Source organism: Eleutherodactylus coqui, chromosome 4 (assembly GCF_035609145.1).
Source record: "Eleutherodactylus coqui strain aEleCoq1 chromosome 4, aEleCoq1.hap1, whole genome shotgun sequence".
NCBI classification, from domain to species: Eukaryota; Metazoa; Chordata; class Amphibia; order Anura; family Eleutherodactylidae; genus Eleutherodactylus; species Eleutherodactylus coqui.
Window position 1 is genome coordinate 270776785 of NC_089840.1, and position 71906 is coordinate 270848690.

General features: G+C 44.1%; 3 protein-coding genes across 5 annotated transcripts in view; 2 read left to right on the plus strand and 1 right to left on the minus strand.

The window, feature by feature from the left end:
• Positions 1–12705: 12705 nt before the first annotated feature.
• Positions 12706–13626, plus strand: LOC136624949 (olfactory receptor 8U9-like). Its single transcript, XM_066598886.1, has one exon. It carries the CDS (start codon positions 12709–12711, stop codon positions 13624–13626), a length of 918 nt encoding a protein of 305 aa, XP_066454983.1. The 5' UTR covers positions 12706–12708.
• An 8439-nt stretch (positions 13627–22065) lies between these two features.
• Positions 22066–50886, plus strand: LOC136626349 (transient receptor potential cation channel subfamily V member 6-like). 2 transcript variants are annotated; one of them, XM_066601332.1, is made up of 16 exons: positions 22066–22288; positions 25707–25814; positions 26228–26325; positions 27674–27796; positions 29465–29605; positions 29987–30085; positions 30168–30340; positions 32215–32361; positions 32544–32756; positions 33392–33478; positions 34481–34557; positions 34840–35005; positions 40900–40966; positions 49026–49294; positions 49418–49524; positions 50435–50886. In XM_066601332.1, the coding sequence occupies exons 2-16, from the start codon at positions 25714–25716 to the stop codon at positions 50634–50636; spliced, it is 2070 nt and encodes a 689-aa protein (XP_066457429.1). In that variant the 5' UTR covers positions 22066–22288; positions 25707–25713; the 3' UTR covers positions 50637–50886. The 2 variants fall into 2 exon arrangements, with proteins under 2 accessions (XP_066457429.1, XP_066457430.1); XM_066601333.1 differs by lacking the exons at positions 34481–34557; positions 34840–35005.
• Positions 50887–54471: 3585 nt separating this feature from the next.
• LOC136626350 (transient receptor potential cation channel subfamily V member 6-like) overlaps positions 54472–71906 on the minus strand; it is a 33880-nt gene continuing 16445 nt past the window's right edge. The window contains exons 5-16 of one of the 2 annotated variants that reach the window (XM_066601334.1): positions 69870–70007; positions 68831–68929; positions 68570–68742; positions 66954–67100; positions 65834–66046; positions 63977–64063; positions 63720–63796; positions 62210–62375; positions 59097–59163; positions 58686–58954; positions 56639–56745; positions 54472–55421 (exon numbers count right to left, since the gene is read on the minus strand). In XM_066601334.1, coding sequence (XP_066457431.1) covers positions 54998–55421; positions 56639–56745; positions 58686–58954; positions 59097–59163; positions 62210–62375; positions 63720–63796; positions 63977–64063; positions 65834–66046; positions 66954–67100; positions 68570–68742; positions 68831–68929; positions 69870–70007 — 1967 coding nt within the window. In that variant the 3' untranslated portion in view covers positions 54472–54997. The remainder of the gene's footprint in view (positions 55422–56638; positions 56746–58685; positions 58955–59096; positions 59164–62209; positions 62376–63719; positions 63797–63976; positions 64064–65833; positions 66047–66953; positions 67101–68569; positions 68743–68830; positions 68930–69869; positions 70008–71906) is intronic. The other variant, XM_066601335.1, reaches the window with a different exon arrangement.

Here is a 71906-nt window from a genome sequence, read left to right on the forward strand (position 1 = left end):
GCGAGTATTGACTTTAGCGAGTATTTCCCCCGCTCAAGACTGCAGGTTCGGGTACCGGCGCGGGGGAGAGGTGAGTAGCGGCTGTCAGCAGGAGGGAGCAGGGGGGAGAGAGGGAAACAGAGATCTCCCCTCCGTTCCGCCCCACTCTCCCCCGCAGCTCCCTACCCGCTGCTGGCACCCGAACCTGCAGTCTCAAGCGGGGGAGATACTCGCTAAAGGCAATGCTCGCTCGAGCAATTACCTTTAGCGAGTATACTCGCTCATCTCTACACATCACCCTCTACAATTTCTCCTACATTATTTATTAAAGGGCCAACACTTTCAGTATTAATCTTTTTACTATTTATATAGTTATATATATAGTATATTTCTAGGGTTAGTTTTATTCTTTTTGGTAATACGTCTCTCTGTCTATTTCTTTGCTGCTTTTATCTGATTTTACATCATTTATTTTTTTTGCCTATAGGTTTTCATGCTTCTTTACTACCTTTTTGTTTTAGTAGTTGAAACACTTTCTTTTTGTTTTTTATTGCCCCTTTTACATCTTTATTGAGCCACATTGATTGGTTGTGATGGGCAACAAAGAATATTTTTTCCTTTTAGGATATATTCACATGTGGCGGAAATGTGGATTTTCCACAGCAGAAAATCCTATGGCAAAATCCACAGCATCAAAAAACGCTACTGATTGCCGGCGGTCAGGTGATATGGAACTGGGTGCATCACTTGACCTGCAGCAATGCAGTTGCTGGGTGAGGGATATGCACTGCAGTGAGGGCTCAGTATTCCGAGGTGAGAGGAATGGTGTTGCAACCTGAAATCAGCTGCGGAACTGCTGCTAAAACCCAGTCAAAATCCAAACCAATGGAATGGACTTTTCAGTAGATTTTGAAAATACACTTAGACAGTTTTGATAATTGAGTCCCAGTAGCCATAACTTATTTCTTTTTTTCATTGACGTGGTTTTCTTTTAATGTGGGAGAATTTGTGATTTTTTCATCAGCATCGTGTGAGAGGAGTTTTTCAAAAGTAAAATCAATCAAGAGCTATCTTGGGGCCACGATGAGTCAAGCTCGGCTTTCTGGCTTAGCCATTTGTCAATTGAAAACAAAGTAGTGAAAGGAATTGATTTTGATGATGCAATTTTAAAATTAGCTGAGAACAAAGTTAGGAGAGAGAGGTTTTAAGTGTTTATTAGAGATGAGCGAGCACCAAAATGCTCGGGTGCTCGTTACTCGGGACGAAATTATCGCGATGCTCGAGGGTTCGTTTCGAATAACGAACCCCATTGAAGTCAATGGGCGACCCGAGCATTTTTGTATATCGCCGATGCTCGCTAAGGTTTTCATTTGTGAAAATCTGGGCAATTCAAGAAAGTGATGGGAACGACACAGCAACGGATAGGGCAGGCGAGGGGCTACATGTTGGGCTGCATCTCAAGTTCCCAGGTCCCACTATTAAGCCACAATAGCGGCAAGAGTGCCCCCCCTCCCAACAACTTTTACTTCTGAAAAGCCCTCATTAGCAATGCATACCTTAGCTAAGCACCACACTACCTCCAACAAAGCACAATCACTGCCTGCATGACACTCCGCTGCCACTTCTCCTGGGTTACATGCTGCCCAACCCCCCCCCCCCGCACGGCGCAGTGTCCACAGCGCACACCAAAGTGTCCCTGCGCAGCCTTCAGCTGCACTCATGCCACGCCACACTCATCTCTATTTATAAGTGCGTCTGCCATGAGCAGGAACCACAGGCACACACTGCAGAGGGTTGGCACGGCTAGGCAGCGACCCTCTTTAAAAGCAATGAGAAATATAATCCTGTGCCACCGCCATCAGGAGCTGCACACATGGGCATAGCAATGGGGAACCTATGTGCCACACACTATTCATTCTGTCAAGGTGTCTGCATGCCCCAGTCAGACCGCATTTTTTTATAAATAGTCACAGGCAGGTACAACTCTGCAATGGGAATTCCGTGTGCACCCACAGCATGGGTGGCTCCCTGGAACCCACCGGCTGTACATAAATGTATCCCATTGCAGTGCCCTGGACAGCAGAGCTAACGTCAGATTAAATGCAGGTGGACTTTGGCCCACACTGCATGCCCCAACCTGACCGGGCTTTTTAATTCATAGACACAGGCAGGTACAACTCCCTTTTGTGAAGTCCCTGTGGACCGACAGCATGGGTGGGTACCAGGAAGCCACCGGCGGCACAGAAATATATCCCATAGCATTGCCCATCACAGCTGAGGTAATGTCATGTTAAATGCAGGTGGGCTTCGGCCTACACTGCATGCCCCAGTCAGACTGGGTTTCTTTAGAAGTGGACACATGTAGTTACAACTCCGTGTGGACCGACAGCATGGGTGGCTCCCTGGAACCCACCGGCGGTACATAAATATATCCCATTGCAGTGCCCAGCACAGCTGATGTAACGTCAGCTGTAATGCAGGTGGGCAAAAAATTAATTGGATTACACTGTAGGCGAGGGCCCCAAAAAATTGGTGAATTGGTTAATGTGGCTTAATTGGTAACTAGGCCTGGAGGCAGCCCAGTTAAAATAAAAATTCGTTCAGGTGCAAGTTTCAACGCTTTAATGAGCATTGAAACGTATAAAAATTGTTTACAAAAATTATATGACTGAGCCTTGTGGGCCTAAGAAAAATTGCCCGTTCGGCGTGATTACGTGAGGTTTCAGGAGGAGAAGCAGGAGGAGGAGGAGGAATATTATACACAGATTGATGAAGCTAAAAGATCCACATTTTTGATGGTGATAGAGAACAATGCTTCCATCCGCGGGTGCAGCCTACGTGTTGCTTAGGTATCGCTGCTGTCCGCTGGTGAAGAAGAGAAGTCTGGGGAAATCCAGGCTTTTTTCATCTTGATGAGTGTAAGCCTGTCGGCACTGTCGGTTGACAGGCGGGTACGCTTATCCGTGATGATTCCCCCAGCCGCACTAAACACCCTCTCTGACAAGACGCTAGCCGCAGGACAAGCAAGCACCTCCAGGGCATACAGCGCGAGTTCAGGCCACGTGTCCAGCTTCGACACCCAGTAGTTGTAGGGGGCAGAGGCGTCACCGAGGACGGTCGTGTGATCGGCTACGTACTCCCTCACCATCCTTTTACAGTGCTCCCGCCAACTCAGCCTTGACTGGGGAGTGGTGACACAGTCTTGCTGGGGAGCCATAAAGCTGGCAAAGGCCTTGGAGAATGTTCCCCTTCCTGCGCTGTACATGCTGCCTGATCTCTGCGCCTCCCCTGCTACCTGGCCCTCGGAACTGCGCCTTCTGCCACTAGCGCTGTCGGATGGGAAGTTTACCATCAGTTTGTCCACCAGCGCCCTGTGGTATAGCATCACTCTCGAACCCCTTTCCTCTTCGGGAATGAGAGTGGAAAGGTTCTCCTTATACCGTGGGTCGAGCAGTGTGTACACCCAGTAATTCGTATGTGGCCAGAATGCGTGTAACGCGAGGGTCACGAGAAAGGCATCCTAACATGAAGTCAGCCATGTGTGCCAGGGTACCTGTACGCAACACATGGCTGTCCTCACTAGGAAGATCACTTTCAGGATCCTCCTCCTCCTCCGGCCATACACGCTGAAAGGATGACAGGCAAGCAGCATGTGTACCCTCAGCAGTGGGCCAAGCTGTCTCTTCCCCCTCCTCCTCATGCTCCTCCCCCTCCTCCTCCTCCTCAACGCGCTGAGATATAAACATGAGGGTGCTCTGACTATCCAGCGACATACTGTCTTCCCATGCCTCCGTTTCCGAGTGCAAAGCGTCTGCCTTTATGCTTTGCAGGGAACTTCTCAAGAGGCATAGCAGAGGAATGGTGATGCTAATGATTGCAGCATCCCCGCTCACCATCTGGGTAGACTCCTCAAAGTTTCCAAGGACCTGGCAGATGTCTGCCAACCAGGCCCATTCTTCTGTAAAGAATTGAGGAGGCTGACTCCCACTACGCCGCCCATGTTGGAGTTGGTATTCCACTATAGCTCTACGCTGCTCATAGAGCCTGGCCAACATGTGGAGCGTAGAGTTCCACCGTGTGGGCACGTCGCACAGCAGTCGGTGCACTGGCAGATTAAACCAATGTTGCAGGGTCCGCAGGGTGGCAGCGTCCGTCTTGGAGTTGCGGAAATGTGCGCTGACCCGGCGCACCTTTCAGAGTAGGTATGACAAGTGTGGGTAGCTTTTCAGAAAGCGCTGAACCACCAAATTAAAGACATGGGCCAGGCATGGCATGTGCGTGAGGCTGCCGAGCTGCAGAGCCGCCACCAGGTTACGGCCGTTGTCACACACGACCATGCCCGGTTGGAGGCTCAGCGGCGCAAGCCAGCGGTCGGTCTGCTCTGTCAGACCCTGCAGCAGTTCGTGGGCCGTGTGCCTCTTATCTCCTAAGCTGAGTAGTTTCAGCACGGCCTGCTGACGCTTGCCCACCGCTGTGCTGCCACGCCGCGCGACACCGACTGCTGGCGACGTGCTGCTGCTGCTGACACATCTTGATTGCGAGACAGAGATTGCGTTGGAGGAGGAGGAGGGTGGTTTAGTGGAGGAAACATACATCGCCGCAGATACCAGCACCGAGCTGGGGCCCGCAATTCTGGGGGTGGGTAGGACGTGAGCGGTCCCAGGCTCTGACTCTGTCCCAGCCTCCACTAAATTCACCCAATGTTCCGTCAGGGAGATATAGTGGTCCTGCCCGCCTGTGCTTGTCCACGTGTCCGTGGACCTTGGCAGTAACCGCGTTGGTGAGGGCGTGTACAATGTTGCGGGAGACGTGGTCGTGCAGGGCTGGGACGGCACATCGGGAAAAGTAGTGGCAACTGGGAACCGAGTAGCGCGGGGCCGCCGCCGCCATCATGCTTTTGAAAGCCTCCGTTTCCACAAGCCTAAACGGCAGCATCTCCAGGCTGATCAATTTGGCAATGTGCACGTTTAACGCTTGAGCGTGCGGGTGCGTGGCGGCGTACTTGCGCTTGTGCTCAAACAGTGGCGCTAGCGACGTCTGAACGCTGCGCTGAGAGACATTGCTGGATGGGGCCGAGGACAGCGGAGGTGAGGGTGTGGGTGCAGGCCGGTAGGCACTCGTGCCTGTGTCCTCAGAGGGGGGTTGGATCTCAGTGGCAGGTTGGGGCACAGGGGGAGAGGCAGTGGTGCAAACCGGAGGCGGTGAACGGCCTTCGTCCCACCTTGTGGGGTGCTTGGCCATCATATGCCTGCGCATGCTGGTGGTGGTGGCTCCCCAGCTGATCTTGGCGCGACAAAGGTTGCACACCACTGTTCGTCGGTCGTCAGGCGTCTCTGTGAAAAACTGCCACACCGTAGAGCACCTTGACCTCTGCAGGGTGGCATGGCGCGAGGGGGTGCTTTGGGAAACAGTTGGTGGATTATTCGGTCTGGCCCTGCCTCTACCCCTGGCCACCGCACTGGCTCGGCCTGTGCCCACACCCTGACTTGGGCCTCCGCGTCCTCGCCCGCGTCCACGTCCTATAGGCCTATCCCTACCCCTCAGCATGGTGTATTACCAGTAGTGCAGAAACAGAACGCTGTAATTAAATGTGCCGCTTATTGGCCTGTGGTTGGAGGCTGACTTCGCTTACGGAACGCACAGCAGAGCCAGGAAATAATTTTGCGCAAGCCTGCTGTAACACTTAGCTGGCTGCGTATGAATTAGGAGGACAACTACACCCAGCACAGACCCAGTACACTGAGGACAGTCACAGGCAGCCCAAATAGATTTTTTTTCCCAAATGTTTTTGGAAAGGCCCACTGCCTATATTCAATAAATATATGTCTTCTGTCTCTGCCTCACCGCTACTGGCCCTGGAGTATGTAAAATAACTACAGACTGTTGCACTGTGGACAGGAATACAGCGGTGATGTAACAGCCAACACAGAGCCAGGAAATAATTTTGCGCAAGTCTGCTGTAACACTTAGCTGGCTGCGTATGAATTAGGAGGACAACTACACCCAGCACAGACGCAGTACACTGAGGACAGTCACAGGCAGCCCAAATAGATTTTTTTTCCCAAACATTTTTGGAAAGGCCCACTGCCTATATTCAATAAATATATGTCTTCTGTCCCTGCCTAACCACCACTACTGGCCCTGGAGTATGTATAATTACTGCAGGGCGCAATGCTCTGCACGGCCGATATACAAAAAAAAAAAAAGTGCAACACTGCAAAAAGCAGCCTGCACACTACTGCACACGGTTAGATGTGGCCCTAAGAAGGACCGTTGGGGTTCTTGAAGCCTAAAATACTCCTAACGCTCTCCCCATAGCAGCTCCGGCACCAACAGCACTTTCCCTCCTCTATGTCAGAATGCATCTGAGGCGAGCCGCGGGAGGGGCCGATTTTTATACTCGGGTGACACCTGATCGCCCCAGCCACTCACTGCAGGGGGGTGGTATAGGGCTTGAACGTCGCAGGGGGAAGTTGTAATGCCTTCCCTGTCTTTTTATTGGCCAGAAAAGCGCGCTAACGTCTCAGAGATGAAAGTGAAAGTAACTCGAACATCGCGTGGTACTCGTCACGAGTAATGAGCATCTCGAACACGCTAATACTCGAACGAGTATCAAGCTCGGACGAGTACGTTCGCTCATCTCTAGTGTTTATGCTTACAATGTTAAGTAAATAAACCATAAAATTATGCTTGAAACTGTAAGTATCTTGTTTTTCCTTCTTTTAATATCTTCAAAATTGGGAGGAGGGTGGGTGTGGTGACAAAAAAAATTCTGCACCGGGTATTACCTGGCCTTGCTACGTCACTGTCATCTACCCCCCCAACTTCCCAAGCGAGTGTCTAACCTGTAAAAAAAAATAACAGCATTTCTAGTCTTAATCAACAGCTAACTACACTGGTTGTTGCAGTTCAAGTTCTGATCAGGGCACCCCCTTACAGGCATGCTGGGAGTCATCAAGAACTGGAGCTCAGCTAAGAGTTTGATAACTACTGGTCTAAATAACAAGCCAAAAAAATCTAATTTGGGAAGAACATTTAATGCATAAATCCTTTCTCTTAAATGAACTGTTAACCATTATAATTACTTCTCCAGACGATATATTGAGGACATTACCTGGCTGCTCTGATGATAGTAAGTCTTTGTTAATTAGATAATCCTAAGGGAATTTCACTATAATCATTAGCCAAGATAAATTATCTGCAGATCTGCTGGGAGTACAGCACAGAGGGAAGAAAACCTATAAAGTAACGCAGCGCCTGGATGTATCACTGGAAATCAGGAAACTGGTTTGACAACAGCACACGGGTAAGTAACACCGGACTAAATTGCCATTGAATTTCAAGCAATTACGCCCTGTAGCACAGTTTCCCCCCCCAAATTGTAACTCTTAGTTTTATCTTTTTTTTTTAAACACATTTTTATTGAGCAAAATGTCAATGTACAATTCAATATGCAGTAAAATGAATGAAGGCTCACATAAGCACAGTACAAGGAATGGCATGTTAAACCTGAAAAGCTCAGTTTTCAAAGTTTTTGGGGAACAAAAACAAACTAGCAAACAAAAAAAAATACTGCGTGAAGGTAGATAACATTACAAAATGTGCTGCTCATGTAAAACAAAATGATGATCTAAGATAAGATTCCAAGGTCTAATTATAAAATGAGGATTTGATCTATTTTCCAAAACCCCCATATATTTCTTGTAATTCCCATGAATCCTTGCTAATGTGCCTTTCAGCTTACAATTATTATTTATATAGCATATTACTTCACTTGGCGAGAGAACCTCAGTTTTTTCCAATTTTTTGCTAGTAGGGATTTTACTACTATTAAAATGTGGAATCTCCAAAACATACTGAAGGAGACTTCCTATCTGGCTCCAGTGATTGGCAATGAGAAGACAGTCCAATTCCTCGATCAGTGTAACATCTCCAGGATTTGTCAGAAAGTGAAGGGCAGATATTCACATAGCGCACTGGTGTAAGATACCAACGCTATAACAATTTCCTAGACAATTCTAAATGAGAAGATCATTTTGATAATGAAGGCTAAGCTACATGATTTATGCCATTGTTCTTCGCTGATCAAAACATTTAAAACTTAAAGAATTAAAGAAAATCTCTTTACTGATAATTTATTGCTAGAGATGAGCGAGCATACTCGTTAAGGACAGATGCTCGAGCGAGTATCGTCCTTTTCGAGTACCTACCTGCTCGTTTGCAAAGATTTGGGTGCCGGTTGGGTGAGCGGTGTGTTGCGGGAGTGAGCAGGGGAAAGCAGTGGGGAGAGAGAGAGATCTCCACCCGCTTTCCCCCGCCGCCCGCCGCCCACCGCCCCCCATCGGCACCCGAATCTTTGCGGACGAGCAGGCAGATACTCGAAAAGCACGATACTCGCTCGAGTATCTGTCCTTAACAAGTATGCTCGCTCATTTCTATTTATTACAGATAGCTGAATAATTCTAGAGACTCCTATAGTAATATTGTTGAGATGAGAAAATGCAATTTTGAAAATAGATTACGGTGAGTTGCTGAAATTAGGAAGTTGAGTAAGGAAGTGACGTATTCTGAGATATTTATAAAACTTTGAAGAGATGTAAAAATTACTAGAAATGACACTAAAGGGAATAAGGTGAGACCCTTCCCATATATCGGAGATATGCCCCATTCCTCTATTAACCCAATTACTGATTGTAATATCCAAAGTAAGGAATTGTAAAATTCGAAGAGGTATCTCAGATATTCTAAAGGGAATAAGGGAGTTAGAGACAATTATACACTTCCATGCTATAACGCCAGCTTTAATGGTTAAACACAATGAGCCCAGTGTTGAGATCTACATTTAGGTTAGCCATAGCAAAACATTATTCGGCAAATTATGGAAAGGAATTTTCCATAATGAACCAGTGTCTTTATGGTTCTAAACGTTTCCACTGTCTGGCTTGATCACGAATGGTAGCAAAATAGTAGTGGTAAATCTGTGGTACTCCCAAACATCCTTTATTAATAGGACAGTAAATAACGGTCGCTGCAATGTGGGGATGTTTTCCTTTCCAGATATATTTGTTAAGAGTTCTCTGCAGTCTGTGAAGGAAAGCTATAGGGATGGCAATGGGGAGATTCCAAAATAAATACAACATTTTAGAAATAATTAGCATTTTTATTGCCGCTCTTCTGCCAACCCAGGAAACCTCATGTTTAAGATATTTGGTTAAATTGTATTCAATGTCTTGACGTAAAAGGTGGTAATTATGTTGAAAACCCATGTGAAGAGAAAAATATTTTTATACCCAAATAAGGTAAGGAGTTTGATACTCAATGATTAATAAGCCCTTTTTTGTGTGCGAAGTGATAAAGATCTGTAGAATTATCAGCAGAGGAGACCATGGTCGACCATATAAATGGCGGTTGGGGGTTTGTCTGTGTGTTAAATCCTACTTAATGCCGAGGCAACAAAAAGATATAGGTGTAGAAGATGAACACGTGGAATCTGTATGGGTGGAAATACAAAGAAGAAAGACTAATAAAATTCTGATAGGAGTTTTCTTTAGATCACCAAAAATAACAGAAGAAACTGAAAACTTATTAATAAAACAAATAGAAGAGGTGTCAAACCAAAACGACGTAATTATTACGAGAGATTTTAATTATACAGATATAATATGGGAAGATGAAACATGCAAATCTCACGAGGGCGATAAGTTCTTGTAAACAATTAAAGATAACTACCTTATACAACTTGTACGGGAGCCAACTAGAGGGAGGGCCATTCTGGACTTATTATTAACCAACAGACCAGACAAAATCATAGGGGTGCAGAATGAGGGACACTTGGAATTAGTGACAATATAATTAATTTCCAGTTGTCATTCAATAGGAAGCCTTATCAGGGAGCGACAAAAAAACTAAACTTTAGTAAAGCAAAATTTGATCAGCTCAGAATTACTCTCAGCAACATTAAATGGGACAATGTCCTCAAATATAACAGCATAGGCGACAAATGGCAGAAGTTTGAAAACATGCTAAATACCTTATTTTAGCAGTTTCTACCCTTCAAAATAAAGGAACAACGAATCGACAGAAACCAATGTGGCTCAAACAAAATTGTAAGGGGGTAATAGGTGAAAAAAAGAAAGCGTTTGAATTACTAAAACAAGAAGTCAGTGAAGAAGCACTAAAAACATACAGGGAGAAAAACAAAATATGCCAAAAATAATCCCAAACTATTCTTCAATTACATAAATGATAAAAATATCTGCACTGAAGGCACTGGCCCTTTAACAAATAATGCAGGAGAAATCAAAGGAGATGATGGGGGTAAGGAGAATCTATTAAATAGTTGTTTCTCAAGTATGTTCACGAGAGATAAAGAAATGTCACACCAAATGCAAGGGGATAAAATGAACCCCCTACTAAATATCACCTGCCTAACGCTGGAAGAAGTGTAGAGCCGGCTAAAAAAGATTAAAATCGACAAATCGACGGGCCCAGATAGAATACAGCCAAGGGTTCTAAGGGAACTAAGTGACGTAATAGACAGGCCACTATTTCTAAATATTTAGGGACTCTATTAAGACCAGGATTGTACTACTAGATTGGTGCATTGCCAATGTACTTCCCATATACAAAAAGGGGTCAAGAAGAGAGCCTGGTAACTACAGGCCGGTAAGTCTCACTTCAATAATTGGAAAATATTTGAGAGGTTTCTGAGAGATGCCATCCTGGAATACCTCGAGGAACACAATATAACTCCTCATCAGCATGGGTTCATGAGGGGACAATCATGTCAAACCAACTTGATCAGCTTCTAAAACAAAGTAAGTTCTAAACTGGACCTGTGAGAGTATATTGATCTTGTATATCTGGATTTTTCTAAAGCATTTGACACCGTGATACATAATAGGCTAATATATAAAATGAGACAGCTTGGACTGGGCAAAAACGCTTGTAGCTGAGTAAAGAACTGTCTCAGAGATAGAAACCAGAGGGTGGTAATAAATGGTTCGTACTCTGATTAGGCCACCGTTGCTAGTGGGGTGCCACAGGGTTCAGTATTAGGTCCTATTCTGTTCAATATATTTATCAACGACCTGATAGAGGGACTGCACAGTAAAATATCAATATTTGCAGACGATACGAAATGATACCAGATAATTAATACAATGGAGGACAATGTATGACTACAAATGGACCTAGATAAGTTGGGGGCTTGGGTAGAAAAATGGCAAATGAAGTTCAACATTGTAAGGCTATGCACATGGGGAATATCATTAACAAACTTTAATAAAACATAAAGGGAAAGCAAATAAACAATTTAAATCCCATTCCATTGTGACTCATGACTGTGTACTGGTTGGCTACTTCAGTGGGTCTGTCTAAGTGGTATTGCATTAAAAGTTCAGTACCCGTATATCAGGTTTTTCCAAAATCCTTACCTGGTAAAGAGTTTGAATCCACTCATGCAAGTTCTGTGCATTGTGTGTCTCCACACACTTTTTGGGTGCTCTCCTTAAGCAGAGATGACACCCCTCTTGACCCACTTCCCAAGCTTCTCACTAGCCAAGCCAGAAACCTACTACACAGTTATGAGGGACAAACACCCAGAAACAGCTGTCTGTGTATGGTTTTCTGGCTTGGTTTTCTATTCCCAATCATTGTTTCACAGACTTGTTAAAAAGTCGTATATTGATTTGAAGGAATACTGCCATCTAATAGGTGGCACTGCAGAGGTATTGGTCCATTTTCCATATTTGCATAAATTACCCAGAGGAGCATGCATGGCCTTACAAGTCTCCTCATCTATCTCTCAGGTGTCTTCTCACAACCCTTCTGGATGCTCTCCTTGGGGAGAGACGATGCCATCCCTCAACCCACTCACCTCCTAGGTGTCTCCACACACTTTTTGGGTGCTCTTCGTAAGTAGAGATGACACCCCTCTTGAACCACTTCGCAGGCTTCTCATCAGCTAAGCCAGAAACCTACTGCACACTGATGGGGGGCAAACACCCTGAAACAGTTGTCTATATATGGCTTCTGGGCATGGTTTCCTATTCCCAATCCTTGTTTCACAGATTTGTTAAGTTGTACATCGATTTAAAGGAATGCTGCCATCCAATAGGTGGTGTTGCAGAGATATTTTTGCATCTTCCATATTTGCATTAAGGCGTTAGAGTTATAATAGTTTACAAATCACTGACACAGCAGAACATCAAATGTACAATAAAACTGTCAGCAAAAACTATACATTCCTTACATGCCTTGGGCATGAACTGTTGGCACATACCTGGGGTACTAGACAGTTGAAAATCTGAGCCCCAGGTTGCAAAAAAGTAAGCTAGCACCCTTCAAAGTGAATTAAACTGGTGATAACCAGATCACGCACATAAGTAGTAAAATGTAGTTACAAAAGTTTCCGTAACCAAATTAGTACTCTATGTCCAATAGCAATTATCACTAATGCATTCATTTATTCTTATTTGACCAGATATGATTGGATTTTCCCATTCTAAGGTGGATTCACACTGCAACTGATCCACAGAAAACTTGTCATTCCTTTTTATGCTGCACTTCGGAGTCGCAGCTTTAATTTGCATACAGGAAAGCACCAATTCTGAAAGTGCCAGTGTCTTAAATAGAGTGACCAGTCAGTGTACAATGAAAGTGGTGGTAGCTTGTGTTGTCTTACTATTTTTGACCATCTGTTCTGCAGATTAACGACATTTAGTGAAGATGAACAGAAGTTTGGTAAAGGAATTCATTCTCATGGGCCTCACAGACAGAACTGAACTATGCTTACCTCTTTTCATTATATTCCTTCTAGTTTACATCATCACTATACTGGGCAATGTTGGCATCATAAGTTTGATCAAGCTGGATATTCATCTTCAGAAGCCCATGTACGTGTTCTTAAGCAACCTATCATTTGTGGACTTTACGTACTCTTCGTCTGTCACCCCCAAGATGCTACAGGACTTGGTCTCTGAATCCAGGACCATCTCCTTCTTGGGTTGTGCTCTGCAGATGTACGTGTTTGTCTCCTTTGTAACAGATGAATGCCTTCTTCTAGGTGTTATGGCCTATGACCGTTATGTGGCTGTCTGTAGACCTCTGCTATATAGTGCTATTATGAATAATTTCTTGCTTCTTCAGCTGGTGGTTTCTGTTTATCTAGGAGGCATCCTGATTGCCTTGGTGCACACCAATTTAATGTTCCGCCTCAATTTCTGTAAATCCAATGTCATCAGCCACTTTTTCTGTGACGTGCCACCACTTTTCAAGCTCTCTTGCTCCGATATATCCATTAATATTGCTGTGCTTTTTGTTATGGGTGGCTTGGTAACTATGACATGTCTCATCACAATTCTTGTCTCCTACACTAACATTGTCCTGGCCATTGTGAGAATCCATTCTGCTCAGAGCAGATATAAGGCATTTAGCACCTGTTCCTCTCATATGACTGCTGTCAGCATCTTCTATGGGACAGTGCTATTTATGTATTTCCGGCCATCCAGCAGCTATGCCCTTCAGCAAGACAAGGTGGCATCAGTCTTCTACAGCATACTTATACCTATGTTAAATCCTTTGATATATAGTCTAAGAAATACAGAAGTTAAAGAAGCTTTAAAGCGTCTGGTAACAAAAAAATAGCTAAAAATGTATTTACCGAATTCTTTTTCTTATCCTTTTAATGTGTTCTCCTATCAAAAGCTAATTCAGTTTTTTACATTTCTGTAATAGTCCAATGATGAAGAACATTGGCAGACAATCATTCTCCTGTATACATTTTAATGCACGCGGTATGAGCTAAAGAGCAGAGCGGACAAGCCTTGGTAGTTTATTGGAACTCCTTCCTGTCTGATATAATTTAGGTATGTTGTGATCCAAGATCATCAAGCTATTTACAGCATTGGTGGTACTCCTATGTAGAAAAATATAGCTACTATAATGCTATCCCTACCACAGAATCTTTGAATTTTGAATAGCAAGGGGAGGAAGACCTGAGAAGACTCAGACCTCAAGGTTGAATTTCATAAAGGCAGATTTTAATGGACTCAGAAAGAGGGTAGAAAGAATCCAGTGGCTGGATGTTCTTAAGGACAGAATTGTTCAAGAAGGTTGGGAAATATTGCGAAATAAGATTCCCAAATCAAAATTGTTAACAACCCTAAAAGAAAGAAGAATGGGAAGCACTGATAGAGACCAGGATGGCTGAATTTAAAGGGGTTTTGTCATTAAAAAAATTATCTAAACGTACCTATCCCTTCCCTGTCAGTCTCCTTATCACATTTTCTCCTGGTTGAGCTTCTCCAGTGCCCCAGGTCAGCTCACTGCAGGCTGGGCCCAGCTTGTTATGAGGGCTGCTTATCACAAACTCCTTCCTGCTGGGTGAGTGAAGGTCACATCCCTGTGCTGTAGCTTCACTGCCTAGGAAGGAATTGTAATCTATTTCAGAGACAGCTGGCATAAGCAATCTCTGAAGAAGATAGGCAGTCCTCCTGCTGGCCTGTGAGCTGTGACGTAAAGTACATTGGAAGACTGCCAACCTAATGTACGTAACCTCACAGGAAGGAGCAGAATCAGGCAGCTGGAGGTGAAGTGATCCCCCGGACTGCAGGAGACAGGAGAAGATAAGGAAGGTGAAGATCTGGTAAGTAGACTGATGGGGGAGGAATAGATAAGTAGAGCATTTTTCTTTTTTAGTGACAGAACCCCTTCAACCCCTTAGTGACTAAGCCTGTTTGCACCTTAATGACCAGGTCAAATTTTAGAAATCTGATATGTCCTTTTTAGTTCAAGAAATTTTTTTCAACATGCAAAATAAAACATACATAAGAAACTGGGGTAATCGGGGATAGGGGAGGGTAATTGTGGGTATTACTCATGATAATAATTTCTACAGTAATCAAAGAGTATGTGATATGTGTCATTTTAACATAGAATTAATTAGTGAAGGTTTTGCATATCCAAGTGAGTGTGACATTGTTTTTTTGCTACATATTGTACTTCATTTAGGTGGTAAAAATAGACCGGTAGAATCTGTGTATGTTTATTAAAAGCACCAAAATTGGGAACATTTTGAAAAAGTTGTCATTTTTCACATTTTCAACTGCAATATGTCAAATATATGCAAATATACTGCATAAATATTTGATGAGATATATATTTCCATTGGTTTAGTTTATTCTGGAAGCACATTTGAAAAACTTTAGGTTATTTTTAACAGTTTAGGAGATGTACAAATTTAACATTAGTTATTAAGATTTTGAGGAACATTTTCTTTTCCTACACCAAGCCAAAATTGCAAAGGCTCATGGGTGTCGGAATGATAGATATCCCCACAAATGACCCCAATTTAAAATATATACCCCATAATGTATTCACAGAGGGGGGTCAGGAGTATTTTGACCCCACAGTTTTTTTTTCAGGAGTTAATGCAATTTAGAGGAGAAAAAAATTTCATATTTTTGCAAATATGTCATTTTATAGACAGTTTTATTTCTATAGTGCACATGAAAATGAGGATTTGTTCACCAAAATGGATACCCCTGTTTGTCTTGTGTTCAGAAACATGCCAATTGTGGCCCTAATATTATGTCTGTATGCACAATGGGGATCAAACTGAAAGGAGGAGCTGGTGGCTTTCAGAACAGACATTTTGCTTGAAGATGCTTAAGGCCCCATTTCACACTTGTAGAGCCCTTGAGCTGCCAAAACAATAAAGGACCCCCACAAATGACCCAATTTTGAAAACTAGACTTGTTAATGAATTCAAACGATAGGATGATCAGCAGCAGAGTCGCTTAGGTATAAGACACTTTATCTTTATTCCATCCTTTAAAACAAAGGGGTTACAAGTAGCGACGTTTTGACCACGTTGTGGTCTTTATCAAGCATGCACCCTAAATGATCCCACCACCTTATATTATAAAACAGGTATGCTCACTACTATCCAATAGAATACTCATATCTTGACTCCTCGTTCATTTTAATTACAATTGTACAAATATATTGCAGCTGGTGGGTCCGGTCTCCAGTTACTCACATTTACATGCTTCATCAGCTGTTTGGCGTCTCAGTTGTAACGCCGCGTTAACGAATTCATCTAGGGGTGTACTGCGTATTTTGACCAACAGTTTTTGAATGAATCGAAGCAAAGCAGAAGGCAAAAATTATAATTTTCATTTTTTTGGCAATTGTGTCATTATAAAACCCATTTTTCTTGTACAGCACACATATGTATGAAGACTCTCAACCTAAAATGGATACCTCTGTTTTTAGAGACATACTAATTGTAGCCCCAAATCTGCTTACTGAACACATAGCTAGGCCTGTAATGGAGGGAACAACCTTTGGCTTTTAGGGCACAACTGAATACATTCCAGGCTCTAATACTCATTTCCAGATCCATGAAGGTGCGAAAACGATAGAGCGCCTCCCACAAATGACCCCATTTTAAAATCTAAACCCCTCAGCCTATTTATCCAGAATTCCGGCACCACAGTTTTTTTCAAAAATTATTATAAAGCATGTGAAAAATAAATACTTTTTTTTTTTCATATGTCACTTTTGGGGCAGATTTCTTTGCTTCAAGCAGGCAAACTAGGGAGATGCACCCCAAATTATATAGCACTAGTTTTTCTCTGTTCAGCAATACCCTCATTGTATCCCAAATCTTATAGGACACATGGAATAGAATGGAGGGAACACACATTGGATCTCAGGGCTCAACTGAATAAATTCAAGGCCCCATTGCACACTTGTACAGAAGAAAAGTTGACTCCCTGAAAGCAATCCTCTCTTCCTTTTTGGAATTGCCTAAATCTTAGATAAATGTAATAATGTAAAACGGTGTGGTATGTCTCAAAACAGTAGAAATTACAGAGGCCTGGTTGGGATGGGCACATGGGGAAATAAAACCGGGTATCCCTCCTCCTTCTCCAAACCTGCCTTTTTTGGGGGGGGTGGGGTTGGGGGGGTTTCTTGACCTCAGTGGCAGGGATGGGGTGTAAAAGGTGGCACTCTGTGAACCTTTACGGCCCCTCAGACTCGTAAGCTTGCTGATTGTGGCGGTCTCAAACAGAAGGCGCTCAACAAGCTGCTCCTGGAACTGCAACAAAGTGAGCGTTCCCGGGGACTTTTTGTAAATTATTTAGGCATTAGAGGGTGCGATCTGAATAAGGCCGGGCTCACACAGCCATATGCGGAATCTGCTTGTGGAGGACGAGTAATGTACTGCACATAACTGCTTACTGACACAGGCTGTCATGCGCAGTACACCTTTATTTGTTTGTCTATATTTCCGGCGCTGACGCTTAGCGATGACATGGTTACACGCAGCCTGTACACAATGTAATTGCATATGGGCTGCTGGTATATTCACGACCATAGGACACAGTGGGCTCTATGTTGCAGATATCAACGGTAAAATAGAACGTGTTGCATTCTGTTTTCTGCGAGTGAATTACATAATTCTGACCCGCTAATGTGAGTGGAATTGTGTATGTCAATGCATTTGATTGATCCGCATATTACCGTGGATCGAACACTTGCAGAATCTACAATTCCTATCCAGTAATGTGAGACCGGTCTAAGGTAGATCGCTACCTTTTTATACTATTGGATAATGCCGATCACATTACTAGGGGCTACTCAACGGGGCCTCTAGTCATTGCTCTAGGCTCTTAGCTAGATTTGGTAGTTGGGAGCAGGGAGATTTTAAAATTTCCAAGGCCCTCCCGGCTTCTGCGCATGTGTCCATCATTTTGCTGGTGAGCGTATGCACAGAAGGCGGGGAAGGACTGCAGTTGCTGTTATTCTTTGGTAGCCAGGAACGAGGAGTTTTAAATTTCTCAGGCCCTCCCTGGCTTCTGCGCTTGCATCTACCATTTTGCCAATGGGCACATGCACAAAAGACTGAGAAAGGTCTGTGGATAAAGATTCTGTTGGGGCACAAATCTGGGACCTTAGGTAAGTAATTTCATTTCCCCTCATTTGAGATGATAGGTGGTGTCTGTAGTATATTGCAATTTAAGTTGGTCATCCGGGGATTAACAAAACCCAAAAATTACTCACAAGGATAATTTGGTGGCCATCTGTTACGATACTAGTAGTGTGCACAGGAACGCATGGCACGGGACTTACAATACTAGTAGAGCGCACAGGTATGCACGGCACGGGTAAGCTACAATACTGGTAGTGTGCACAGGTACGCACAGCATGGGACTTTCTGACTCTCACCCAAGCCAATGTCCCTTCCTGGAGGTAGCCCCATAGGTGGATAGGTCCAGGCCTCCAACATTGACCCTACTCTGCCTAGTGGGAAGACAGGAAGGAACCGCTGTACCTATACAGGAAACAACTTACTGGTACTGATAGGCTACGCTGAAAGGATAGACCAATAGGACAGGAAAAACTGGTAAACCCGCAGTAGCTACTATCAGCAGTAGCAGAACACCTGGCACAACCTGGGAACAGGTCAAAGAACCAGAGCCAGAACTCAGCGGATCTGAACAGCAGGACTGCTCAGGGATCACTGGAGAATAATCGACAACTCCCAGGCAGCAAGAGCTCGGTCTTATAGGGAGGCGGGGGAAGCTGGTTGGCTGCCAAACAAGTCAATCACCAGCCACACCTCTCAGACACTAGGAGGATAATTAACCTAGACTAGAAGACACAGGAGCTGTTAACCCTGGCAAGTCTGGATAGAACCTACAGACACTAGGTGTGCTGGCAAATATTTAACCAAGTGCTGACAGATGTAACACCATCATTATGTCGAGATGTTTTTAGTTTTGTCTCTACTTTTGGGGTTTGTGCCAGAACAAAATCACCTTGTAATCCCCTTGCTGGTAGGTTGCTACCCTTGCCTATACCTTTGCAACCTTGGACTCATTTGTCTATGGACTTTATTATGGATTTGTTGCTTTCTGAGGGTAACACTGTCATCTGGGTTGTGGTTGATCATTTTAGCAAAATGTGTCATTTTTAGAGATGAGCGAGCACCCAAATGCTCGGGTCCGCGTTATTTGAGTCCAGCTTTTCGTAAAATTCGAGAGCTCTACTCGAGTAACGAACCCCATTGACTACAATGGGAGACTCGAGCATTTGTATGTGGGACGCCGGGTCCCAAGCTTTTTTTTTTCTTGGTTCGTGTTCTCTCTCTCTCTCTCTCTCTCTCTCTCTCCCGCCTGCCTGCCAGACAAAAATTTGCCAATGAGGCGCGCTGCAGGGAGGGGCCAAAACAGGCACGTCCCAGCAGGGAGGAGCCAAAACTGGGGTGGGGTCGAACATGATTTGATGCTCGTTCGAGTAACAAGCACCATCGAGTACGCTAATACTCAAACGAGCATCAAGCTCGGCAGAGTATGTTCGCTCAACTCTAGTCATTTTGTGTCTTTTTCAGGTCTTCTTAATGCTACAATGCTCGGGTGCTCGTTACTCGGGACGAAATTATCGCGATGCTCGAGGGTTCGTTTTGAGTAACGAACCCCATTGAAGCCAATGGGCGACCCGAGCTTTTTTGTATATCGCCGATGCTCGCTAAGGTTTTCATTTGTGAAAATCTGGGCAATTCAAGAAAGTGATAGGAACGACACAAAAAAAGGATAGGGCAGGCGAGGGGCTACATGTTGGGCTGCATCTCAAGTTCCCAGGTCCCACTATTAAGCCACAATAGCGGCAAGAGTGGCCCCCCCCTCCCAACAATTTTTACTTCTGAAAAACCCTCATTAGCAATGCATACCTTAGCTAAGCACCACACTACCTCCAACAAAGCACAATCACTGCCTGCATGACACTCCGCTGCCACTTCTCCTGGGTTACATGCTTATAGCCGGTTCCACTGAAAGCAATGGGCTGCCGGCGTGCGCGGGATGAATTGTCGGGAAGGGCTTAAATATAGAAGCCCTTCCCTGCAATTCATCCAGAAATGTGTTAAAATAAAAAAAACATATATACTCACCTTGTCCCGGCAGCCGGAGTTCAGCACGGCCGGCCTGCAGTGGGTGTGAAGGGGGTGTGAGTCAGACCTGCCCCTGATTGGCTCATTTCTGGATGAATTGCAGGGAAGGGCTTATATATTTAAGCCCTTCCCGACAATTCATCCCGCGCACGCCGGCAGCCCATTGCTTTCAGTGGAACCTGCTGTATTGCCGGCTCCATTGAATTCAATGGGCAAACATCGTTCTTCTCTGCCACAGCTGTTACAGCTGTGGCAGAGAAGAATGATTTGTCTTCTATATGTTCTCAATGGGGTCGGCGCTGCTGCCGCCGGCCCCATTGAGCGCATATAGAGAAGAGAACAGGAATCGCCGATCGCAGATAGGTGCGATCTGCGATTTCTGACTATGGCCTAAGAAGGACCGTTGGGGTTCTTGAAGCCTAAAATAACTCCTAACGCTCTACCTATAGCAGCTCCGGCATCAGCAGCACTGTCCCTGATCTCTGTCAGAATGCATCTGTGGCGAGCCGCGGGCGGGCAGATTTTAATACTCGGGTGACACCTGATCTCGCCAGCCACTCACTGCAGGGGGGTGGTATAGGGCTGGAACATCACAGGAGGAAGTTGTAATGCCTTATCGGTCTTTCTATTGTCCAGAAAAGCGCGCAAATTTCTCAGGGAAGAAAATGAAAGTAACTCGAACACCGCATGGTACTCGTCTCGAGTAACGAGCATCTCGAACACCCTAATACTCGAACGAGTATCAAGCTCGGACGAGTACGCTCGCTCATCTCTATTCATTACTCATATTGTGAGATTACACGGATTACCAGAGAATACCGTCTCCGTTCGTGGGGTCCAGTTTGCTTCACGATTTTGGCGATTTGTTTGCTCTTGGATGGAATTCAGCTCTCTGTTTTCTCGGCATATCATCCAGAGACTAATGGCCAGACAGAGAGATGTAACCAGAGTCTGGAACAATACTTGCTGTGTTATGTGTCAGAGGAATCAGAAGGATTGATCGGACTTTTTGTCTTTAGCTGAATTTGCTTTGAACAATAGATGGCTGGAATCCATGGGGACGTTACCTTTCTTTTGTAATTTTGGGTTCCATCCATGTTTTGATCCTTTTTAAAAAAAAATGTTTCAAATGTGCCAGAGGAGAATGAGTTCTCTATTAACATTGGGCGGTCTGGGAGAATATTCACAATAATCTTCAAATGATGGTACAAAATTTCAAGCGGGATGGATTTTTTGGTGGGAGACTTGGTTTGGTTGTTGATGTTGACTAAGAAAATAAAACTCAAACAACAGTTCTTCAAGTTAGGTCCATGACTAATCGGTTCTTTCAAAACCATTGAAAAAATTATGTGGCTGAGGATCGCGATCTTCCCCCTATGCTTCCAATAGGGCCAGCGCTTCTGCCACTGGCCACATTGACAATAAGGTGAAACCCCTGGATGTGACAGCATATGGGGGCTTAACATCCAAAGAATCCCCTGCTGCATCTGTCACAGCCACAGCAGGGGACCGTGATGGGACCGGACTTTATGTGCAAATTTTACCATCGTGTGACCATACAACAAGTGCAAATTTAAAAACGCATCTGAAGCTATGGGCACACGATTTTTTAACATGTGTTTTGCAAATTCATTTCCCGCGCCTATGCGTGGAAAAAAAATGTTCATCTGACTGAGTCACTCCACATCATATTTGAGTATCTGTCCAGGGTTCTGTTCTGGATTGTCTCCCGAATCTCAAAAAACAGATGGGGATAGAATCTCTGGGCGAAAGCTATCTCTGCTATGTTAGAAATCGGCCAAAATGGAGGCGAATACATTTCTGTTTTGGCAGATTTCCTTTAGTTTCTGACATTCTGTGCAAAGAAGAATAACTGCAGGTGCCACATAGGGTAAAGGAGGATAAGCAGCTTAGAGGGGTCCAGCATGAATATTGGTACCAGCTCTACCTATGGCCCTGATGTACTACAACTGGGTGAAGCTTTATCCTTAAGTCTTTGACTATTATCTATGCAGATGAGTTGTTGTGCATGAACAATTTTAACAGAGTGTCATCTACTTTACCTAACTTAACTGGTCTCACCGCATTCTTATACATGATCTGGATAATCACCCATTCCCCTTCCCCCCTACCAACCTCAAAGACTATACTCAGATAGAACAAAGTCCTCTGCAGGCGGACCAGGAGTTCGGATCACGGTCACTCAAGACATGGCTCAGACCTCAAAGTGACAATGCCTATGAAAAACGTGGAATTTATGCTTTATTGGACACCACTAACCAAACAACGGAAATCTAATAGCAGACTGTTTACAGTATAATATCTAGAGGATCAGTTGTGGACACAAAGGTGAGAATAAACATCATCATCATCATTATAAGCTCACCGGGGGATTTTTTGAGAATTGAGAAAAGGGATGTAACATCGATTTGGGTCAGAATGTTGTGCTGACTTTAAATGTTTGCTGTTACTATAGTCAATGATGGTACTTAAGGCGCACAGATAAATCACTAGCTATAGAAATAAAAAGGCATTTACACTTATTTTGCTTTTACATTTGTACAATTAGTTTTGCGATTTTAAGCTTTTTTCAACTCTCTTATGATGCTTTCACACAAATCACCAAATTTTGATGTGGTTGTGCGAATTCCGACATTTTTAATTCTGCATCAAAATCCGCATGTTAGCCATGTTTCCACATGACAGCAAATTCCATAGTGGTGTTGTGAAAATATTCCGCCTGTGTGAAAGCACCCAATTAGTATTATTAGCACTTGGAGACTCAACAATGTTTCTGTTCTGCTTTTTGTTGCTTTCAAAAAATCTAACTTTTTAAAAAAAGTTTGTAGATTTGTAAGGACTCTACAACCTTGTTAAAAGAACATTTTTTTCAGTTCCATATTGTGACCACCATTGTTTGTTGTCTGTGGGGATAGCTGTAGTTTTTTTATTGGTATGATTTTAGAGTTTTTTTTAATTTTAGAGTGTTTTTATCATTTTTTTATTAATTTATTCTTTGTTTTGGAGACAGGGTTACAAAAAAAAAGTGCAAGTCTGGCGCTGTGCATTTTTGTATGACATCATGTGGAATAACTAGAGATGAGCGAGCATACTTGCTAAAGGCAATTACTCGAGTGAGCATTGCCTTTAGCGAGTACCTGCCCGCTCGAGACAAAAGGTTTGGGTGCCGGCGGTGGGCAGGGAGCTGCGGGGGAGAGCGGAGCGGAACGGAGGCGAGATCTCTCTCTCCCTCTCTCCCCCCCCGCTACTCACCGCTCCCCCATGCCGGCACCCGAGCCGGAGAGTGCTTCTAGGTGAGTTATTTATTTATTTTTAACAGCTGTGGATGATTCTTGGGGTAGGGCTTATATTTCAAGCACCCCCCCCTCCCACAGTCCCCCCCACAAGTCATCACTGCAAGGGGTTGCCTCCATCCTACTGCTTTCAAAGGGGCGGCAGCAGTGTCAGGCCCATTGAAAGCAATGAGATAGCATCGCGGTCCTCTGTGACAGTTGTGACAGGGGATTCTTTCGATCCCTCAGCAGATCCCTCATCACTGAACACTGTGACAGTGCTGTTAATCCACGAGGATTAACAGAACCCTCCGGGACTCCCTTCATACCCTGTCACCTCTGTCTTCACGCGCAGCACGGACCTTAACAGCGCGCATTCCTATCTTTTGCAGGTGTGAGTATTTTGTGCCTCTAAAAAACAGACATGTGAACACTTCATGGGAAACCAATGGTTCTAATAGACGCGATTTCTTTTGAGCACATAGGTGTGCAAAAAAAATCGCTCATCTGACCGCGGCTTTGGGATGATGTCAGATGTGGCAGAAAATTCCACCATGGAGAAATCTGCAACAAAATCTGTATGTCCAATATGCAGCTTTTTGCCACAGATTTGCTGCAGAATAGCTGCTGATTTGCTGAGAGTATAATTAGTAGAAATTCTACAGCAAATCCCTGGTGAAATCTGCATGTTAGAAATGTGGATTTTGGAGCAGATGTCTTCATTGTGGAAAGCAACCTTAGTAACATAATAACATAATGTGTAAGTCTGAAAAAGACTTGTGCCCATCCAATTTAGAATATCTTTTTATGTTGATCCAGAGGAAGGCAACCCCCACTCATGAGCTAGAAGCCAGTTTTCCAAATTTTAGAGGGAAAAATGCAACCTTTGTACCCGCTCAAGCGGGTCTGACCAGTGACTTGTAAAGAGGAAGAACAATGTTCTCGTCATGTGCCCCTAGACCTCTTTTGATACACCCCATGATCCTATTTAACTTGGCAGCAGCTGCCTGACACTGGTTACTCCAGTTAATCTTAAAGTTAAAGGGGTTGTCTCGCGGCAGCAAGTGGGGTTATACACTTCTGTATGGCCATATTAATGCACTTTGTAATATACATTGTGCATTAAATATGAGCCATACAGAAGTTATTCACTTACCCCTCCGGTGCTGGCGTCCCCGTCTCCATGGCTCCGTCTAATTCTGATGTCTTCTGGCGTTTTTAGACGCGCTTGCGCAGTCCGTGCTTCTGCCTGGTGAATGGGGCCGCTTGTGCCGGAGCGCTGGTCACCGCGTCGTCATCGTAGCTCTGCCCCGTCACTTTTGCCGATTCCAGCCAATCAGGAGGCTGGAATTGGCAATGGAACGCACAGAGCCCATGGTGCACCATGGGAGAAGACCCGCGGTGCACCATGGGAGAAAACCGCAGTGCATCCCTGGGAAAGGACCGGCGGCCATCTTAGGGAGAAGACTTTTATAACTCCATATTTCGTCGGATCGGTGAGTAGCAAGCGGTTTAAAAACCACTTTAAATTGCTATTTTATGCCAGGGGGGTGACAGGGGGAATGGGGTAATGTAAAATTTTGATGTTTGCCGCGAGACAACCCCTTTAAAGGGGTTGTCCCGCGCCGAAACGTTTTTTTTTTTTTTTAACCCCCCCCCCCCCGTTCGGCGCGAGACAACCCCGATGCTGGGGTTAAAAAAACAAACCGGAGAGTGCTTACCTGAATCCCGGCGGTCCGGCGTCTTCATACTCACCTGCTGAAGATGGCCGCCGGGGTCTGCTCCCTCCGTAGACCGCAGCTCTTCTGTGCGGTCCATTGCCGATTCCAGCCTCCTGATTGGCTGGAATCGGCACGGGGCGGAGCTACACGGATCCGGCATTCTGCACGAGCGGCCCCATTGAAGAGAGCAGAAGACCCGGACTGCGCAAGCGCCGCTAATTTGGCCATCGGAGGCCGAAAATTAGTCGGCACCATGGAGACGAGGACGCCAGCAACGGAGCAGGTAAGTATAAAACTTTTGATAACTTCTGTATGGCTCATAATTAATGCACAATGTACATTACAAAGTGCATTATTATGGCCATGCAGAAGTGTATAGACCCACTTGCTGCCGCGGGACAACCCCTTTAACTAAAACCCCCAAATCCTTTTCCATGTCAGTGTTTCCCAGTGGTTTCCCATTTAGTGTGTAATGGTGACTTGTATTTCCTCTGCCCATGTGCAGAACCTTACATTTAACAGTATTGAACCTCATTTACAAATTTTCTGCCCAAGCCCCCAAATTATCTGGGTCCATTTGCAACCAAACATATTCTGTCCTCTCTTGTGTTAATTACTTTACATTATATCATCTGCAAATATTAATATTCCTATTGTACAATCCTTCCACAATATATATATATATATATAAGAAATAAATATAATTAGAAATGTTAAAAAGGTCATTTATCAATTTTTTTCCCAATCTTTCAGGTATAATATGAACACGAAGAAGATGTCTCCACGTGAACTGTGCTTCTGTTTTAGCCACTTAGACATGATGGAGCAGGAGGTTAACACAGACCTGCTACAACAAAGAAGGTATTGATCAAAACTGGCATCCAGATTTTACGCTGAATGTTTAGAAAAGCTTCACCTGACATGAAAAGTGTGCTCCTATATACAAGACACAAGATGTGCTGAAGCGCTAATAGTTTCTTAATAGATGAAAGGATATATATATACATTTACTTGTAAGGACACATTTTCCTTGTCTTGTGTTCAAGTGATTTTAGTGTGTATCCATGTGGTGTGCAGATGGGGCCCTGTGTCTGATGGGGCCCTAAAGCCTCTCTAGCACATAAGGTGACACAGTATTAGAAATTGCACATGTTAGGTGTGGGGCTGCTGTACATTTTGCATTTACCCCCAGAGTCTTCAAGCTATCCCTTTAAGTGTCCTGCATTACCATCCTGTTGTCTGAAGGCACTGTTTGACATACTTTGCCATTTTAGGATCAAGGAGATGCCCATCCTTCAAGCTGCAAAAGAGAATAATGCAGAACTTCTGAGAGAGATCTTATCATCAGACAAATGTGACCCCTTCCAAAGAGGTAGGTTTCTAAGAGATAACCAGACCATCAACTAATAATGATCAAACTTACTTGTGTATGACAAGGGAAAGCCAGAAGTGGATTCAAAAGGAGTAGGAAATATAGAAGAAGGATTTGTACTGCTTCTTCTCGCTAGATCCCCTTCTGGCTTTGTCTGCATTGAAAACTTTCCAAAAAGATGCTGTTTGCGAAATATTCCTTTTGTTGACTTTATTACTTGTGTCAATGCTTCAGCTGATATTATTGTTTTAACTTAGTATGTTATGGCACTTTAGTGTAGAGAGACACATATAATAGCTTTAACCCTTTCCAATCCAATTTGTATCCTGGTTTTCCTAGGGGGCTTACTCTTTTTCTGCCATTATACAACGGCGCTATATGCTGGCTAAAGCCAGTACTGCATGAGGAGAAACGTTGGATAGGCTCCAACAGCAGAGAGGCTGGCAATATACAGTAAGAGAACCCCGACGGACGTCTTCCAACATCGGAGCTGTACAGCCTTAAATCATAATGTCTACAGAGGTCAGACAGGGGATTGGAAAGGGTTAAAATGCCCAAACAAGCAGCTGAAACATAATTGGTTTGGTTTTCAAATTGATTGTAAACGTCCATAAATCTTGTTATTTGTATAGCTCTAACTTAGTCCGCACTTTCAAGTAATTTTACCCCCACCAAGCTGAGTTCTCATTTTATGACCTCACATAGATGGCTCAACCTTGAGCTGGGTGGCTACCTGAACCAAGTGGGGATTGAACTTGCAACCATCAGGTCATGAGTGAGCACTTAGGACTGCATTTCTGCATTAGCACTCTGGGCCATACGGGCATCCATGCAGTTTTGCAAGTAGACAACGGTTTAATCTAAAAACTAGAGGCCATTAACAGTCAGTTTGAAAATCACATGATATTCTGGTTTTCTGCTGCTTTGTGGGCATACCTTGACCATGCTATGGCTTTACATGTGTCTCTTCTCATCCAGCCAACTACAACCACTGTACAACTATGAGGAAGCAAGAACCCCGAAATAGTGGTCTGCACATGGGTATATTTTCCTTATGGAGAAGACTCTAGTTAGGCTTACATCCTTAGTCATGTTGGAAGGCCTTTTGGAAGCTTGGACATTGACTTATAGGGAAGCTACCATCCAATAAGTGTTGCGTTAAAGGCATTGGATTTGCATAGCAAATTTCCCAGAGCAGCATTGCATGGCCTATAAGTCTCCTCATGCTTACCTGATGCTCTCTACAAGGAAAAACAGTACCCCTCCGGATCTTCACTGAAAAACACAACACACTAATGCTCTACCATAATGTCACCAAATACTTTTTGTCTCCTTTTTTTATAATCAGGTGCTCTAGGAGAAACAGCCCTGCACATGGCAGCCCTGTACGATAACGTGGAAGCAGCACAAATTCTCCTAAACGAGGCTCCATACCTGCTGAACCTTCCTATGACCTCTGAGATCTACCAAGGTCAATGTTAGCACTTAATAAAAACATTCTCTGCTTCACTAGGAGACTGATATAAGACCATGAATGTAAATCACAGGAAGAGCAGAGACAAATTTTAATAATTTTCTAAGTTTAAAAGGGGTTGTGCCATGGTTGAGAATCATCGTCTATCCACAGCATAGAGGGTACCTTCCAGATCAGGAGGGATCTGACTACTGAGATTCCCATGATCCTGAGAAAGGGTTTGCAATGCGTCCTGTAGTGATGGCAACAGTAGTTGCACATGTGCACCCCCATAGCATTCATTTTATTGCAACCGCTGAAGATAGCAGAGCTCGATAGTTTTCAGGAACGGTGACGTTCCCAGCATTTGAATCCCCACTGATTTGAGAGTTATCCCGAATTGAAAGTTATTCCTTTGATTTATGACCCAACCCTTTAATGGCAGTTTCAACCAAAAGTGATCTGGGTGCAAAATTATGATCTCAAATCCCAGCCTGACTTTGGTTATAATGACCCAAAATAACAGCGCTAATGATGTTAGTCCAGGTCATTAAACCCAAGATCAGGCTGAGATTTACAGCCAATAAAACATTGACAAAATGTCTCACGATAGGCCATTAATAGCAGATTGGTGGGGATCCCAGCTGATCCTTCAGTCCACTGTCAGTGCAGCAGGGCGGACATCCAAATTGGTGGTCAGAGTTGGAAATGTAATAGATACCTCAATTCAATCAATGGAGAGAATCCATCTATTACACGTCTCACCTGGCCCCACTGGTCAGGGTCAAAAGCATAATAGATAGCTTCGCTCCCATTTATTTTAATGGGAGTGAAGTCACTTATTATACTTCTTTTTTTTTTTTTTTTTTTTGAAAATCAAATTTTATTGAGGTTTTTAGGTAATAACAGGACAACAATTGCAATTACAATTACACGGTGCAGAGTACATAAAACATCGACGATCATAGGGAGTCCAACGAATTTGGGACGCGACATAAAATAGAATAACTGCAGAAATACGTCATTGAGTACCAATAAGCAATGGGTTAGGCAGCATCTCTATCTCACACAAAAAACATCTTTCGTTGGACCTGGATGGAATGAGAAACTAGTGTAAAGAAGATAACTCCTATTGCCTCTATCTCGTATAGGTGTAAAATATCGTATCGTTCCCCGCAAGCATCCGCATGGGGCTGCCTTCTGCACCTAAAATCACGACAACTGTGGGTGGACTTATTATACTTCTAACCCTGACCATCAATGAAGTCTTCTGGCCCCACATGCACTGACAGTAGGCCAATGGATCAGCTGATTGGCAGGGATGTCAAGCAGTAGATCCTTGCCGATCTGCTATTGATTACCTATCCTGAGGAAAGGTCATCAATATTAAACGGTGACATAGCCCCTTTAAGGAAAACTACATTATTGCTATGGGGGAAGTTTTATCAAGATTGATGTTCCATACCACAGTGCATTTAAATGCATTGGAATAAAATTTGCCAAATTTATTAAGAGGCGCACGCTACTTAATACCTTTTTTTGCATCTCAGCCTGTACTAAAGACACAGAATGAAATCTATGTTTACTATGAATGGCACAATTTCCACCACTTTTTGTCTTTAGGAATAGTAGAACGCCTGTTAATATTCCTAGTCTCATCTCCCTTTGTCACTGCTTCATCTACAGGACAGACAGCTCTTCACATCGCCACCGTCAATCAAAATATGAACTTCGTCAGGATACTCATACAGAGAGGCGCTGATGTCTCTTCTCCAAGAGCAATTGGCAGTTTCTTCACCCAAAAACCTAAGGGCCTCTTCTACTTTGGTATAATGATTCTCTGGTCTAGACAATATTACCTTACAACATGAATCCCTGAATTAAAAGGGTCCCTCAAAAAAGAAAGAGTGACCCATCTGTAGACAGATGGTTTGGGGGGTTCTTTCCCTTTGTTAGTACAGAGCAAGTTAATGGTTGACTATCAGCAGGTGGGGTGGTCTTGCCTTGGGAGGAGTCTCTGGCTTGACTGAGATAAGCCAATGTGCATACTTTTTGCCAGGGGGCGTTGCCTGAAAATAAGTCTCACCCACGGGGTCTCTTCAATGAGAATAGCTACTCCCTAAATTAAAGGGGAAAAGCCCTTTACATTGTTACAGTTTCAACATCTGCAATTATACATATATTTGTGCATTGTATTCTTCCCCTTAGGAGAACATATTTTAAGCTTCGCTGCATGTGTTGGAAGCACAGAAATTGTGAAATTACTTGTAGAGAATGGGGCGAATCTGTACTCTCTGGACTGCTGGGGTGAGAGTCAATTAAACTATGTGCCTCTTATCCAAATGGAATAGTATTGATATTCTCCCCATTAACTGGTGCCTCCTTGCAGGAAACACTGTGCTTCACATTCTGACCCTCCAGCCCAGCAAGGCTATAGCCTGCCAGATGTATGACCTCCTTGTCTCTCTAGACCCTAAACCGAGAGGCCTTTGTTTGGACCAAATAATAAATAATCAGGGCCTCACTCCGCTGAAGATGGCTGCCGCTGAAGGAAATGTTGTTGTAAGCAATTGTAGTTCACTTCATTTATGGTGCAGGATGTGGATAATTAAGCAGAGACACATTGTTGTGATGTACACATGATATAGTCCTGCTATTCCTAAGTTACTAGGGAAATACATTTTAAAATGCAGTTTTTGGTACATTATTCGTTTTTATTCTGAACTTTTTACTATTGATGACTTATCCTCAGGATAGGCCATCAACAGTAGACTGTCGGGGATCCGCCGCTGAGAATAGGTCATCAATAGTAAAAAGTAACAAAACCTCTATAAACTTTCAGAAGTTACAGATTATAAGAAGTGCATACCAATTAGCCATAACATAAAACCACACCTGTCTATTATAGTGTAGGTCACCCTTGTGCCGACAAAATAGCCTTGACCTGTCTGGGCATGGACTCCAAAAGACCTCTGAGAGTGTCCTGCGGTATGTGGCACAAGGTGTGGGCAGCAGTTTCTGTAAGTTGTGAGGTACGATCTCCATGGATCGGACTTGTTTTTTCAAATATAAATCACAGGTGGTTGATCGAATTGAGATCTGAGGAACTTGAAGGGCAATTCAATGCCTTGGACACTATAACATGTTCTTCAGATCATTCTTGAACAATTTCTGCAGTGGGTCCAGTGCATTATCCTGCTATGAAAGAGGCACTTCCATTGGGAAAGGGGGTTCTTGTCTGTACAGTGGTTAGGTAAGTGGTACATGTCACATACACATGCATGCCTGGACCCAAGATTTCCAGAAGAATATGGCCCAAAGTACCACACTGCCTACACAGACTAGTCATTTTTCTCATGGTGCATCCTGGTGCCATCTCTCCCTCAGGTAAGCAATGCACACGCACCCAGCAGTCCACATGATGTTAAAGAAAATATTGTTAATCAGACCAGAGCACCTTCTTCCAGTTCTGATGCTCATGTGCCCAGTGAAGGCATTTTCAGGGGTGGACAGGGTCAGCATAGGCACTCTGACTGGTCTTCGGCTACACAATCCCATACATAGTGAGCTGCGATGCCCTGTGTGAACTAACACCTTCCTATCATCACCAACAAGAACTTTATCAGTAATTTGTCCTGCAGTCTGTGGGATCAATCCAGATTGGCGGCTTTCACTGCTCATGTGCATTAATGAGCCTTGGGCTCTTATGATCCTGTTTTTGGTTCACCAGTTGTCCTTCCTTGGATCACTTTTGGTAGGTGATAACCTTTACATACCAGGAACCCCCCACAAGACCGACCATTCATTTATACAACACTCTTCAGACCTTCTAACAATCATTCAGATCCCTACACTTTTCAATTTTTTGTTCTTCCAAAATCAACTTCAAGAACTGACTTTCCATTTGCTGCCTAATATATCACCCCAACAGGCATCATTGAAGTGAGATAATATCTCACTCATCAGTGGTTTAATTTTATGGCTAGTTGGTGTAGATTAAACCATTGTGAGTGCCAGTTTGACAAACATTTGCAAAAAAGTTTGGTTTGGCCCAAACCAGTTCTAACCAAACTGGAAATTCACCAAGCCCCTAAAATTAGTATATAACAGAGTTTAAAGCCATAAAAGCCCTGCACAACATTCTGGGAGTGTTACAGTGTTATACAGGGCTTTTATGGCTATTAGACAGTGTTGTCCACCAGTGTTCAGGACTATAACGAAGTGAACCTGTAGAACCCTGTTTCAGGTAGAACTTTGCTAAAAGCTTATTTTGGGTTCATGCCAAACTCAACTTTCAGCAGAGTTCAACCTTGAAGAGGGTTCTAATGGTTTGCTCAACAACACCTATAGTCCATGAAGTCCTAACACTTATGTTGATCGTTGATCCATAAGGTGTATGATTCTAGATTTTACATATTACTGAATTCTACCTGTAGATGTTCCAGCACATCATCAACAAAGGAGTCAGGACAGTGCAGTCAATGGGTCCAACAACTTACAGTCTGTACGATTTAACTGAGATTGACTCCTGGGGAACTTCGTGTTCTGTTCTTCATCTCATTGTCACCTCTCGCAAGGCTGAGGTATGTCCTCTTTATATTATATGCTTGACAATTGTCTGCTATTTGTTTCAGTCCTTGATTTTTAGTATAGCTTTAAAAAATGTTTTGTAATGAAATATCTAACAGGGAGATACATAGATGTAAAGATGACTCATGTAGGACACCCATTTTCTCTTTAAATGTTTTTTGGAAATTTTTGCTAGGCACGCCGGATTCTGGACATCTCTCCAGTGAAAGAGCTTATTGATGAGAAGTGGCAGCAGTTTGGACGGCCATGTTTTTGGTTTCTGGCTGCAATATATGTCCTGTATATGACCTGTGTCTCTCTGTGCTGTGCTAATCGACCTCTGAAGCCTCTACAAAACCTGTCAACCAATCCCCGGGACATTACTCTTCTAGTACAAGCCAACCTTCTGGTAAAAAAGTCTGCAAATATTACTCTTTCAAGGTGTTTTTAATTTCTTAATTCTAGGAAATATTTCTCATTGAGGAGACCCGGTAGGTGTATGGAGATTTATTTTCAAGCAATGCTTCATGGGAGAAGATATGCAAATTAACTTGCATTAGTCAAATTCTGAAATAATCTGTCTACAGATGGGTCACTTTTCCTTTTGGAGAAGTTTCTGGTTTGGCTAACATGACATAATTTCCATACTTTTTTCCAGTGGTGCATTGCCTGAAAATAAGTCTCATTATATCCACCAGGCCTCTTCAATGAGAACCATTACCCACCCGAGTTGCATCTAGGACATGGTAGCTAGTACTCTGCTCTTTCCAGATGAGAGGGAGGAGCCTCTTCTCCAACCCTGAAACAATGCTGTCTACAGACACAATTGCTCTTCCTTTTGGAGGAGTCTTCAGGTTGGGGGAGGGGCTATAATTTTTATTGGAATTTAAAATAGAAAAAAGTAAGAAATGCAGGAAAAAAAAAACATGGACCATTGGAGACTGACATACATGGGGGAGAGAAGTCAGAATGGGTGGCAAGATGGGATTTTTTTCCCCTCAACTCTTTTTGATGCTTGTGCATTATTTTTACTTTCTTCTTCAGGAATCTTACAACACATCACAAGATGAACTAAGATTAGTTGGTGAAATCATCTCAGTTATTGGGGCTCTGGTGATCTTACTATTAGAAGTAAGTACATACAGGCTGAAATCTTATTTATTGTCCTTATGGTAAAAAGGTATGTGCTCCATGAAAATTATGTGCCTGACAAAAATTATGTTATACCCTTGAAAAGTATGTGCCCCTCCAAAAAAATACCACTTCTTAAAATGTATGAGCCCCCAAAAGTATATGCCCGCTAAAGAGAATATGCCCCAAAAAGGAAGTGCTCCACATCTCACCTAACATTATAGGGTGTGGCCCATAATATTTATTGTATTTAATGCTAGAAACTGGAGTAAATTATAGTTGAAACCTACAGCAGTTCATAAGTGGGGCAGGTTTCAGTCCGGCACATGGACCTTCCACCAGATGTGATAAATGTACTAAGAGGCTTGTGCTATAAATTCCCCAATGTATAAAAAAATATATTTTACCGTTGTTGAGTGATCTGTATATAGCTGCATATAACTATACTAAGAAACAAAAAAGCTAAAAATATTAAAACCAGAGCATCTGAAAAATATAAAACCATAAACAGACAACAAAACATCTAAAAACAGTAACCCACATAAAAAAAAAACTATAAAAACCTTTGGGCAATATGCGGAAAGGGGATGCACATCTCTTACCCTGGTAGGATAATTGCCCTACAGGTAGCCCCATATTTTGTATTTAATGTTTCATGAGAAATAACTAAAACAGTTTTTTAGAGGCAGGAGGATTTTTTTTTTGCCATATTGCTACTAATTCTGTATCTGTCTTATAGTATATCTCCATATTTTACCATCATGTCAGAATTCTGTGCTGATTCAGATCTTAATATATAGAGATAACGCTCCATTTTCCTGATTCAGTGTTCCAAATCTGCTACATTGACATAAAAATAAATTATAAAAGCTTGTCTCCCTGCAGCCACCACTAGGGGGAGCTCTCTGTATAAGGTGTCATTACAGAGGTGACTCATTTAACACGTGACTTCATTATATCAGAGGATTATGCCTTTTTAGAAATTGAATTTACTCTCCTTAGATTCCTGTGCTAATGAAACCACGAAAAATCCCCCTACTTCAAGACACAGTTTCAGGGGGACTGTTTCATTTTATTCTGTAAGTAACTTTTATTGGAAGTAACTTTTATTTGGCATATCCTTATTATTGTCAGTCATGAAAAAGAATAAAATAGCCTTGATCTGGTCTCTGACAGTCTAAAAGTTCTGATAGTCTGGCACTTCCTAGCTCACTACTGGGATGGATCAGCCCATGTAAGCATGCAGTTGCCCATCTATGCAGACTGCCTGTTTACTTTGAATGGAACGATACATATTTAAGAACCACAATTTTTCTTACAATTTCCATTCTGTGCCCTTATTCTCTTTTTCATCATCACAGAGTTATCTTCTCCTGCTCTGTACTTCTCACTCTGGTGCTGAGACTCACAAACACTGATGGAGAAGTCATTCCCATGTCCCTGGCGCTGGTGTTTGGCTGGTGCTATGCTATGTATTTTGCACGTGGCTTTCAGATGCTTGGACCTTTCACTGTCATGATATACAAGGTTAGTGGCTATGATAAAGGAAACTGGCCTATTGGAAAACCCTAAAACAACTCAAGAACCTGAAATTGTGAGAATTATGACTAAGTGGAAAGTAGCAGGTGTGGGCTCACTGTGTCACGGATTGACTTAACTTTGGGTTAATCCTGAGGGATGTTCCAAGAGGTCCCTGTTCTTTACCCTCTAACCCTATTTTTAGAGCGATCTGAGCTTTGCTCAGTGCAAAAAACTAAAAGTCAGCTCACTCATCTTCTATTAGTCAGAAACATATACAGTGCAAGAAGTGTACGGAAACCAAGTGGACTGATAAATCAGGGATAACTCCAAGAGAATCATGCAAAAGCCCAGCAACTTCATTAATAGAATTTTCTTTATTAACCCCCCAGCAGTTTAGGACTAGCTGTGTTTGTTCTGCAGGACAAGAACATAACAGTTTTAGAGGAACAGAGCTTGTTCTAAGTTAAATGTCTGTATCTCAGAGCTACCATCATGATGGCATTTTAAAGCTAATATTCTTGGCTTTAAAATGACAGTAAAAGCATATTGCTAGCCCTTACAGAAGCGGAGTTACAGCTGTTTGAAGTGGGGTCGGGAATATTGAATTTACTGCCGTCATTTCAGTCACTGTGTGCAGAACAGACAGAGGGTGGGAGGGGAGACCAACCAGCAGCAGACAAGATCTGTGATTCTCCTGCATATCTTCCTGTCCAAGGGGAGGGGTAACATGAATTTTGATTAATGATCTCATCCCACATCAATCAGAGAGAATATTTGCTGTCTGATTGTCACATGTGGGGTTTCTAATGACTCGTCTACACCTTTCAACCCTGCAGATGCCGCAGTCATTTCTAATGATGTCATCTAATTGTTTTTGCAAAAAATAAATAAAAAAAATGTTTTTGTCTTACACAATGCTTTAAATGTTGAAAAAATATAAGGAACAAAAAAGCTGTTCAGTGATGAGGGGACTCCCACGTGGGGATTAACAGAGTTTCCATTAACTCCTGCTTCCATAGGAGTCAATGAGAACTCAGGCAAAACGCGCAACTAAGTAGCCGATGTCCTATCTTTTTTAGGTGCGCGCTGTTTTGCGCTTCAAATTCCGCGCATATGAACGCTTCTATAGGAACCCATTGGTTCTTTTAGAAGCGTGCATTATGTGTGCACAAAACACACGCTCGTATGAATGAGGCCTATGGCTTATATTAACTATGTCACTAAGGGGCTAAAATGCATTTAAGGCAACTGAGACATAAATTCAAAATCTACAGTAAAAAAGTTACATTTTTGGAAGGGCTTTTCCAATTTTAACATGACTGTGGGGGGTTATTTTTATCCATATAAACAATTAGATGGCATATCCTATACAGCTCCTACTCATTTCTAGTGTTACTGCTCTTAGTTATGGCATTAACACAAATGAAAACAAACATAAAAAACAATTAGAGCCAATCAGAGAGTGCAGAAAAAGTCACAAGATTCAATGGCATCAGATACCTCCAATATATGATCCTACATTACATGTACAATTAAAATCTCAGAAAATGTATAACGCATCCATTTTATATTTCAGCCCCAATCAATATCTATAGCTTAAATATCCAAAACGGTTTCACGCCAAAGGAACTGTTTCCATCTATCGCCTCCTCTCATGTTTATTAACTCTTTCAATTCCATAATATCTGAATGAGGCTCATAGAATCATAGAATCGCGGAGTTGGAAGGGACCTCCAGGGTCACCGGGTCCGACCCCCTGCTCAATGCAAGAACACTAAATCATCCCAGACAGATGTCTGTCCAGCCTCTGTTTGAACACTTCCATTGAAGGAAAACCCACCACCTCCTGTGGTAACCTGTTCCACTCATTGATCACCCTTATTGTCTAATATCTAATTTGTGTCTCCTCCCTTTCAGTTTCATCCCATTGCTTCTAGTCTTTCCTTGTGTAAATAGGAATAGGGCTGATCTCTCTGTACTGTGACAGTCCTTCAGATATTTGTAGACAGCTATTAAGTCTCCTCTCAGCTTTCTTTTCTACAAGCTGAACATTCCCACATCCTTTAACTGTTCCTCATAGGACATGATTGTAGACCCCTTGTAGTGGCCCGGAGGGTCCTCTAGAATAAACCACTATATCAGCATCCTGTTCCACCTTGCGATGAACTCTAAGGAGTCATAGAAGGTGTCATCCATCGAAGGAAACCTGTTCTCACCCTTCCTTGCTTTAAAAAAGCAACAAAACTGCTTAGCAAAACCTGATCTACCATTGGTCGCTTGTGTGGCTTTTCCTAATTAGTGGAGAGGACAGAACCTGAGACACCGTGGGAAAAACACCAGAGGAAAAGGGGAGGGGTTAGAAAAAGCGCAGGAGAGTAAGAACTGGGAGAGTGAGTTGGGTCATCGGAGGAGGAGGTCAGAAAGTGTGTCAGTGCCAGTTGCCAGAAAGAGAGTAATCGCCTGAAGCAATCCAGAGAAGGCAGTCACTACAACTTGAAGATAAAGTACCTGGGAATGAAGGCCTTATCTAATCTATACCACCCAGAGATAAAAGACAGTGGAGTACAGGAAAGTGTGGAGCCACCTTGTCATCTTAATCGTGAGTTATCTAAACCTTTGCTGAAAGTCAAAGTCAGGAGTTTCTACAAGGGCCCTTCCTAAACTGTCTAATTTCAACTAAACTACTAAATTCATCCCATCAGGGAGGACCAGCTTCTAGCTTAACCACTGTTAAAGTGCAGAAAGAGAGAGCGTTGAAGAGATTGTCAGTGTATTCCCGCATTTTTCTGCTTGCACAATTGTATCTTTGGAACTGTATTGTGCTCTTATCAGACTGTGCTGTATTGCTTTGCCTCCGGCAATTGTATTTAGTAAACTGTGCACTTCCAGTTTTGCTAAAAATCACATCACTGCACTTGTGTCAAGTTATTTGATGAAAGTTCAACTGAAGTGCTGGTGTCACCCGTGACAAATACAAATTTAAAGAAGACACTTATACAGGTAACTGATTAGTCAGTGTTGCCTGGAGAGGCCTGTCAGGACCTTGGCATAGAGTTGCACGCATCCCTCTGGGGAGGAATCTGGTAGAGCCACTGTGACCATTTCTATCCCCTCCAGCTCCTTAGCATGGGCCTTGTGTCTTGGTCACTACACCCTCACCATCATGGAAGCTCTTCTCTGAACTTGCTCTAGTTTGTCTATGTCTTTTTTAAAGTGGGGTGCCCAGAACTGGACCCAGTATTCCAGATGAGGTCTGACTAAGAAGTAGAGGGGGATAATTACCTCATGGATCTAGACTCTATGTTTGTCTTAATACATCCCAGAATTGTGTTTGCCTTTTTGGCTGCTGCATCACATTGTTGACTCATGCTCAGTCTATGATCTATTAGTATACCCAAGTCTTTTTCCCATGTACTGCTGCTTAGCCCAATTCCTCCCATTCTGTATGTGCTTTTTTTCATTTTTCGTGCCCAGATGTAGGACTTTGTATTTCTCCTTGTTAAATACCATTCTGTTAGTCACTGTTCACTGTTCAAGCTTTTCTAGATCGTTTTGAATGCTCTGTCTCTCTTCTCTAGTGTTAGCTATCCCTCCTAGCTTTATGTTGTCTGAAAATTTGATCAGTTTCCCATCAATTTCCTCCTCCAGATCCATTTATAAAAATGTTGAACACCACTGGGCCCAGGACAGAGCCTTGTGATACTCCACTTGATACATTCTTTCACTTGGATGTGCAGCCATTTATGACCACTCTTTGAGTACAATCACTCAGCCAGTTGTGAATCCACCAGCAGTTGCCTTGTCATTCCCATATTTGGTCATTTTTTCAATAAGGATGGTAAAAAATACTTTGTTAAATGCCTTACTAAAGTCAAGATATACTATATCTGCCGCATTTTCCTGATCAACCCAGTCAGTGATTCGATCATAGAAGGAAATTAGATTTGTCTGGCATGACGTTTTTGTTACAAACCCATGCTGGCTCTGGTTAATTACTCCATTTTTATCCAAGTACTTGCATACATGCTGTTTAATAATTTGTTCAAAGATCTTTCCCTGTATAGAAGTCAAGCTCACAGGCCTGTAGCTCCCTGGATTCACCTTATTCCCTCTTTTGAAGATAGGAACAACATTTGCCCTTTTCCAATCTTCTGGGGCTTCTCCTGTTCTCCAGGATTTTTCAAAGATTATGGCGAGTGGTTCAGGAATTCTCTCTGCTGCTTCCGTTAGTATTCTAAGATGTAATTCATCTGGACCTGGGGACTTGAATTTATTTAAGTTAGCTAAGTCTTCCCTCACCATCTCTTTGTTTATAGATAGCTTGCATTCTTTTATTTCCCAATAGCACAGGGAATATCAGTTGATATTACATTTACTTTCACGGCCTTTCTCAACATCATTTTTAACTAATTCACCATTTTCATCCTGTATACATCCTATAGCATCTTTGAGTTTTCTTTTTGACATACAAACAAAATCCTTTTTTATTGCTTTTGGCCTCTGTTGCAAGCCTCAATTTATTTTTAGCTTTAACTTTTCTGACACTTGCCCTACAGTTTCTGCAGACCGCATTATATTCTTCTTTAGATATTCCCCCTTCTTTCCATTTGATAAACATGTGTTTCTTCTTTTTTATTATGTGTATATGTTCTGTATTCATCTATTCTGGTCTCTTTAAATGTTTCCATTAGTCCTTCTTTTAGGGATTGGTAACGATTGTGCTTTGAGAATGGAAAAGGAGATGAGAAGAGGCACTGGCAACCACAACACTAAGTATAATGAGCAATTCTATTTAAAGGGGTTGTACCAAGATCACAAGTTATTGCCTATCCATAGGACAGGGTGTAACTTGCTGATCTAACATAGTAACATAGTTTGTAAGGCCGAATGAAGACAATGTCTATCTAGTCCAGCTTGTCTATCCTCCTGTGTTGTTGATTCAGAGGAAGGCAAAAGAAAAACCAAGAGCAGAAGCCAATTAGCCCATTTGGGGAAAAAAATTCCTTCCTTACTCCCTAATGGCAATCAGACTAATCCATGGATCAACCCCTAATAGTTCCTACCTGCCTGTATACCCGGATTAACAATTAACCTAAGATTTATATCCTATAATATCCGTCCGCTCCAGAAGGACATCAGGTCCCCTTTTAAACTCCTCTAAGGATTTTGGATCTATAGGGGTCTCACCACTCAGACTCCTACAGATCCTGAGAATAGGGGTCTTGTCCCCATCTCCTCATCACTGCACCCCCTGCAGTGAGGAGGAGAATGAACAGAGTGTTGGTCACACGAGCAAGTTGCCATTTCATTTACTTTCAATGAGACGGTTGGAGACTGCCAAGCGTCAAGTTCTCGGGTATTTCCCTCAACCCCATTGAAATGATTGGCGTAGCAGCTGTGCATGTGCTACATTCATTCTGACATCACTACAGAGGGAGGAGCCACCCTAGCAGTGACAGGCAGAAGGGAACATGGGGCCCCTGTTCTTGACACTGGTGGTGGTTGGAATGGTAAGACTCCCATTGATCAGCGAGTTATTCCATATCTTGCAGGTACGAAAAACTTGTGATATTGGTAAAACCCCTTTAAATACTGAATTAGGTAACTGATGTACCTCTAGGATGCAGTGTTATTGTAGTCACAGTCTTGTCTATAAAGGACAGTTTCATAGTAGTACTAATCCTTTGAAGTCAATGGCTGGAGGATCTGATATCCAGACTGCTGAGTCAGAAACTAGCCTTGCCCCCCTCTTTCTAGCAGATTATAAAAAGTGTATTCCTCCTCAAGGAGCACCACTGGGCACTGAAGATGAGGCGCTGTATTTCATATATACATATACATCATCTGTAGTTAACTAAGCTCAAAACTTAATTTATTTTGTTTGATTTCTATCATTTTAGATGATGTTTGGAGATCTGTTGAGGTTCTTCTGGCTCATGATGATTGTCATTCTAGGATTCGGCACAGGTATAAGCAGAGCATCTTCCATCCTTCATTAGTGGATCATAACAAAATATTTGCCAAATATTTTATATTGTAATGACGTAGATATCATAATTAGAGATGAGCGAACGTGTTCGTCCGAACTTGATATCCGTGCGGATATTAGGGTGTTCGGGATGTTCGTTATTCGTAACGAACACCATGCGGTGTTCGGGTTACTTTCACTTCCTTCCCTGAGACGTTAGCGCGCTTTTCTGGCCAATTGAAAGACAGGGAAGGCATTACAACTTCCCCCTGCATCGTTCAAGCCCTATACCACCACCCTGCAGTGAGTGGCTGGGGAGATCAGGTGTTCGCCTAATATAAAAGTCGGCCCCTCCCGCGGCTCGCCTCAGATGCCTTGTGAGTTAGATGAGGGACAGTGCTGTTTGTACCGGAGCTGCTGTAGGGAAAGAATTGGTAGTTAGTGTAGGCTTCAAGACCCCCAAAGGTCCTTATTAGGGCCACTGATAGCTGTGTGTTGGCTGCTGTTAGCAGTGGCAATTTTTTTTCTTCTCAAAATCGGCTCTGCAGAGCGTTGCACCCGGCATTAGGGACAGAAGTGTTGCATAGGCAGGGAGAGTGTTAGGAGTGAGTGTAGCCTTCAAGAACCTCAACAGTCCTTTCTAGGGCCATATTTAACCGTGTGCAGTACTGTGCTGGCTGCTGTTAGCTGTGCTGCATATTTTTTTTCTTCTCAAAATCGCCTCTGCAGAGCATTGCACCCTCCATTGATACTGCAGGGAAAGAATTGTGTAGGCAGGGCAACAACACAGTTATTATTCATTGAATATACGCAGTGCGGCCTTTTGCTTGTAAAACAAGTGAAAAAAAATCTATTTGTCCTGCCTCTGTCCGTCCTAAGGGCTGTGTGTACGTGTCGGCTGCGTGTGCAACGTTTAAAAATCAGACGCACCCAGCTACGTTTTACTGCTGGCTTCGCCATTTGCTTTCCTTAATTGGGAAAAAAATACCAGCTCTGCCAGAGTTATAATAACTCTGCTACCCTCACATTCTGTGACACATTAGCAGGGCCACAGCACAGTTATTAAACTTCTCATGTTCATTGAATATACGCAGTGCTGCCTTTTGGTGGAAAAAAACTGAAAAAAAATCTATTTGTCCTGCCTCTGTCCGTCCTAAGGGCTGTGTGTACGTGTCGGCTGCGTGTGCAACGTTTAAAAATCAGACGCACCCAGCTACGTTTTACTGCTGGCTTCGCCATTTGCTTTCCTTAATTGGGAAAAAAATACCTGCTCTGCCAGAGTTATAATAACTCTGCTACCCTCACGTTCTGTGACACATTAGCAGGGCCACAGCACAGTTATTAAACTTAGATTATTCATTCACTAGAGGCAGTGGGGCCTTTCGTTTTCAAAAAAGGGAAAAAATTATATTTGGCCTGCAGTCTTGCGCCAATTTATTTCCTGCCTGTGAAATCAAATCACTGGTAATACAGCATGCTGAGGGGTAGGGGTAGGCCTAGAGGACGTGGACGCGGCCGAGGACGCGGAGGGCCAAGTCAGGGTGTGGGCACAGGCCGAGCTCCTGATCCCGGTGTGTCGCAGCCGACTGCTGCGCGATTAGGAGAGGGGCACGTTTCTGGCGTCCCCACATTCATCGCCCAATTAATGGGTCCACGCGGGAGACGGTTATTAGAAAATGAGCAGTGTGAGCAGGTCCTGTCCTGGATGGCAGAAAGTGCTTCGAGCAACCTATCGTCAACCCACAGTTCTGCGCCGTCCACTGCTGCAAATCCGAATCCTCTGTCTGCTGCTCCTCCTTCCTCCCAGCCTCCTCACTCCACTACAATGACACCTGCTCAGGAGCGGGAACACTCCCAGGAACTGTTCTCGGGCCCCTGCTTAGATTGGGCAGCAGCGGTTCCTCTCCCACCAGAGGAGTTTATCGTCACTGATGCCCAACCATTCGAAAGTTCCCGGGGTCCGGGGGCAGAGGCTGGGGACTTCCGCCAACTGTCTCAACAACTTTCTGTGGGTGAGGAGGACGATGACGATGAGACACAGTTGTCTTGCAGTGAGGTAGTAGTAAGGGCAGTAAGTCCGAGGGAGCAGCGCACAGAGGATTCGGAGGAAGAGCAGCAGGACGATGAGGTGACTGACCCCACCTGGTGTGCAACGCTTACTCAGGAGGACAGGTCTTCAGAGGGGGAGTCAAGGGCATCAGCAGGGCAGGTTGCAAGAGGCAGTGCGGTGGCCAGGGGTAGAGGCAGGGCCAGACCGAATAATCCACCAACTGTTTCCCAAAGCGCCCCCTCGCGCCATGCCACCCTGCAGAGGCCGAGGTGCTCTAAGGTCTGGCAGTTTTTCACAGAGACGCCTGACGACCGACGAACAGTGGTGTGCAACCTTTGTCGCGCAAAGCTCAGCCGGGGAGCCAACACCAACAGCCTCACCACCACCACCATGCGCAGACATATGATGGCCAAGCACCCCACAAGGTGGGACGAAGGCCGTTCAGCGCCTCCGGTTTGCACCCCTGCCTCTCCCCCTGTGCCCCAACCTGCCACTGAGATGCAACCCCCCTCTCAGGACACAGGCACTACCGTCTCCTGGCCTGCACCCACACCCTCACCTCCGCTGTCCTCGGCCCATCCAGCAGTGTAGTTCAGCGCACCGTTCAGCCGTCGCTTGCGCAACTGTTGGAGCGCAAGCGCAAGTACGCCGCCACGCACCCGCACGCTCAAACGTTAACCGTCCGCATAGCAAAATTCATCAGCCTTGAGATGCTGCCGTATAGGGTTGTGGAAACGGAGTCCTTCAAAAGTATCATGGAGGCGGCGGCCCCGCGCTACTCAGTTCCCAGTCGCCACTACTTTTCCCGATGTGCCGTCCCAGCCCTGCACGACCACGTCTCCCGCAACATTGTACGCGCCCTCACCAACGCGGTTACTGCCACGGTCCACTTAACAACGGACACGTGGACAAGCACAGGCGGGCAGGGCCACTACATCTCCCTGACGGCACATTGGGTGAATTTAGTGGAGGCTGGGACAGAGTCAGAGCCTGGGACCGCTCACGTCCTACCCACCCCCAGAATTGCGGGCCCCAGCTCGGTGGTGGTATCTGCGGAGGTGTATGCTTCCTCCACTAAAGCACCCTCCTCCTCCTCCTCTGTCTCGCAATCAAGATGTGTTAGCAGCAGCATGTCGCCAGCAGTCGGTGTCGCGCGGTGTGGCAGCACAGCGGTGGGCAAGCGTCAGCAGGCCGTGCTGAAGCTACTCAGCTTAGGCGATAAGAGGCACACGGCCCACGAACTGCTGCAGGGTCTGACACAGCAGACCGACCGCTGGCTTGCGCCGCTGAGCCTCCAACCGGGCATGGTCGTGTGTGACAACGGCCGTAACCTGGTGGCTGCTCTGCAGCTCGGCAGCCTCACGCACGTGCCATGCCTGGCCCACGTCTTTAATTTGGTGGTTCAGCGCTTTCTGAAAAGCTACCCACGCTTGTCAGACCTGCTCGTAAAGGCACGCCGGCTCTGCGCACATTTCCGCAAGTCCCACACGGACGCTGCCACCCTGCGCACCCTGCAACATCACTTTAAGCTGCCAGTGCACCGACTGCTGTGCGACGTGCCCACACGGTGGAACTCTACGCTCCACATGTTGGCCAGGCTCTATGAACAGCGTAGAGCTATAGTCGAATACCAACTCCAACATGGGCGGCGCAGTGGGAGTCAGCCTCCTCAATTCCTTTCAGAAGAGTGGGCCTGGTTGGCAGACATCTGCCATGTCCTTGGAAATTTTGAGGAGTCTACCCAGGTGGTGAGCGGCGATGCTACAATCATTAGCGTCACCATTCCTCTACTATGCATCTTGAGAAATTCCCTGCAAACCATAAAGGCAGCTGCTTTGCGCTCGGAAACGGGGACGGTGGAAGACAGTATGCCGCTGGATAGTCAGGGCACCCTCCTGTCTATTTCTCAGCGCGTACAGGAGGCGGAGGAGGAGCATGAGGAGGATGAGGAGGAGGGGGAAGAGACAGCTTGGCCCGCTGCTGACGGTACACCGGCTGATTGCCTGTCATCCTTTCAGCGTGTATGGCATGAGGAGGAGGAGGAGGAGGATTCTGGCAGTGATCTTCCTAGTGAAGACAGCCATGTGTTGCGTACAGGTACCCTGGCACACATGGCTGACTTCATGTTTGGATGCCTTTCTCGTGACCCTCGCGTTGCACGCATTCTGGCCACGACGGATTACTGGGTGTACACACTGCTCGACCCACGCTATAAGGAGAACCTGCCCACTCTCATTCCCGAAGAGGAAAGGGGTTCGAGAGTGTTGCTATACCACAGGACCCTTGCGGACAAGCTGATGGTAAAATTCCCAGCCGACAGCGCTAGTGGCAGAAGGCGCAGTACCGAGGGCAAGGTAGCAGGGGAGGTGCGGAGATCGAGCAGCATGTACATCCCAGGCAGTGCAACAGTCTTTAAGGGCCTGGCCAGCTTTATGGCTCCCCAGTCAAGGCTGAGTCGGCGGGAGCACTGTAAAAGGATGGTGAGGGAGTACGTAGCCGATCGCACGACCATCCTCGGTGACACCTCTGCCCCCTACAACTACTGGGTGTCGAAGCTGGACACGTGGCCTGAACTAGCGCTGTATGCCCTGGAGGTGCTTGCTTGTCCTGCGGCTAGCGTCTTGTCGGAGAGGGTGTTTAGTGCGGCTGGGGGAATCATCACAGATAAGCGTAGCCGCTTGTCAACCGACAGTGCCGACAGGCTAACACTCATCAAGATGAACAAAGGCTGGATTTCCCCAGACTTCTGTTCTCCACCAGCGGACAGCAGCGATACGTAAGCAATACGTAGGCTGCACCCGCGGATGGAAGCTACGTTCTCTCTCACCATCCAAAACGGGGACATTTCTGCTTCATCAATCTGTGTCTAATATTCCTCCTCCTCCTCCTGCTCCTCCTCCTGAAACCTCACGTAATCACGCTGAACGGGCAATTTTTCTTAGGGCCACAAGGCTCACTCAAATAATTTTTCTGAACAATTTTTATATGTTTCAATGCGCTTAGAAGCGTTGGAACTTTAACTTGAACCAATTTTTCGTTACACTGGGCTGCCTCCAGGCCTAGTTACCACTTAAGCCACATTAACCAAAGCGATTCACCTGCCATCTTGGTTGGGCATGGCCAATTTTTACTGAGGTACATTAGTACTGTTGGTACACCAATTTTTTGGGGCCCTCACCTACAGTGTAATCATAGCAATTTGTATGTTCTTCGCCTGCACTCATGGTACAGAAAGGTGTGTGGGGTTGGCCTACACTTTAGCTACATAAATGTAACTTGGGCCTTTGCTATACTAAGGCTACTGAAATGGAACTAAGACTGCGCTCCCACTATACTGCTGCTTCAGAATTGTTACTGGGGCCTGTCTTGAGTGCTACTATTGCTGACATGGAACGAAGACTGCGCTCCCGCTATACTGCTGCTTCGGAATTGTTACTGGGGCCTGTCTTGAGTGCTACTATTGCTGACATGGAACGAAGACTGCGCTCCCGCTATACTGCTGCTTCGGAATTGTTACTGGGGCCTGTCTTGAGTCCTACTATTGCTGACATGGAACGAAGACTGCGCTCCTCCTATAATGCTGCTACTGATATGTTAGTGGGGCCTGTCCTAATGCTACGGCTGAAATGTTACGAATTCTGGGCTCTGCCTATACCGCTGCTAATGGTATGTCTCTGGGGTGTGGAAACAGAGGCTTCCCAAAGACATGATGGCGGCGAGGCCATTTCCCACCAACGCGGTTACTGTTAAGGTGCATATAACCACGGACACGTGGAGAGGACACGTAGTGCCTCAAAAACATCCCCCTCCTCCTCCAACAGGGAAAACATTCTTGGAAAATGCCTTTGCATTGGTTCGTCTGGTGGCAGTCCAAGAATTTCACCTTTACCGACACAACAAGAGAGCCCCCACACCATCCCCCCGCCACGGCCCACTTAATCCTGGCCGCATTCCGAAAACCAACAAAATACAACCGTGCTACTAGGTCCGCAGTCACCACCACATTACCACCAACGCGGTTACTGTTAAGGTGCATATAACCACGGACACGTGGAGAGGACACATAGTGCCTCAAAAACATCCCCCTCCTCCTCCAACAGGGAAAACATTCTTGGCAAATGCCTTTGCATTGGTTCGTCTGGTGGCAGTCCAAGAATTTCACCTTTACCGACACAACAAGAGAGCCCCCACACCATCCCCCCGCCACGGCCCACTTAATCCTGGCCGCATTCCGAAAACCAACAAAATACAACCGTGCTACTAGGTCCGCAGTCACCACCACATTACCACCAACGCGGTTACTGTTAAGGTACATATTACCAGTCTGACTGGGGCATGCAGACACCTTGACAGAATGAATAGTGTGTGGCACATAGGTTCCCCATTGCTATGCCCACGTGTGCAGCTCCTGATGGCGGTGGCACAGGATTATATTTCTCATTGCTTCTGTACAGCATTGTGGGCTATCGCCCCGCCCCTTTTAAAGAGGGTCGCTGCCTAGCCGTGCCAACCCTCTGCAGTGTGTGCCTGCGGTTCCTCCTCATGGCAGACGCACTTCTAAATAGACATGAGGGTGGTGTGGCATGAGGGCAGCTGAAGACTGCGCAGGGACACTTTGGTGTGCGCTGTGGGGGGGAGGGGGGGCGGTTGGTCAGCATGTAACCCAGGAGAAGTGGCAGCGGAGTGTCATCCAGGCAGTGATTGTGCTTTGTTGTAGCTAGTGTGGTGCTTAGCAAAGGTATGCCATGCTAATGAGGGCTTTTCAGAAGTAAAAGTTGTTGGGAGGGGGGGGGGGGGGCCCACTCTTGCCGGTATTGTGGCTTAATAGTGGGACCTGTGAACTTGAGATGCAGCCCAACATGTAGCCCCTCGCCTGCCCTATCCGTTTCTGTGTCATTCCCATCACTTTCTTGAATTGCCCAGATTTTCACACATGAAAACCTTAGCGAGCATCGGCGAAATACAAAAATGCTCGGGTCGCCCATTGACTTCAATGGGGTTCGTTATTCGAAACGAACCCTCGAACATCGCGGGAAGTTCGTTTCGAATAACGAACACCCGAACATTTTGGTGTTCGCTCATCTCTAATCATAATCCCATATGTAAGTGGTACTATTTTGACACAACTTTATACTCACACATTTTATTCAACCCCCAACGTTAGCCAGATGAGGGGCTACTCACCAGAGGCAGCTGCTTTGAATTTGATTTAAATAAGGAAGAGGGAACAATACCTCTGCAGGGCCACCTAGTGGATGGCAGCGTTCCTGCAAATCAATGTCCACCCTTTATCCAAGCCTTAAAGATTGGAAATTGAAAACCAAACCAGAACCCATACACAAACAGCTGTTTCGGGGTGTTTGTCCCTCATCAGTGTACAGCAGGATTCTGGGTTGACTAGTGAGAGGCCTATGACGTGAGTCGGAAGGGGTATTGTCTCTCCTTGACGAGAGCACCCAGAAGGTGAGTGAGGAGACTTATAAAGCCATGCATGCTCCTCTGGGTAATATGCAAATAAGGAAGATGGAACAATACCTCTGCAGCGCCACCTATTGGATGGCAGCATTCCTGCAAATCAATGTCGAACCCTTTATCGCCCCTTTGTGCTTCCACTCAATAGCGGACCTCACGCCTGCACCTCCAGGTATGATGCAGACCTGCACTTCCCATAGTGCTTCTTCTGTGACCTTACACTGCCCTTATCCATTGCATTTTGGATGTAACTCCCTTATATAACTTTTGTCCCTCCCTTCCCTTCCGCATCTAGCTCCGAGATGGGTCTCTGTTTCCGCAAATTGTCTGCAAAACTATTAACCCTCTAGCTGCTGTAGCACACAACCTAAGTACAATGTGCATTAGGAACAGAGTTATAAAACTCCATTATAGCATTTGTATCAAACATTTCTTGTTCTAGCTTGGTGCACACATCTCCGGGTACCAGATATAAGTTTATGGGGGGTCACACCTGTACTGCCTTTAATAACTTTGTGTCTATTTTCTCATTGTAGCTTTCTGTGTAATATTCCAGACCGAGGACCAGACACAAATGGGAATATTTTACAGCTACGCCATGTCCGTTTACAGCACCTATCAGCTTTTCATCAATACCATCAACTCCCCTGCCAACTACGCCGTCGACCTCCCTCTCATGTTTAGCATCATCTATTTTTTCTTCACTTTAGTTTCCAACCTCTTAATGCTGAATCTATTAATTGCTATGATGGGGGACACTCACTGGAGGGTGGCACAGGAGAGGGATGAGCTGTGGAGGGCTCAGGTCAGTGGAAATGATGATGTCTTCGAGTTCTAGTTGTTAAGGGCTGGATAAAACCCTGAAGCCGGGTGCCAATGTGGCTAAAAAACTATAAGGTGTTGACTGATCTGTTTTTATGCATTGCAGCTTGCAGCCACTACAGTTATGTTAGAACATCACCTTCCCCGATGCTTCTTGCCTCGGCTTGGCATTTGTGGTTCTGAATATGGACTTGGAAAGCGGTGGTATTTATGGTGAGTCCATTATTAATACACTGTACTTCAGTAATATTAAGACTTGTATGTAACAAATCTCACAGAGGCAGAAAACATCGATGTGTGGAATGAAAGAGTCTAAAATCAATTTCTCGGGGTCTGGTCAGCAGTGATAGTAGTTTGTGTCCTTACCAAACAAGGCAAAGGGTAACATGAAAATGTCAATATAATCATACGTTTCCAGGAGGATTAACAGAGGAACTGCACAATGCAGGGTTCTAGAAAAGAGGTTGCAGAATTGTTATTTTAAAAGAGATGCAAGTTTTCACTAAAACAGACATGTCAGAAGACCTGCCAGCTCCTCTAGACACCACCATATGAGAGAGCCTTGAACTCCTCTATACACCAGCAGACAAGAGCGATGCCAGCTGCTCTACACATCACCACATGGGAGAATAGCTCTTTTAGGCTCCACCACAAGGGAGAGAGCTGCCAGATGCTCTAGGCTCCACCACAAGGGAGAGAGCTGCCAGATGCTCTAGGCTCCCACCACAAGGGAGAGCTACCCGATGCTCTGGACTTCACCACAATAGAGAGCTTCCAGCTGCTCTAGGCTTCACCACAAGTGAGAACTGCTAGACGCTCTAGGCTCCCACTACAAGGGAGAGCTACCAGATGCTCTAGACCCCACAAGAGAGAGCTGCCAGCTGCTCTAGGCTCCATGCCAACGGAGAGCTTCCAGCTGCTCTAGGCTCCACCACACACTCCAGGCTCCCACCACAAATGAGGACTGCTGGATGCTCTAGACTTCACCACAAGGGAGAGGTCCCCTTTATTTATAGATGCATTTACTTGTTATAATTTTTGATGAACCAAATGGTGCCAGAACAGAAATTTTGGTTACTAGTTTGTGACTGCTCCAATTTAAACTAAAATTTCTTTGCTTCAGTATCCAGAAAGAAAACCCAGAAGAACCAGGAATAACAGCTATGTCACAACTGAACTGTATATCACGGAAGGATTCCACAACTTCATTCAATACGGATGACACCACAACTAAAAGAAAAATCAGCAAACGGTGGGAGATGCTCCGCAAGGCAACAATTGACCAGCTACAAGGCAATGCAGAACAGGAGGTCTATTTCATTTAGTAGCACATAATCTGCCTGCTCCAGAAACTGCTTCACCTTCGTTATGATACCCACGTCATGATGTCGGCATTGTTCCATCTAATCAGTATGGATTATATGGTGACAGGGCGTTGCTCATATGGCATAGACAATCCATTTAAAAAAAATCTCGTAATACACATGTAACCTGAAAAAATCACGTATTTGATTTGTTTGTTTCTTTTAATTTAATAAAGATCCACCAGATGGGGTTCCTATGATTCAGACTTTACCTGAGTGTAGATACATTGTCTAAGTAGAATTTTTCTTAATGGTTGCATCACCAGACAATATGACTCATTGAACTACAACTTTGCAAACCGCCCCACTTTCCTTTTTTCAATAGCTGCAATAAAACCATGGATGCTGTGAAGAATCCTTTCTCCCTGTTGGCACTGTAGCATAATTGTAATAGTATTTTATTCCACAACACTTCCTATTAGGAAGTGGCACTGCAGCGTCCCGTATGGTGACCCCAGACACAGGGCATACGTTGAGGAGTTGAGAGGCTTGAGTGGTCATTTACAAGGTGGCACTTACCAGGCTTCCTCCCATAGGGACACACATAGCCTTGGCCAGAGCAGCACTGGGCCTCTTCTGGACACCCCTAGGAGAGGGCTTGCCAATAAACAGGTTATAACGTTGTCACAAGTGATGCTACCATTCAAGTTACCCACCAGAATGACCCTCTGCGGTAAATAAAGGAGCCGCAGACTAACGTACCTCAGGTACCTGGGAATGGTCAGGACCTGGCAAAAAAAAAAAAAAACAACTTTACTTGATACAAGGCACAAATGCAAAAGATGCCTGTGCAGGAAAAACAGCAGATTTGAGGTCAGGGAGGAAACACAGGATGACACTGGTCCTGCAGTCTCAGTTATCTGATAGGAACCGCTCCTGTCAGGGGAACTCTCCAGCGGAGGATATGGGTAGGGTCACTCCACAGACACTCCTAGTACAGTACCTCTGCACGGGGATCTCGGCCTTTTTTGGACACGCTCACTCTCAAACTCTCTTTCTTATCTTGCTCTCTATTGGCTCCTGGCATTAGGGTCCTTAGGATACCCTTCTTACTCTTCCATTCTTCACCACATGAGGTTTGAATGTACCGCCATGTGGCTGGCACTCCCTCTCAGGAACCCAGAAGAACAGAACTCTCGAGACTCCTCTCATACTTATAATCTCCCACATGCCATGTGACAGAACATATATTGATACATTTGAGGGCATCTCCCAGTCTCATGCAAACATAACCTCATTTGCTGCAGCTGTGCAATACACATAACAGGAGACTAGACAATTTGCACAGCGCATCTACACAAAACACATTACATGTATGACATTTATGGAGGGGCCAGGAATATACATTCTGGGCCATTACAGCTTGATTTTAATTTTTCCTCTATGCCTGTGCTCAAGCGTGACTGTCAGCAAAAATTCTGAGCACAATGGAATTTGACCTTCACAATGGCCTAGTGTTCGGTGGTATGTCTTTCATACAAGGAATGACTTAAAAGGGGCTGTTCCAGAATTTCAATTTATAGCCCCCATCGACAGGACTCCCCACAGAGAGGAGACTGAATGGAGCGCTAGTCACCTAAATGCACTGACACGTCATTCACTTTCAAAGTCATTTTGGGGAGGGCTGAGTAGCGCCCATTATTTCCATCAGTCCCCTTGAAATAAATAGAGCACTGACTGCATGCTCGGCCAGCATTTCCTTCATGCTGGAGTCACTGTAGGGGAAAGGCGGGGAAGCATCCCTGCAGTGACTGAAGAGTGGGACATGGGAGCCCCATTCTCCAGATCAGTGGTGGTCTTGGCGGCGAGATGCCCACTGATCAATAAGTTATGCCCCATCCTGTGCCATATTGGTTCAGGTTTCTCCAACTGACCGTACTCGCCTGTCTGAATGCACCTCAGGCTAGATCCACACACGCAATATGCAGTGAATTTGTTCACAAACACATACTTTGCATGCACAGTTGGTTTTTTTGGGGGGGGGGAGGGGGGGGGGGTGACATAGCAGGTTTGATTTGCCTACGTTGACTATTGGTATCTTGGTTAGTTATTCCTTTCTGTCTGAAACTTTTGCCATTTTTTCCTGAGATGGTCATGTGATCTCAATTCTGACCAGCTCAGATTTACTTGGTTATGCATTCACTTTCTAGTCAAATTCTCAGTATGAGTAATGTTGTTACAGGAATTCTACCACAGAAACTGCCTATGTGAGATACACTACATACACTCCTGTCAGTTACAGATGATTATGATCACACAGCTCCTGTCACACAGTTATAGTAGAGGAAGTCACAGCTCATGCTCCTGACTGTATGCTTATGGTCTGTAGTTTATTTAGGTGACTATAGAAAGTAAATGATAACCTGTCCTCCTGCAGGCTGAAATGATATAGCCTCTAGCTAATGCATCGTGGGATTGATGTGAAAGTGAAACCAAAATCTTTCACTAAGACGGTGGCTGATAAGCACTGCATAGAAGCTGCTGCAATGCACAGAGGACACAACCAAAGTGGGACAGGCAATCAAGTAAGTGGGGCGGGGATGGGAAAAAAAAAAAAAAGTGTTTTTTCTGGAGGAGTAGCCCTTTAACGGTGGCATGCATTCTGCAGAACACTGAAGATTTTTTTCTCCCTCCACAGAATTGTATTTAGCAGGGACTGTTGGTACCAGCCACAGTCTATCCTACCCAGTGCCCAGCGGGTGCAGGTCTTTAACAAAAAGTTTGCTTAAAAAAAAAACAAAAAAAACAAAAAAAAAAAAAAACAGTACATATGTGATAGTAAATACCACGATAAACTCAGCGCTCCATCCTCTTAGGTCAACCTCACACAGGCGTTAACGCTGCGTTCACTGCAGATTCCACCCGGTTTAAGCAGCGCTGGCATGAGTTATGCCAGCGTTTTGGTTGAGTTTTCAGCACAGCTGAAAATGCAGCCAAGGATGCTGATAAAAAAAAAAATAAATAAATAAATAAAAATCAATATTAACCTAACAGGTGAAGTCTGTCCGAGTCACCACTGTAAGGACCTTGTGAAGCCGTCAGATTGCTCCGATTGTCACTCAGTGGCGCTCAGCCAGCCAGCTAAGCCAATCAGAGCCAGTGCTGGATGCGTCCAATCACAGCGGCATCACCTGTAAGGGGAGTATTGATTTTTTATTTTTTTTCTACTCCGGTAGTGTTGCTAGGGTGTTTAGGGCTGCCAAAAGTGCGGTACCGAGTTGTGACGCGTTTTCGGCAGTGCTGAAACCGCTGCCCATTCATTTCAATGGGCGACAAAGGGCTGAAAACAGTCAATAGAACATGCAACGTGGAAAATGCTGCGTTTTCAGGCTTGTGTGAGCAGCCTCATTGACATAAATGGGAGGGTTGTATAATGTTTATGCTGTGATGAAAAAGCAGCGCTAAACGCTGTACAAAACCGCCTGTGTGAGGGAGGCCTTACAGTCGGATACACGGGGGCCATGCTCAGATGATAGAGGAGATGGAGAAGTTTGAGTTGTAAGTATGATGGAGAGGGAAGGGTATGAGCAATCAGGCATGCCCTTTTCATGATTGGAGTGTTGTAGTCACTGGACTGGTAGGGAAGACAGACGAAAAGCAGATCTGAATGCTAGAAAGGTCAAGTCTACACAAGTACTGACAAAAAATGTGGGCACAATGTAAAAAAGTATTTACCCAGAAAACCACTTTTGAAAAAGAGTTGTAAGGACCTGCTGTAAGTTTTGATGAGGCCCGCCAAAAAAAAAAAAAAAAAAATTCTTCAATGTAGAAGTGAGGTTTGCAGAAATACAAAGACTTAAAGGTTTGCAAATTTTCTTTATTATAAAATACCTTTTTGTTACACATCGGTTAGATTTTGACTGTCTTTACAGAATAGAAATGACCACCCCCCCCCCAAAAAACAAAAACTAATGTCCTTGTGTCTTCTGTCAGCAGTCCATCTACTGTAGTCCTTAGGTAGGGATCCTATATATTTGCCCAGTTATAAAGTTGTATCACTACTTGTGGAGTAATGTCTTTATAATGTTAGAAAAGGTTCTCAAATATTCTGGCCGCCATAGCTGGAAACTACAAAACTGCATCTTCTAGGACAAAATTACCCATTTCTTAATCTTTGCTTCTTATACAAAGTCTCTCATGTCCCTTAGCGATGTGCAGTATGGCTACAATACCTGTACGTTTAGAAAGCAGATACAATGTCTTGGGGTGAAGACCAGAAGGAGTTTATTTTTCCCCTTAAGGATAAGGTCTGCACTTCATGCCTGCCCAAATAGTTCAAAAAAGAGACCATTGCAACTTTGTAGTTCCGTTGAGGGATTGTATCAAACATGGTGTATTTCTTCTTCCACGTTTCTACTGATATCTTGTAGCACTTTTAGTTTATGTAGGATAACCGATCTCAATATCTGCCACCCACGACTGGTCCCCTTCCGTACAGCTGTTGACAAAACATCATTTGGACTTTGCAGTTCTTTTTTTTGTGGCAGCTCAAGGTAGGTCTTGTGAATGGAGGTTGTGTCCTCCTGTAGTGGTCTACATGGAGCTTGTAAAGTCCTTGGTGGCTCATGAGTATCCACCTCTGTGACCACCAAGATCGGAAGATTGGACTTTGAGGTGGAGGACGAAGTGCTGCCAAATTTCAGGAGACTATGACTTTGCTTGTCAAGGTGATCCCCTTCTTGTCCTTTCAATGCTTCAACGTAACGGCGGATCTTCTGTTGATTGAGGTCCTTCCTCACCACCACACTGTAATACAACCAGAAGTTAATTCTAAGAGTGAGCAAACAATTTTTCCCATTTTCTTTGCCAAAAGAATCTTAGGATTACAGTAGAACCTCAATTTGCAATATTTGGTGGTCCTGGTAATATTGTAACCGGGCCGTATCTCTACAGAACAGTAGTAATTTGTTTTCAAAAGCCCAGAATAAATATACATGAATTACTTTCTGCAGTGAGGACAGGATCTTCTTCAGGATTCTGCACAGTTCATATACTAGCCAATGTAATGTACTACAATTGTTTGCCTTAGCTTTCCCAAGATGTCGATTAACCACTTCAGGACTGCTAAACAACCTGCAGTCCTGAAGCGTGAATGAAACAGGCTTGGGAGCAAAGTCTGTTCCATACTTTGAGGCTACCAGCAGTTTCTGAGAGTAGACAGCCGCCGGTAACTGCCAAGATCAATGTTCACTGTGCAGTCAAACAGTCAGAGGGAGAAGAGAACCCTTTCCTGCACCCCTGCAACACAATTGAAGGGTGTAATGAGTTAGCATGGCAGCCCAGAGCCTAGTGAAGGCTCCCATGACTGAAACCGATTCCTAATCAAGCAAGGTTACAAAAAGAAAATAGTTAGCTATATACTGCAATACTGAAGTACTGCACTATATAGTACAAGCAATCAAATGAACACAAATGTATTCCTCATAGGGGATTTGAACAAAAAAAAAAAAAAAAAAAAAAAGTGTTTCAACAGTTAAAACTTAAACATTCTACCCCCCTTTCCATTTTCTCTATTAAAAAAAAAACAAAAAAAACCAAACATACTTGGGGTTTACGCAAGAGTCACTATTAAAAACTACAGCTCACTCCACAGAAAAAGAGCCCTCACAGCCTAATCAATAAAAAACAAATAAGTTACTGGTCTTAGAATATGGCAATGGAAAGCAATTTTTGTTTAAGAAAAGTCTTTAAAAATAAAAAAAAACTAAGTTTGCTTATTTTTTTTTCCTAATAGCGTAATCGTACTGACCCATAGAACTAAGCTCATGTCATTTTTAATGCACTACTGTGAATGCTGTAAAGCCTAGACCCCACATAATGGCACAATTGCCGCACCCCCACTTAGATATATATATTTTTTAAAGTGATAAACCTCAGATCCGGAAGTGGTTGCACGATTTCTTGTATATGAGGTTGATCTTATTTTGACTGATTCATCATATCAGGCTTAGATGTGAACTCACCGGAGATACCAATGGTCCCCTAAACCGAACTCTGTGCCACACACTCCGGTTCGAGGCCAGAGACATCGTGGGAGCTTCCTCTCTAACATAACAGTGATAGCAGCAACCTGAGGCAGCAAAAAAATAAAAAGAATTGCAGGTGATGAAATAAACTCATCCTACAAGATCCAGTGTGCCATAATTACTGTGCCATAACTAACGATGCTTTACACCACTAGGTGCCCATATCATTCCTCTTTATGGAGCTTGTGACAATGAAAAATTATTCACAGCTAATTGCAAAAAATTGACAAACTGGAAAATAAAGATACATTAAGCATTACTCCCTATACTCAATCACTTCCTAACTGGCTGGGAGGCCTATAACATAGGTGGTTTCCCCAAGGAGAAACTTTTATTTCTTCCAACCCATATCATAGGGCTCTCACCCAGCAATCTAGAGGACCCTGATGAGGGACAAAACCCCTGAAACAGCTGTCTGTATATGGCTCTTTCCCTTCTCGAAATAGACTGAACTTTTAATAGGTCTTATAACTATAACTGGGATTATAAACCAAAGCCAGACATTGACTTGCATGAATGCTGCCTTCCAATAGGTGGCACTGTAAAATCAGTGTGCCATCTTTCATTTGCATACATTTCCCAGAGGAGTATGGACAGCTTAGAAGTCTCCCAAAGGAGAAGTTTTACCCTTTCTCACCCACAAGAAAAATAAATAAATGAGAATGCATCAATGCTTAACAGCGTTTCATGCGGATTTGCCCCCTATGAATGACTGACATGTATCTGCCAAATAAAACTGTTAACATACCTTTAGGCGAAAGACACTTGGTACATCTGCCCCACAGTGGTTTTTTTCAAGTTTGACTTTTTTATGCCAGTTTAAAGGGGTTGTCCCGCGCCGAAACGGGTTTTTTTTTTTTTTTAAACCCCCCCCCCCCGTTCGGCGCGAGACAACCCCGATGCAGGGGTTAAAAAAACAACCCCCACAGCGCTTACCTGAATCCCGGCGGTCCGGCGTCTTCATACTCACCTGCTGAAGATGGCCGCCGGGATCCTCTGTCTCCATGGACCGCAGGGCTTCTGTGCGGTCCATTGCCGATTCCAGCCTCCTGATTGGCTGGAATCGGCACGTGACGGGGCGGAGCTACACGGAGCCCCATTCAGAAAAGAAGAAGACCCGGACTGCGCAAGCGCGGCTAATTTGGCCATCGGAGGCCGAAAATTAGTTGGCACCATGGAGACGAGGACGCCAGCAACGGAGCAGGTAAGTATAAAACTTTTTATAACTTCTGTATGGCTCATAATTAATGCACAATGTACATTACAAAGTGCATTAATATGGCCATACAGAAGTGTACAGACCCACTTGCTGCCTCGGGACAACTCCTTTAAGTATAGATGGTGTTGGTGTGAAGTGTGACAAATGTATTAAGTGGTGGAAGCTGTCGATTTACCCATTGGTTGACTGGCGCTTAATTCATGTTGGGACCCCCATTCTCATGATAATGGGGGTCCTAGCAATCATACTCTTCCCAAACAGTCAAAAAAACTTTAATTTTAATCCTTGCACAACCCCTTTAAATTAATAATACCAGTAAGAAAGATGTTGGTTAATGACCGGCAGGGGCGTAACTATAGAGGGTGCAGGGGATGCGGTTGCACCCAGGCCCAGGAGCCTTAGGGGGCCCATAAGGCCTCTCCTCTCCATATAGGGAGCCCAGTACTATGAATAAAGCATTATAGTTAGGGGCCCCGTTCCAGGTTTTGCATTGGGGCCCAGGAGCTTCAAGTTATGCCTCTGATGACCGATAATACATTGCTTAGCTTGCTTGAGTCACCAGCCTACTTGATCACTTACAAATCCTTTTGAATAGCCATTTACTGAGAAGTTATATTAGCAGAGTCAATCCATTGCTAGTTAGCCAGTGACAATGTAACTCAGTAGCACATAATGATGCCACTGCAATCTGCTTTTGGTTCCCCCCAAAAAAACTTTTTGAAACCCACAAGTTTATTATTTTTTTTTAAATTATACATACTATACCTGTGCTCTCCAAAGTTCATCTCTGTCCTGTGCCACCCTCCAGTGGGTATCCCCCATCATGGCTATCAAGAGGTTTAACATGAGAAGGTTGGCAATAACGGTGAAGGTGAAATACACAATATGAAACATATAGGGGAGATCCACATCATAGTTTGTTGGAGAGTTGATAACGTTGAGAAAGAGTTCAAACGTGCTGAACACGGACATAGAATAGTCGTAGAAGTGTCCAAGCTGGTTGGAGTCCTCTGTCTGGAATATGATGTAAAAGGCTGGAGGGTAGGAGGAGATATGGAGAGAGTTTGTCTTCTGGCCACTGACATTTTCAGAACATTTCCTGCATCTTGTTAGAGAAGAAAATGCTCTTCATAGCACGGCACATGACTGCGAAGGAAGTCAATGAATGTTACTTACCAGTGGCAAATCCAAAAATAACCACGACCATCAGCCAGCAGAATCGCAGTAGGTCCCCAAAAATCATCTAAAAGAAAAATGGAAGGTCATCTCAACCGTGTCACATTTTAAATACCTTAAAGGGGTTGTACCATGATAAAAGCCTGATTGTTGGGGGGGTTTCACCGCTGAGACCCCCACCAATCCCAAGAACAGGGGTTCCGTGTCCTCCTCACTGTATGCCCCGCAGTGCAGAGGGGAGATTAATGGAACAGCGGTCATGCATATGCAGAGCGGCTCTACTTCTTTCAATGGGGCTAACAGAAATAGCCAAATAGAAGCACTAATAGCCGATTACAAGCACTATCTCCAGCAGCTCAACTGAAAATGAATGGAGAGTGCCACACATAAAGGACTCTCACTCTATTGAATCTCCACTGGATAGGGAAGAGGGGGGGGGGGGGGTATTTACACTGGCGAGCCCCCCACCAGACTTTATCATCTACTCTGTTGATAAGTAATAAAAACACAATCTTAGTGCAACCCTTTTAAATTGCATGTATGCCAAATCCAGTCATCCATTGCATGCCCCGATGGCCAATTGGCAGTCCCAATTTATTATTATAATCTTTTTTTTTTTGGGGCTTCTGGCACATAAAAACATGCAAATGGTACCTCAAAGGTTGCACTAATATATTACTACAGCTCTATCATGTTTAAATACTATTTCATTTGTATTGTATTTGTAGGTGGTGACTAGAGATGAGCGAACGTACTCGTAACGAGTACTTACGCACCCGAGTACCGCCATTTTCGAGTACTTCAGTACTCGGGCGTAAAGATTCGGGGGGCGCCGGGGGGCTGGGAGAGGCGCGGCGGTGCGGGGGGGGGGGGGGGGGGGGAGCAGCGGGGAACAGGGGGGAGCCCTCTCTCTCTCCCTCTCCCCCCCCACTCCCCACTGCTACCCCCCCGTGCCGCCACGGCGCCCCCCGAATCTTTACGCGCGAGTACTGCTGTACTCGAAAATGGCGGTGCTCGGGTGCGTAAGTACTCGTAACGAGTACGTTCGCTCATCTCTAGTGGTGACCAATTCTCCAGATGCTGTGCTGCAGTAGTTAGAGGGTTAACAAGCTAATAAGTTTTGCAAAACAGTCTAGTCAAGGTAAACAAGCTCAGAGAAGGCCCCCAGGGCACACAGCTCAAACACAAGGCCACCTCATGCCATGTGGCCTGCCAGCCATGCAGCAACTTAATAGGCATTCCATTCACCCAGGCTGCAGCAGTGCAGAGTCTGTGGCCACGGACCTCGTTTCCCGGTGACTGTGTGCGCCTCTCAGTATACAATATAGACTCCAAGGGGAAAGGTCATTGGTCACAGACTTAACAGCAGCTGCCACCGCCGGACCAGAACTGCAGACTGGGTAAGTGGAAAGTCGGTAGGGATGCTGGCCATCCAGCGGGGGTAGGGGGAAGGGATTGCTATTACTACTGGTACTATAGGAGGTCACTTATTACTACTAGAGAGAAAAAAAAAACGAAAAAAAAACAAAAACACACTGGGATAGCGCATTATGTGAACTGTAATGGTGGTAAACAAGTAGAAGGAACCAATAATGACTCACCTGGTGTGAGCAACAATACCCAGGGGAGGGCTGTGGCCACACCTAGAGTTCTGGTCTGCAATGGATACCTCTCCTATGCACAAAGGCATCCAGGGCTGGAGAGCAGCAGGAAAGACCCAAAATGGCAAATTTCAGAAAATAACTAAATTGAGTAGTAAATAAAAAACAAACAAACAAAAAAAAAAAAAATTCTCATAGGAAATGTGTGCAGTAAGAAAATAGTACTTACTGGAAAAGGAGGGGGATCTATGTCTAGAACCCCCAATCCACCCCTGGACATACAGCCAGCATTAACCAATAAATATTATTGTTCAAGCTGCTGCTTGCATGTCCAAGGAAGGGCGGTTTCTAGACAGTTTCCCCCCTACCTTTCCAGTAAGTACTATTTTCTTACTGCATATGTTTCCTATAAGAGCAGGGAACGATTTTTTTTGTATTTACTACTCCATTTTATTCTTTTCTAAAATGTGCCATGTTGAGTCAGTGACCGGCCACCAAGACCGGGAGAACCCCCGAGGTTGGAACTGCAAGAACTGTAGAAAGACTGCAAAATTCCAGCTCACCAACTACTTTGATACCAAAAGGACAGAAAGCTTTTGACGATCTGCATGTAGACCAGTAGCACCAAGGGGAAAATCTAGCTCAGCTAATAGAACAAGAGAGATTTAAAGAAGAACCTTTTGTTCTAAAAATATTAAAAAACATGGAACATTAGGGCATTGCCCACAATACATTAAGGAAAAATATATATATATAAATATATATATTTAACACACACACACACACACACACACACACACACACACTTTAGTACTTCTGAGGGTGCCGTTTGCACTGGAAACACTTATTCTTTACGTTTTGTGGTGAATGACCCAATTTTGCTTGTTTTTTATATTTTTAGAATTAAAGGTTCCTTTTAAACTTTTTCTACCATTGCCCGAGCTGGATTTTTCCCCTTGGTGCTACCAGAAAGAACTACCGGAGGTCAGAGAGGGAAAGGATAGCTACCCTCAGCCCCAGGAAGAGTGTACACCAGTAACAGAGGCAGGAATACATTATCTGCAGTGTGAGATAGTGAAGGGCAAGCACATACACCAGGAGGTACAGGGACAATAGTCGGAGTAAAGGGAGAAAAAGAGCCACCAGCCCTACCTGTGTGATATGCTATTAAAACTTTGTATCTCCAATGACAAAAATGGTTACCACCAAGCTTATTCTGTACAAAGAACATGCAAATGACTCTGCCTTCCCCATTACCTTGGGTTTGCACTGAACTGCACCACACCCAGGGACTAGTACAGCCCAGTTTACTACCATCATTGCCACACTAATTTCACAGTGTAGTCTAGTTTGTGGAGTAGATTTCATTCGGGCACCAGCAAGCCAGCAGCCTGAAACATCTCAATTCCTGGCCATCATACACTAATGAGACAAAGTGTTCTAAGAATCGTCTTTGGGGTTACTTGATGTATTTATCTACGAGACCCAACAACTGCAGTAAAGGCCACTTACCTTATGAATCATGATGGTAAATGGTCCAAGCATCTGGAATCCACGTGCAAAATACATGACGTAGCACCAGCCCAGTACTAGCAGCATAGACATTGGAATGACCTCCCCATCGGTGTTGGTAAGTCTTAGAATTAGCAGCACCACAACCAGACATGGATAGGACAGGCTGTTGGCGCAAAAATTTATTAAGCGTCGAATAAAAGTTGCAAGTCAACATTTACAGTTTACTACTGACTAATGACAAATGATATGCCCTGAATGTCTGATAGATGGAGATCTCCACCTATTGGGAGAATGATGTCTACGGAGCCACATCCAGAAATGCAAGGTGGCAGTGGCCTCATTCAAGCAAACTAAATTAGTAGCTGGTGGTCCTGTATGGATATGGAACCCGAAGGCTCCTCTCTGGTATTATAAATGATACATAACAGGTGGGTGCCCCATTATAGATTTTGTATTAGGACCCAGAAGCTTCAACATACTCTTCTGCCATCTCGTGACATGTGTATGAGGGCTTTCAGACTTTTATGGCATAAGAGAAAAGTTAACTGAGCCTGTGGATTTCAGCAGGATCAGTTGACCATCTTCTATGTATGAGGGCCTCCTAACTCTTCTCCAACAGATGTCAAGGGAAAGGAGGATGGGGCAGTTAAAGTAAAAGGATCCTGCATTGAGATCCAAGCAGAAATTAAACTGCCACCACCAGGTGTTAACGGGTGCTATGAGCAAAAAAAAACCAAAAAACTGGTGACACGGTCAAAAGACTACTTAAAGAGAAGATGTAGCAGTAATCAACTTTTTTTATTTAAATAACGAGTAGTAAAAACGCAGGTAGACGGGGCTTGGCTGTACCTGCAGGAGTGAATGGTGGGCATTGGTAAGCAGCACCTCCATTCTATCCCACACTTATACTCTACACCCCTCGTAGCCTTCTCACAATATTTTAGGTCTATTCTTTACTAGCATTTTCCTTCATCTGCACCTATATGCCACAGGTGTTTGACAGTGCTTACCCTTGGCTAAACCACACCTACATGTGTATTGGAGGCTAGAAGCTATAGCAGTTTGCTGCACAAGTGTTCGGCTGACAGTTGTTAAAGGTGTATGGGAAAACTACTTTAGTCCAAGATGTCCAAACTAAAAAACTAAGAAGGGATATCTATGAACTCATTAATATTAGAGATGAGCAAACGTGCTCGGCCACGCCCCTTTTTCGCCCGAATACCGCGATTTACGAGTACTTCCGTACTCGGGCGAAAAAATTCGGGGGGCGCCGTGGCAACACGGGGGGTAGCAGTGGGGAGTGGGGGGGGGGGGGGAGAGGGAGAGAGAGAGGGCTCCCCCCTGTTCCCCGCTGCTACCCCCCGCACTGCCATGCCTCTCCCCGCCCCCCGGCTCTTTTCACCCGAGTACTGAAGTACTCGAAAATGGCGGTACTCGGGTGCGTAAGTACTCGAAACGAGTACGTTCGCTCGCTCATCTCTAATTAATATCCTACTTCGGCTCTTACATAATAAGGGTGAATGGTCCTCCTTGTACCGCTTGCGTCAGAAATCTTGCTTCTTGTATCTGAAACAGGTCTGGAATCTAAAAAGACATTTTATACACCATAAACTGTTGTACATCATGCAATATACAGTATATGGAAGTAACAAGTATTCACGTAGAATGGAAACCACCTGAGTGGAAACCATCATAAGGAAGCAAGTTATGAAATTATGTATTAACTCCGTAGGTGTTCTGTTTTAATAATGCTCCAGTCCTCACCTTTAGTAATAGGATTATAAACGCTCCTATGACAGTAATGATTTCTCCCGACAGACGTAGGTAATCTTCAGATGTGATGTACGATTCCTAGAAGGGAAAGATCATATGCATCGTTAAAGAGAGATTAGAAGAAATCATCATCTGCTCCCCAGGGGCTTTATTCATTCCTTGGAATTACTGTAAAAAGGTGCTAACAAAGTTATGAACCACGAAGGAAATCAGTGGTGAAGGACATGTGTGCATCAAGTACTGAGAGGAGCACCATGGCTATTTTCGAACAATGAAGAGAAATAGTGTTGAGTCAACCAACCTTATTTCGGATAGAACTTTGCTAAGTGTTGTTCGACATGAACCTGAACCTCAGGCAATTCATCTCGACTGAACCTACTAAAAGAAGAAGGTCTTGTATTGTAATCTGACCAAGGCCAACATCTGCATGGAGTTTGTAGGTTCTCCCTGTGTTTGTGTGGGTTTCCAAATAGTAATGACATTACATAGTGCATACATTTATTAAGAAAATAAAAGGGAGAGCATATAAACTGCATGCAAATGTTGGCCCTGGTCAGATTTCAACACAACAGTGCTAACCACTAAGCCACATTGGGAGGACCACCATCAACTTTTTGTCAGTGTTCTACTCTAGTTTTGGTGAAGTTCTGGTTCAGTTCAAACTAATCTGGACTGAACAAAACTTTTCGAAAGCTTGTTCAACACTAAAGACAAGCCTCGGAAATAGGTGGATCCACATCAGAAAAGCAGAAAGCACGGCACCAAGAAATATAACTCCTCCCACTAGTCTTTGGTCAAATATTCTCCCACAACCAGAGATCATTTTCATTGGTCTTCCTCCATAGAGAATACAAAGAACTTTTATACAGATCCTTTCAACCAAAGGCTAAAAAAGTGGCAAAAAAGGTTGACCAATTAGCTGTGTGATAGTCTTGTATCTTCTACTATACAGCACCACATCTTAACATATTTGATGTCACTTATATTATTTAACTTTTGTTTTTTGTGCTAAGACACAATTGCTAACATTTTACCTATTTAATATGGCTTGTCAAGACTTACTTGGCCCCAACTTCACACCAAGTTCCTATTTTTAAAAAAAATCCAATTAGTTGCTGATGTTGGACTATCTGGCTCTACATTGTCTAAATTATTGTTAAATGGTCAATTCATCCTTAAGAAAAAAAAAAAAAATGTTTGACCCTCAAAAGCTACTCAATTTAAATTAACCTGAAAGTGCCAAGCAAGAACACTTTTGAAAAGTGTAATAGTGTATTAGTTGGTTATATTGGTGGTAGCCATTTCTTACATAAATTTTTAGTGACATAGAACTTGACAACTTAAGGTATTCTCTAATTGTTTTTTGGCATTTAAGGCAAATACTTAAGCAACAAGCACAACATGTTTTAGGATAGCTGACAAAAGCAAATAACAGTAGACCTGTAATACTGTAAGCCCAGGAGTGCAGTCAGCAACCCAATAACCCTACACATATAAAAATACTTAAAAAAAAAACAACAACTTATCACTTAAACCATTTCTCAGAACCCACATGGACAGTGTCTTGTGTAGTCAAGTAATAGTCACCAACAAATTTCATATACATAAGCAACAGGTACACGTAACAAGTACCAGAGCCATAACAATTTTTCCAAATGACCTAATCCAGAGCAGAACATCTGGATCGTAACCTTAATGGAAAGCTAATAACCAACTGTAGCAAGAAAGCAAGAAACCAGCAGCCCTTTGAATGTAGCCATTGATGTGAATGGAGGGGAAAACACTTTGCAACTCAAGATAAATATAAAATTGTATGACAGAATCTTGTGTAAGGTTTACGGTTCTTACGTTTAGGGTCTTCTGCACCAGAAGAGTGATATCCCTGGGATTAGTAATGTTGTCTGGCCTTGGTTTGAGAGGTCGGTTCACGCAGCTTAGAGACACGATAATCATGTACACAACATAAAGAGCAGCCAAGGTCCAGAAATACGGACGCCCAAACTTCTGCCACTTCCGGTTGACTAGCTCCTTGACTGGAGATAGGTCCAGTATCTGTCGTGCCTGGAAAGAAACTGAGACTTCGTTAGAGCCCTTATGACCTTTTTAAGTATCTTTAAGACTTCTAAGACTTCTATTTCATGGCATTAACGGTTTTATTACTTAAAAGGGGGTTGTCTACCTTATAAAGTTTAATTTTCATACACCGTATTGGGGAATCCTGAATATAGGAGGCCCCCCCCCCATCATGTTTAGGATGCCCATCTCAGAGTGGAAAGCAGTTACAGAGTGTCTCTTCCTCTGGAGAACCCATCCTGGCGTGCATTAAAAATACATTCCCTTTTATACAAATGGGCAATATTTAATACTTGATTTTTCCTCTAGAAGCACTGCAGGGAAAATGGAACATGTATAGCCAGGCTTTATCATAATTACAACTGGAGGAGTCCAAGCAGGGGGACATTGACAAGCTTATTGATAAGCAAGGGAATCCCTTTAAAGAATTGAAGAACCAAGTATCTACAGTAATTCCCTACTCTAGTTTCCTTTTAGACAAATACCTTAATTACTTCATAAGCTTCTTATGTACTGTATGCACCCACAGACTATCTACATGACACTGGCCTTAAATTTGATGTCCTTCTAGGCAACCTCTTCTCTTGTGTTGCACCCATCCTCTGGAAAACAGGCCCCAAATTCCACTTAGATCCAAGGATATGCACCAGATTCAACCATCTCTAGCATGGAGTGGTCTACTCTGTGCTAGGAAAATCTCCTTTACTCTTGCACGCAGTAATGGAAGGGATAACGAATATGTGGACCACAAAATGGAATCTGGAATAGCGGAGAATTTTTAGCTTCTAGACTGATACCAAATCAAGGTTTCAAAACCAATTAAAGCTGGAGTTACCCTTTAGGCACCTATAAAACAGTTTGATGGCTACTTCTAGATTACATCGTATACACACACCTCCTTTTTCTTCCCAGAAACCACCAAATCCAGTACAGACTGAGGATCTTCCCATGTATCGATCTCGGTAAGGTCATAAAGATAGCAGCTAATGGGACCAAATGTCCACTGTAGTTGCCTTTTCTTTTGTACCAAGTGCTGGAACATCTGAAAATAAATTGAGAAACAGAATAATGCATCTTCTTTGGGTGGAGTTTGGTGTGAATGGTGATGGGTAAGGTAGTTTACACATAGCACAATTTTCTTTCATTGCAAGACCAACAGTCTCCTTACAGGAGTTTATAGGGACCATTTAAAAAATAACTTAGAGACCCTTCAGTCAGGAGCTCAAAATTAATGTCAGCCAATACCTATTGGGCATCACCATCTACTATTTTCCTCAGGCCTTGCTCCTTGTTCACTTTTTAAGCTTTGGTTGTATTAGGAGAGAGCTGTGATCTGTGACTATAGTTTAGATACAGTGCCTTATCAGAAGTAGTCTGGGACCCCTCGGGCTCATCACCATTTCAGGAAAACACTTCCACTGACGGATTTGAGTTTAGAATACTCCTAAAAGCTACTCCAAGAGGTCCCTGGTCTTCACCCTTTAACCCCTTTTTATGGATCTGGCCTGTACTGCATGGAACCCCCAGGTTGCTTCCTCAAAAGCAGTTTCAGTTCAGTGGCAGATGGGCCAAAAAAAGAAACAAAACAAAAACACTAAAGTGTAGTAATGAAGGGACAAACAAAGGCATAGTCAGTATAACAGGCCAAAGTTAGGACAAGTGGAGTTCATGCAGCACAGAGAGTCAGGCTGGAGGTCAGGCAGACAGCAATCAAGACAGACATATTCAGAAAACAAGCCGAGGTCAGGAAAGGCAGAAATCGGGAAAGCCAGATATACAGGCAGGATATAGGAACACCTTCACAGAGCCACTAGGAACCAATTACTCAGGCTCCCTCCAGTGGGGACGGTGGGGGAGGGAGGATGAGACAATGGCCTTAAATAATCTGGGAAGCATCTGGAGAAGCAGGAGATGGGAAAGCTGGATGCATATGCTGCCCTTTAAGAGGCAGGTGAAGAATGCACACTCTCTCTATGGGTACAGGCTGTTGCGGAAGGTCTGATGTAGCTCTTGCTGCATAGCAAATTAGGATGCACCCCCTGTTCCTGGTATCCCCAACTACTTTGGATTAAGTGTTACATCTAAACTAGGAGTCGGGAAGGGTATCATGACTCCTTAGGGAGAGCGCTAAGAAGATGAGTGAGGAGACTTATAAGGCCATTAATGCTCCTCTGGGTAAAATGCAAATAAGGAAGATGGAACAATACTTCTTCCCAATCATTGTTCTACAGACCTGTATAAAGGGTCAAGCATTGATTTGAAGGAATGCTGCCATCCAATAGGTGGCACTGCAGAGGTATTGTTCCATCTTCTGTATTTGCATATAAACTATAGTCCCAGCTAAGCCCTAGAGGAGCTAAAAAGAAGCCGAGCAAGAGCTGAGAAAAAAATAATATAATAAATCAGGTGATCATCCCTGACTTACATATCATTTTTGAACTCCTGAGTGGATGGTCACCTTAAAATACATATCTATATACAGTCTGCAAATGGTCACTTCTTTATACATACCACAGTGTTGCCTTCTAGAGCTGCCATTTTTAATGGGGTAAGACCATCGTTATTATACAACTCCTCTAGTCCCAGACCATACTTCTCCATGTGGTAGTTCACAATGAGGTCATACATCTGACAGGCAGTCATCTTGTTTGGCTGTAGAGTCAAGATGTGGAGGATAGTATTTCCTGAAGGGGGATTAATAAAAGAAAAGTGGTGCAACAGCTAAAGTTGTAAGGGAGTCAAAAGTCAAGCACAGTGGGTTGGATTTCTCACCATGGGAATCTTTGGCCTGAGCATCAGCTCCGTGAAGTAGTAACAGCCGCACCAGCTCTGCATTACCAACACATGCGGCAAAGGAAAGAACATGTTCTCCTGCAATGAGAAAAGTCAGATCTAATGCCATATCCAATCAATTAATGAATTCTTAATGAAAGGGCTCCCTTCCATGAGACAGAATACCTAGAGATACTCTAAGAGCAACTCCTGTTTAGGGCACTCAAGCAGTTGATTACATGGATGGCTGGTGCAGGGCAAATGACAGCTTGGCTATGCCGTGGCTACAACAGCCATTTGCCAAGTGTATTGGAAACCGGATCTGCAGTAATCAGCTCATTGCAATAACTGAGCTTGTCTGATGAAATAATCCCTTTAAAGAGCAATTCATAATAATAATAAAAAAAAAAAATTTGAACCACCACATTTTCAGTAAAGATCGGTGGAATAGTTTTGATGTTCCCTCTAATTTTTCACACAACCATCTGTGAACTTGCCTCTTTGGGCCTTTTTTTGGGACAGTGAAAACAAATGGTATGGGGGTAACCTTTTGCGGCGCACATACAGTAGGTTTTAACAGAATCTATATGCAGCAGGCTCCTAACAAATGTTTGGCACTCCACATCTGTTTAATGCGCCAAGCATTTTTAACCGCCATTACCTTATATGGGCTGTTGGCCTACACAAATAGCTGACGCGGTATGTTAACTAAGTAGTATGCCATGAATTTCATAACAGGCTTGCTACAAAGCTAAATTTTCTTGTATGTATACAGCCCTTATGCAGATCTATGTGTCTCCATGACTACAGACTACAAACAAACCCTATATAGTCGGATCCTGCAGTCATACTATTCCATTTGCCCCAAAAGTCTTGCATAAAATTGGCAAGTAGGGAACAGATGGAAAGCAGTGATGACTATCAGCATCAGTTTTTACAAGGTTTTTTTTTAGTGTGTAGTCACGGGCGCACCGAGGTCTGCATAGGAGCGTTATACGCAAAACAATTTCGGCATTAATGTCAAAATTGATACACTCACCATAATAGAAGGATGTGGGTTTAGGTTGGAAGAAAGTGCCCACCGCCCGTGCAGAGTACACATCGGCTTTATTTTTAATCAGCTCCTGTGCAATCGCCAGATTCTGACGCATGACAGCAATGTGCAAAGCGGTTTGACCTGTCAAAAAGGACAGAAACATTACAGTAACTACTTGTCAAGAGAGGAGTTTAACTGCAAAGTACACACGAAAGGTCTATCCATCTCCATTGATCATGGGTATACGCTGGACGATTTGGCCATCACCGGGTGGGATCGGTTAACAGAAGGATCCTAATTAGAGATGAGAGTATACTCGCTAAGGCACATTACTCGAGCGATTAGTGCCTCAGCCGAGTATCTCCCCGCTCGTCTCTAAAGATTTGGGGGGCGGCGGGGAGATCTCTCTCACCCCCGCAACTCACCTGTCACCCGCGCCGGCCCCCGAATCTTTAGAGACGAGTGGGGAGATACTCGGCTAAGGCACTACTCGCTCGAGTAATGTGCCTTAGCGAGTATACTCGCTCATCTCTAATCTTAATGAATCTGTTATCTATGCGATTGTGTCCTAAGGCCCATTTAGACAACGATTATCGCTCAAGAGGTGCTCAAAAGCCGTCTATTGAGCAATAATTGTGTGTAAACACATGACAATCGTGCATTTTTCGTTCATCGCTGTCTTTCAGTCCGCTTAAAATCCATTGTTCGTCAGTTCGCTTTTCCTTTGGGTTAAATGCTATTCGTTCAGCAATTTGATGGGAGTGTTTAATTGTTCGGTGGGGCGTACATTTAACCGGCTAAAGGCAAAACGATTGGCTATCGGGAGGACAAAGCTTCGACTTTAAACACACCCACCTAGTGGCCGTGCCGTTGTGATGTACCCTGCAAGCAGCAGCCAAAACCATTGAAAAACGAATTTGCACGTGCCAAGGTCTCAGATTCATGGATTATTTTTATTTAGGCTTGCGCAGATTTCCTTACTAGATTTTAGATCACTAATAGGTCAATACACAAAACTACATGTATTTTTGACACGGATGACAGAGATTTACGTTCCAATGACAAAAATACTATCATTTGTACCACCTAGTTTTTTCCATATAACTCTCTCACTATTCCTTAACATAGATCGTCTATAATAGTCCTCTTTTTTTACTTTTATATTGAAGACATCTAGTTTCTGTCACTGTTAAACAGCTAGGTGTTTTTTTAAGGACAAGATAAGCGCACCCACGATTTCCACGAGCCGATACAAAGTAGTGCTCCCCCCCCTCCTTCATTAAATGTACACGCCTTATAAACAAACTATCACTCCATTATCGTTTAATGCAAACGCTACACAATGATAATCCACCTGCTGAAATGCCCGGCATTTAGGTTAGGTTAAAACATCCATTTTTAAAAGCAAAACCATCGCTCACTTTTGATTGTTATAACAAGTTTTGAGCGATAATCGTTGTGTCTTAATGGCCCTTTATACTACAGGGATGAGATTATTACAGTGGCGAGATATTCATCTTGAAGGAATATATGGGGTGGCTCAGAAGTAGTTCTATCATGTTTTAACACCATGGCATCACAAAAGCAGTTCAGCAAGAAATTGTAACAAATGAAAATTAAACATTCAAAAAGTTCATCTAATGTCGGTTTTCGAGATAATGATCAACTTTCACACCCTCAAGATTGAGGAAGCTTGGAGATAAGCCACATGTTTGCTTGCATCCGTACTATATTTGAGCTGAAATGTTATTGAATTCCTGAGTGATGGCAAGTTTAGTTTGTCGAAATTGGATGCGCATAGAGTTTATCCATAAGATAGCTCCAAGGGAAAAAAGGCCAGGTGGGGTAAGATATGGAGATCAGTCAGCCAGTCCACTGACCCACGTTTGCTTATCCAAGGCTTTTCGACTGGTTAGATGAGAAGTTTTCAAACAAACTGCCTAATGGGCCAAGATTCTGTCCTGCCGCCACAACATTGTTGAAAATATCCCAATCCTGGATGAGGGGCAAAACAAAGAAAAAAAAAAAAAGAAACTGGCC

What these genes read in the sequence shown, in the direction of transcription:
- LOC136624949 (XM_066598886.1), top strand. Translation starts at nt 12,709, where the DNA reads ATGAACAGAAGTTTGGTAAAGGAATTCATTCTCATGGGCCTCACAGAC.
- LOC136626349 (XM_066601332.1), top strand. Translation starts at nt 25,714, where the DNA reads ATGAACACGAAGAAGATGTCTCCACGTGAACTGTGCTTCTGTTTTAGC. An exon ending in TCACTGTCATGATATACAAG is followed by an intron (nt 35,006 to 40,899) that starts GTTAGTGGCTAT and finishes CTATCATTTTAG; the next exon opens with ATGATGTTTGGAGATCTGTT. An exon ending in ATGAGCTGTGGAGGGCTCAG is followed by an intron (nt 49,295 to 49,417) that starts GTCAGTGGAAAT and finishes TATGCATTGCAG; the next exon opens with CTTGCAGCCACTACAGTTAT.